Source organism: Ziziphus jujuba, chromosome 2 (assembly GCF_031755915.1).
Source record: "Ziziphus jujuba cultivar Dongzao chromosome 2, ASM3175591v1".
NCBI classification, from domain to species: Eukaryota; Viridiplantae; Streptophyta; class Magnoliopsida; order Rosales; family Rhamnaceae; genus Ziziphus; species Ziziphus jujuba.
Window position 1 is genome coordinate 20,901,879 of NC_083380.1, and position 72,089 is coordinate 20,973,967.

The window sequence follows — 72,089 nt, forward strand, 5'->3', positions numbered from 1 at the left end:
AGAAAGAAAGGCTTCTTGGACTTTCAGCAATGAACAAAGACGCCGAGCTCACCTCCGGACAATCAACGTCTACTAACTTGGACCTAAGGGAACAGATTTAAAAAAAAACACATGAGATGTAATTATCTTAGTGAGCGATCCGGTCTACTAAACAATAATGATAATAATAATAATAATAAATAATTTTAGAAAATAACATTTGCACTCAAAATTCTCACAATTCACTCCATTGGAAAAGTTTCCCCCTTAAAACATTTCACAAAACCCAACATTTGTATACCCCGAAATTTAAGAAAAATATTAAATAATAAAATTCCAAATTTGAAATGAATAATAGAAGCATGATAAATAATAGAATATTAAAATAAATGGATTATTATTTAATATTTTTCTTAAATTTCTGGGTATACAAATGTTGGGTTTTGTGAAATGTTTTAAAAGGGAAATTTTTCCAACTGAGTGAATTGTGAGAATTTTGAGTGCAAATGTTATTTTCTAATATTATTTATTATTATTATTGTTTAGTAGACCGGATCGCTCACTGAGATGATTAGCATTTCCGTTCCCCTAGGCCCAGGTTAGTAGACATTGATCATCCGAAGGCGAGCTCGACATCTTTGTTCGTTGCTGAAAGTCCAAGAAGCCTTTCTTTCTTTTCCTCTCTATCTTGTATTATTCCTTTTATCTTCTTATTGTATTTATTCTTATACTTAAAATTTTGTAAGGGTCTGTATATTTCATTGGATATTTATAATTATGCACTGATTCCCTATTATTTATTGGAGTGTTGGAAACTTATGGTATTAAATTGTAGAAAGATGGGAGGAATAAGGTGATGTATTTAGAAGTGTGTTTTCTATGTAGGAAATTTTGTGGTAAGTCTAACCCTTAGGGGAGATGCTGCCGGATTTTCCTTGGAAGGTTCGGTAGGGTTTCTCTGGGATCAAGACTTATCTAAGATTCCGGTGAAAAATTTTGGACGGGTCCTAACAATGTGAATCACAAAGCATGGCATAAGAGAAGAGTTGGGGATTGAATGAACAAACTAAGAAAAGAAAAAAAAGAATGCATGGACCTAAAGAAGAAAAATCAGAAAAGGCAGAATGAAAATTACAAAGGATGAACAACATAAATTCAAAAAAAACAAAGTAAAAAAAAGCATAAATTAAAGAGCGAGAATAACGGAAATCCTGGGTTTGAGATGACGAACACAAATTCAAAAAACAAAGCAAAAAATTCATATATTTGATTGAAATAGTGAAGAAATGAGAACAAACGCTCTGTGATGATTTAGTCTCGGCATGGCATTCTACCGATAACTTAGTTTTAGCAATAAAAAATTATCAGCAATGGAAATTTCTCACAATGCAAAAGATAGGGCAGAGAGAGAGAGAGAGAGAGAGAGAGAGAGAGAGAGAGAGAGAGAGAGAGAGAGAGAGAGAGAGAGAGAGAGAGAGAGAGAGAGAGAGAGAGAGAGAGAGAGAGAGAGGGAGTTTAAATGTTAAAATATTTATTAAAAGACTTTTTCAATAGAATAGAAATACATTATGAATTTATATAAAAGGAAAATGATTTTAGATTTAGTGATAAACATTTGGTTTAGATTTAGTCATGAGCATTTTATTTTATGACCAAATCAACATATAGGCACAACAAATTTTATGTATTTTAACAAAAAATATAGTTTCTTATTGTGAAAGGAATGATATGGTGCTGCTTCTCAAATTTTTAATTATAATTGTGTAAGGTAGAAAAAGGTTTTGTTTTGAGTACTATATCAAATATGAAACTAAAAAGTTTAAATTAATATCTGTTATCTTTTATAATTCCTTTTTATAAGAATTTTTGAGAAAATGAAAGCACAGATTCCTACAAGCTCTAATGTTTTGTTTTGTTTTATAATTTTAAGGGTTCCAAATATTAAGTTATGTATTTAGGAAAGAAAGTACATTTTGGTATGTACTAGTTTATAGTAATGGGAGTTAAATTGTAGTTTGTGATATCAGTTAACTGCTTATTTGTAGTTAGTGCCAATTGAATGCTGAAGTCTAGTAATATTAACATATTGTTAGTTCATACAAAAAATTGAAATAAAATTTTACAGATAAAATTTGGCACTTTTTATGCAGTTGGTAGATTTAAACAATTTGGTTAATATGTATAATATGCACAATTGTTTCAAACTAGTTAGGTGCCCCAACTAGTCATTAAATTGAGTTCTCTTATGCAATAAATTATCTCAAAATTGTGGTAATATGAATAAAATCATAATATATACAATTACTTCACTTCAAATTTGTAACAGTTATTCATATAAAACATGCAATAGTTCAAATATAAAAATGTATGTATAAATATTTATACTAGATGTGGTCCCATACAATGCATGTGGACTAATATTTAATAAAGTTTGTATACCACTACAGACTATAGTTGTTTTTTTAACGAATAAAATATAATTAGATAAATAATGTATCATATGAAACTATATATGTATTATAAGGTATTATAAGGTTAAAAACAATTTTCATTTCCAAATTATGCAATGATTTCACTTTGTATTCTAACCTTTATAAATTTTCATACTGCAATCTAAATAAATTATTATTTAATATAATTGTTAGCATTTTTCAACATTTGAATGGAAAACTTCACATAGTTTCTTTACAAGGGAAAGAAAAAAAGAAAATGAAAACTTTAAGACAGATGAAGAGAAAAAAAAAAAAGATAACATATTTTTATTAATTCATAATCTTTACAAGTTATCTCAAAGAAGACTTTATAAATTAAGATGGTGAAAGTTAAACTATAAATTTTTAGTAAGCAATGATCTGAAAATAAAAAACAAATAAATAAAGTAATAAAGTAATTTAAAAAGTCTTTCATAGCTTTTTTTTCTTCTTTCACATATATTAAAAAGCACGGATTCACCAAAATATATATATATATATATATATATTTATATACGAGCTATACTACAGGTACCAAATTTTTTACCAAAATTTTGGTAACCAACTATGTGGTAGTTTTTTAATGGTATCAAATTGATATTGTCTTACATACATGGATAGATAAACGGTTTAAAAGTTACCAAATCATGAATACCAAAATTTTGATAAAAAATTTTGGTCACTCTAAATTTATCCTACATATATATATATATATATATATTAAAAATCAAGCGATAATTTTGTGATTTGGTATAAAGCAATTAGACCTACCATTCATTTCTTCAATCACATATTGATTATAAAACAACGGATTATTTTGTAATTTTAGGAGTTTGAAAATTGGACAATTTAATGGATAAAATTTACCTTAATACCCTTGTTGTTAATTGAAAATCAAATAAAGAAAAACTTCAAAAGTATGTTAAATTATTTAAAAGTAAGGGCATTTAAAAAATAAAACTAACACAAAAGGACTATTTTGTAGTTTTTAAGTTAGAAATTGTACAAATTTATGGACCAACTTTACTTTAATACCTTTACTGTTTATTGAAAATTAAATAAATAAAAACTTCAATGGCATGTTAAATTCTTTAAAAATAAGAGCATTTATATAATAAAGCTAAAACTAGTGGTTTGATGAAAAACAGGATAAATGACAGGGTATAACTAGCTTTTGACACATGGAAAAAAAGGCAAAACATATAATGAATTGTTGATTTTGAACCAAAATGAACAATTAAAATTGAACCAAAAACTGCTCATATTCTCATTTATAGTGTAGACAAAGGATATATACTTTTGCTCATGTTCATTTTATAAACTTCATGTTATTTTAAAATATATAAGGATATCAAAATAAAGTTGCAAGACTTTACATTAATCTTGTTTAATTTGTAAAGTTTTATGCTTATGATGTAGAATTTCTCAAAATAATCAACCTAACAAAATATATTAGCGTATTTAACCATTCTTTTTCCATTAATATAATCTTTACTATATCTGCTCACAACACCAACTGAATCCTGCATCCGTTTCAAATTATCTAAACTCACATTTCTACCATTAATCTTTTCATTTTCCATACATAAAACACATCTGATTATTTCTTTTTCTTTTCCAACATTGAAATAAAAACCAATATGTATTTAAACGCCAAAGAACTAACGTAGAGCCAACTAATCCCAAAAATGGAATCAAGTTGTAGCTCTTTCAGAAATTTAAACTTTAAAATCCATTCATTAAACTTCAATGGAATAGGAAAATTAGTCAATGTCAAAATCTCAAGTATGTGAAATGAAGTTACATGCAACTTCAAATCTATAAGGACAAGCCTAATCATATTCAAATTCAATTCTTTTAAAGATCCATAGTTCAAGATAAGAGAAAATTTAGAACATGTAAGCAAGTCAAACTTCAAACTAATTTTTTTCAACATTATACATTGCCGCTTTAATTAACCAAAGTAACAATCCAAACTCTAACAATGTTATTATAATGCTCAAGATTATGACAAGAAATGCTAAGTACAAATTAATGCATGGTAAAGTTATTATCATGTAAAGACATAAACTGTGCCAGGAAATTGTTAAAAAAGTTAAATTCATTGTCATCACCAAATTCTTTTGAATCCAAGATCAAGAACGGACATAACAAAAAAAGCTCCTTATATCTCTTAGACAATATAGCAACAACCTACAAATATCCATGTACGTCTTAAACAATGTAGTAATTCATGCAATGTCTTTAATACTAAAGAGTGTCTCCAATCAAGTGCTATATTTTAGCAAAGAGTAAAATATTAATGAAAATTTGCTCCACCTATGTTCCATTTATTACACCATTTTGGTGGAAGTGAATAGTATTGCACCAAATTTGGTGTACTACTTTTCACGTACCAAATTCTTATTCATATCCCTTTTTTATTTTATTTAAGTTTTTTAAATAAACAACACCTAATATCAGAGAAAAAGGAATATAAAGAGAATATTCTATTTGATGTGAGAGAAATTACTATTTCATGTGACTTTTGCACCATTTTAGTGTCAAATTTTCACCATTTTGGTGCATTGGGTTGGAGATGCTCTAAGTAGATAAAGGATATGATAAAGTATAAAATTTGGAAGCTTGCTTAGATGATCAAAACTTTTTTCCGAATCTTTTAATGATGGTTCCATAATTTTGCATAATTTCAAGTTCTTGTTTCATTGATAGGAGGAACTCATTTATGTGCCCCCTCCTACTCTAAGAACATTTATATTAAAATAATCTTCCTTCTATCAAAATTTCTACTTAATTTACATTATTTTATATGAAACGAAACATCAAAAATAAAACCCAAAGCACAAATTTTTTTAAATGACATTACGAACAAAAAAACAATCACAACATTTAATATAAAGCACACAATAGACAAATAATCAAATAAAAATATAACAATAAAAATTAAAAAAAAAAAACTCATCAACATGAGAAGAAATCAAGAAAGAATAGAAGAATGACTCATTCAACTCTTGCAATCTAATAAATTAATGGGGGTGTATTGAATTTCTACTTTTAATGACTTTTACTGACTTTTTTTAAATGATAGATTTTTATGGATTTGTTGGATTTTAATGGATTTTAAACAGAGTTTATACAAGTATGATAGGCTTTCATAAACTTTTATTTTAATGACTTTTAAAGACTTTTAATGACTTTTAAAAATATTTATAATATAACCATATATTAAAAAGTATAATCTACTTAAAAACGAAAATGAGAAAATTATCAAAAATGAAACGAACAATCCATTACTACTAACATATAATAAAAATATCTAATATTCATTTTTTTTTAAATACCAACAATCTCATTGTTATGTGTAAAAAAAAATCTATTATTCATTATCATTAAAATGTTCAACATCATTCCACATATTAGCAGCTATAGCATCTCTCCATTGATTTGCATGCTCTCTTTGTTCTTCTTGAGTCTCAATAATTGGTTCAGAATCATCCTCCTCATTAGCTAGTATTGCTGAAGATGATAAACCTTCATCATCTTGTTCTTCTGGAAACTCATCAGAACGACGCTCCTTGCGCAAAAAGTTATGTAATCTTGCACAAGCTTAAACTAATTCTGCTTATGTATTAAATGGAAATGGCGGAGCTGTTTTGAAAATTGTAAACCGGGATTTAAATATACCAAATAATCTCTCAATTGTATTTCTCAATGAAGCATGACGATGATTGAATAATTCATTTGGAGTTTCAGGGTCACGACTTTGACCTAAAAAATCTTGAAGATGATAACGAATACCTCGAAAAGGAGCTAAAAATTGACATCGATTTGGAAATCCACAATTCACCAAAAAAAATTTACCTAACCATATAATACTTGTATAATTAGTAAGCAATACATAACATGTATAATTAGAAAAAAAAAAGTAATAATAATAATAAATACATGAATAAATAAATATATAAATACCTTGTCGTACTTTAAGTCCATTCCTCCTTGATAGAGCATCATTTAATACTTTTGAATCATGAGTAGATCCTTCTCGCCCACTAAGCACATACATAAATTCTAAATCAAAGTTGTAAACTGCTAAAACATTTTGTGAAATTATTCCATGACAATTACGGTAACTGCTTACATCACGTCCTCATACCATTGCAGGAATTTAAGTGCCGTTAATAGCTCCTATGCAATCCTATACTTATAAAAATAATATAGAATAGGTTACAAGAATTGTAACAATTTAACAGTTAGAAAAAAAAACAACAGTAACAATAATAATAATTAATACTAAAAAAAATCACTTACTTTAAGGTAAGGGTAAAATCTTGTACTTTCTCTAATTTTTTTTGGCATTGTTACTCCAGGTTTAGCCATCAAATGTACTACGATTGTGTTCAACATCCGCAAAATCTTGTTAAAACTTTGACTAGTGGTAAAATGGGACCGTTCAAATGTTTTACGAATCAAACAATATCGAGAATTTTGACCGACAGTAAGTAAAAATGTTGCAAGCATCTCTTCAACACAAATAAATCTTGTGTCATATAGTAATGTTTTTTCTCTAATGATGTTACATAACTTTAGAAACACATTAGGATACATTCTATAAACTTGCCGAAAGTTTGTTGGTTCCTCATTCAATATTTTGTGTACGTAGTCGTATCCAATTGACGTTTTTGATCTTCTGGATAATGGACATTGAACATGATTACTATACGTGTTAACTATGAGTTCATGTAATACCTGGAGAATTGCTCTAATAGCTATCAAAGAATTTTTAACTTTTTCCTGCAATTCTTCTTCATACTCTTCTTCTTCCATCTCTTCCTCTTCTATTTCTTCTTTGTCTATATTGGAATAAGACATTGTAAATGAAGCCTCCTAATCAAATTATTTTAAAAAAAAGCATAAAAATTATTAAAAAATAAACTCATTATTTTAGTACACATGTTAAGCTTAATAATAACTCAAAAAATAATGAAAAATCATCCAATGATCAAAGATCTAAAAAAGAATTTAAATGCATATTCATAACAATCATATATATATATATATATATATAAAAGTCAAACTCATTCTATTACTATTTTATAATAACCACAAAAAAAAAAAACATAATAATTTAGAGACTCAAAATAAAAATAACATTCTTAAAACAATGCATTTTAAAATCACTCAATTTTGCAATTCAAAGTTAATCTAGTCGAAACGCTCTTGGGGTGTCATTTTGAAGAACTCAATCTTCTTTGCTCTAGTGTTTAACAATTTCAATGCCTTATATTGAGTTTGCTTATCCAAGTTTGGAATCTCCTTGATAATATCCCAACAACTATAATCTCTAGTATCAATTGAATCAATACTTTGATTCAACTTGTTAATACTTTGATTAATCTTCTCTAAGACTGCTGCTTGTGACCTATTAGTTTCAAAAGAACAAGAGTTTCCATCAAAGTTCATTCTATTTCTTTTTCTTGTTATTAGAGGAACCTCTGAACTCATGTTCAGAAAAGGTAATGATAAAGGAAAATTGCCTAAAGTTGGAGACTGCAATGAAGTTTCTTGTATATCACTTGGTATGAATGTCTCAGTCATGAGATCATATGTCAAGTTGTCTAAATCACCATCTCTATTTTCTTCTAAGTCAAATATTCTTGCATCAGTTTCCTCTACTAATCCAATTGAATGTCTCCCAGTTGCTACTCCATTTCCAATTGCAATTCTCAAGTTTTCATAATCAGCAAAAATATCTGTACGATAACTTTTATGGGTAGGATGAGACTGACAAGAAACAAAAGTACAATTAGCATTAGTATGTTATAGAAACAAGCAATAGACAAATGTATAAAAAATTGCTTTTATTAATATCCATTACTTTTTTGTATACATATATTTTAAATAGAAGAAAGCTTACCTTAAAATAGTCCTCCCACACTTCTTCATGAGCAGCAAATTTTTTTGTTATAAGATCCCATCTAAATCTAGAGCTATGCCGCATAAGTTGAGAGTAGTTGGCATACCGTTGTTTAAACCATTTCAATCGATATGTATACTCCTTACAAGTCCACTCACTCCCAAATTTTGCATTAAGAATAGGAATTATTCTTTTTTCTACAGTTTGCTTGCTTAATAAACCACTTTTATCACACCATCCAAGATTGGCAGCATCAACCATGAGTTTTAGTAACTCATTGCTCTCGTCCATTGACCATACTTTATGTTTTTCTACAGTTTTTTCTTTTCCTTTATGATTTTCTTGTTGTGAATCCTCCATTAAAAATTACTATATTTTACATAAAATGCAATACACAATTAAAAAAATAAAAGAATAGTGTGCAGAATGATATTAAATCCGTGAACCTTTAAAAACAATATACAAAAGAACTTGCAAAAAAAAAAAAAAAGCTGAAAATCACATGAATGAAGAATAGTGATCTACCAAATACTAATGCATGCCCGCCTGGATGTGATCAGTTAACCCAGAATTAATAGCCTTCACGTTGAGGTGTCTAATTCATAGCACAAATATACCAATTAAAATTGATACAGAAATTAAAATGGCACAAAAATCAATCCCTTTCCTTTTCATTAACCACCAACAATAATTGTACATAAACTACTACATTGCCCATCAAGCATTAAAAAATAAAAACTACTATATTGCTTTATCTATGTGTTCATGTGTGTATTTGTGTACATGAACAACATGCCTATAATGATTAAAATCAAATTTCTCTGTTTTTCTTCTTTCTCAGAAAATGCATCATCAACAACCTTTTAAAAAACAGGAAAAAGGAGAGAAAGTGCAAACAAAATTATGCCACAAAAAAATGATGCACAGCCACCAATTATGTACCCAGAAAGAAATCAAGGTTTATTCACCAAAAAAAAAAAAAAGAAAAAAAAAGTCAAGATTTGCTTGTTACGTCTCCTATACTAGTACAATCATTACATTCTTCTTCTAATAAGACAAAAATGAACAGAAAAGAAAAAAAAAATAGTTTCTACCTAAAAAAACTCACCATCATCACAAAAGAATCACCTTATATATATATATATATATACTTTCTTTTCTTTTTTTTTATTAGTGAGGGATTTCTATTCATCAAAAAATAATTTCAGTACAATAGTCAAAAGTCATATAAAATAATGATAATAAAGAGTAACCACACTCTTCTCTATCACAAAATCCAAACCACAAATCAAAAAATATACAATGTATGGAAATTTTTTGAGATAATTGAGACAGAAGAATACCGAGCACAAATTAAAGACATCTTTACCGAGCACAAATTAAATTTTTTGGAAATTTATATCTCTCATAAAAAAGTCAAGAAAAATAATCAAAAGTCCAAATCTATAAAAATCAAGTACAAATTGAATACATCTTTACTTTTAAAGATTTAAAAAAGTCATAATTAAATATACTACAACTTTTATAGACTTTATCAAAATCTTTAAAAATCAGGATTAAATACCTTTTTACTTTTAAAAGTATTTAAAAGTCTATATTTAATACACCAATACTTTTAAAATCCACAAAAGTCATTAAAAGTTAAGATTAAATACACCCCTGTAAAATAATTATCAATAAGTAATAACATAAAAAAATTAAAACATTAAACTAACAACCACACAATGCACATCTTCTTTTCAAAATTATCAATCACTTCTCCTATTACCTTTTTGAACAAATTCAAATGCACAATCTCTCCGTTATGATATTAGAACAAAAACCACTCTATTAAAGAATACTCCACAATCCATACAATATTAGAACTCCACACAAAAATAATCCTCAAATCAAGCAAAAACTCTTGAATACATTTCTCCCTTTGATAACCACCATATCTTCCTTAAAACAAAAAATATGGACAACCTACCATCAAATAATTAAATACCCAATTTTAACCCACATGTTCCCTCTATAACCAACAACATAAAATAATAATAAATAATAATAATAATAATAATCAAACAACGGTAATGCAGGAAATAAATTGTTCCACATTCTATAGCAAATATTAAATTCCCTGTTACCACCATACTTTTCAAAAAAGTAAAAACAATAACTAGAACCTTATTGTAAATAAATAAATAAACAAACAAAAAAACCCACCAAAATTCAGAAATCATATTTTCATTCATGATCCATGTACAAAAAATCAAAACCCACCTAAACAAACTTATGAAATGATTGGTGTTAGAATTGCACCAACTCAACCCAAGCTTTTCATAAAAACTACATAATTTTTACCACAATATGTGAAAATAATTTGGGATAAAAATAAACACACAAGATGACAAAATAGTGCGAGACAAAACGAATGGAATTGCGATTCTAATTACAAATCCACAAAGTCAAAAGAGTGTACTTTACAAAAACAAGTGCATTTAATCTTTGTTGTTCTAAACGATTTCTTCTCTTTGAGTGTACCTATTTAAAAAAACAATATTAATATTTAAACTACACCCTAAATAATATTATTAATATTTAACTATTAAAATAAATATTTAAAAAATAAAATGTTGTACCTAATCAAATGTACTCCAATTTCTTTGACATCTAGTAATACTATAAGTCAAACTAAGAATTCGAGTGGCAAGATTTTGAAGCTCTTAACAATTTCAATTGAATGACTCCCATCATAAAGCTATAAAATAAAAAATAAAAAAATTTAATATATAATTTAATTTATGTAATCCAAATGTAACTAAATTTAATATTTTACCTGGTTGCTTTTTATTTTTCATTTGAATAGACATATCCATACCAAACATATTTTCTACATTCCAAAATTGCTCCAACTATCTATAAATGTAATCCTTAACTTCGATCCAGGATACATTCTTGTATTGTCTCATAAAGATCAGCTTTTACTTCATAATCCGCATCAAATTCAAGAGAATATTGAAATATGGACTTCAAAATATGATAATTAATTAAAGTAGAAGAATAACTAAATCTAATCAATTAAGTCAAAAAAATACTATAATTAATAGCTAGACTACTATATAAAAATAAATAAATAAATCACTAAACAATAAAGAAAATAAATTTGTAATGCCCATCTTTCATTAATAATATCCCAAATAGGCTTGTAATGCTTTTGGACTTTGTTGAAATTAGCTTCAATTTTTTCTTTTGCATGGTCCATTGCTTTATAAGTATAACCTATGATAGGTTTCAAGTCTCCATCAATAAGCCTCAATACTTTTACTAATGGAAGTACACATTTTGAACAATAATTAATTGATGTCCAAAATTTTTTATCACCAAGAATAATATTCGTAACCATTGCACCATCTAATTTTTTAGAATAATTGTTTCTATGACATTCTCCAACAATATTATTTTTTATTTGAATTTGTGATCGTTTTGATGCTTTATATTAATGTTCTATATTGAATGTTGTGATGGTTTTTTTTTTTTTTTTCTTATGGTAGTGTCATTTAAAAATTTTGTGCATTGGGTTTAATTTTTGAGTTTTGGTTTTATGTGAAATAATGTAAATGAAGTAGAAATTTTGGTGAAAGAAGGAATTTTTTAAGATAGAAGAGCTCTTGTGGGAGGAGAAGAGAAACAAGTTCTTCCTTCCAATTAGACTGAAACTCAAAATTTTGCATAATTATGGAACCATCATTTAAAGTTTTGGCAAAAGATTTTATTCATTTAAGCAACCTTCCAAGCTCAGTATTTTATCAAGTCATTTATCTACTTAGTATTAAGGATATTATTATTAATTACTACATTGTCTCAGAGATATAGAGAGATTAGTTTGTTGTCTTTGTTTTTTTGATCTTGGAATCAAAAAAAATTCTATAATGATGATGAATTTGACATTTTTAGCAATTTCCTAGTATGGTTTATGTTGTACGAACCTAGGTCGACTTGCTCCTAAACCTGTATTAAATTAGCCTGAATCATAATTAAGTTCAGGTTCTAATGGTCACCTTAACCCCTAATCAACTTGTGATTAGAAACTTTGGTATATGATGAAGACACCACAATAGATGTTGGAAGTCCTATTGATAAGTCAAACTAAAACACTTTATTTCTATTAAGTGTTTTAGGTGTTCAAAAAGAAACAAAGAGAATTCTTCTCACAAATAAATTTTGAATAATAATCTAAGCTGCTGTTCCTTTGAAAATTAAGCCCTTAAATAGGCTAAAATTACAAAACAAAAATCCTAAATCAACTTTGGTAATTTCAGCCAACATGAAAAAGGAAAAAAGGTGTGGCCGAAATTCCCTTTCTTTCCTAATCTAAATTGGATTAATTAATTCTTTAATTTTGAAATAAGAATTAATTAATTTATAGACAAAATAATAAAATATTAACCTTCCTAAACTAACTTTTTCAGAAAAAAAAATCAAAATCAAAATAAAAAACTAATTTTCAAAAGCAAAAGTTAAATTTCAGATTAGGAACTAGTTGACTAGTTTTACAACTAAGCTATTTTTATCCAATCACTAGCTAGTTTGGGCCACAAATCAGCTCCAATATGCCATATAGGATGCCAAATAGGATTAATATTGATTGGAATAAAAAAAACTTGCTTGAACAACAAGAAACATCAATCCCAACGCCAAAATGGTGCATTTTCGGCCAAAGTGAAGGCTTATGCGCAAATGTGCTATTTGGCCACTCTTGCTTCTATCTTGACATGATTCCATGGCTTCTTGGTGATCCCAATCTCATTCATAAGCTAACAAACTCAACTTTTGCTATCCAAAACCCATAGATGCACCAAAACAACTTGTCAGGTCTGTTTCCGCCTTCATAACTTGGATGCATAATACAGGCTTTAGATCTTCGAGTATTGTCATGCTCTTTTGGGTTTGAATCACACCTTGAATAAGCTAACCAGTTTGTTCTTGAATCTCTTAGCTTGCACCCTTGTGATTGGCCCCGTCTTCATTTGTATAGAATCAGCACCTCGTAGTCTATTATACGGGTACGGGACGGATTCTCATCATTATGTGGTTGTATGATAATGTGGTTGCTATACACTAAATTTGTACTTAGTATTTTTTTGTGCTAATCTTGAACATTATGATAATATTGTTGGAATTTATATTAGTACTTAGTTAATTCAAGCAGTATGGTATAATGTTGAAAAAATTAGTTTGAAGTTTGACTCACTTACATGCTTTAAATTTCCTTTTATCTTGACCTATGGGTATTTAAGAGAATTGGATTTGGATATTGTTAGACTTGTCTTTACAAATCTAAAGTTTCATGTAACTTCATTATATAGATTTGAGATTTTAATATTGACTAATATTCTTCTTTTATCAGAATTTGATCAGCTTATAAAAATATTACAAATTGATTTCATTTTTGGAGGCTTTACATTAGTCCTTTGATGCTTGATTACTTAAGAATTTATTGGTTTTTATTGGAACATTTTTGTGGTTCGGTGAATTTTTGTCTCCCTCTATTTTATCATTTTATGGGTTTCTAGCTTATATGAGTGGCACGTGGAGTGTCAAAACGACATTGATTTAATTGTTTTCTTCTTCTTTTTTTTAACGTTTTGGTTTGCAACTGGGATCCCAAATCCAAACTATTTCATCTCCAATAAATTTTTTTTTTATCTTGTGTATTCCTTTCGATCTTTATTTATTTTAACTTTTGTTTCTCCACTATTTGGTCTTTTTATGGGTTGGTAATGTCGTCATTTTAATTCAAGTCTAAATAAAGTCAAGTTTTAGTTGGGATGATGGTTCATATAATCAATTAGTAAATAGCTAAAATGCTTGTTTTTCTTTTGACTTTGTTGATTTGCAGTTGGAATCCAATTTCATTTGTTTTCTTCTCTCATTGATTTTGTTGTCTTGTATATTTAATTTAATCCCAAATTATTTTCTCATATAATGATAAAAAGGATGTAGTTTCTATTAAAGTCTTGGTTTGATCTGCTTAAATTCAAATTTCCAATCAATTTTGTTTCCCATTATTTTATCATGTTATAGGTTTGTTTGGGTTGGTTTTGGCATTGTGCACATGGATATGGAAGGAAAATGTGATGTGTGGATTGTGATTGGTTTTTATTTGTTTATCTCTTATTTATTATTATCTTTGATCCTAGTTTTGAGATGATTGATGGTAGACTTTGGGTAAGTAAAAATGTTATCGTGGTTATCGTATATTTAGCTATATACTAGTAGATTTTCTATTAATAATGGAGGGGAATGACATAGTGCATTATGATTATTTATAATGAATAACTAATCATTTATTTTATTGTAAGTATACATTGAGATGTCTTACAAAAAGTTCAATGCTAGTTCATTTAATTATATGTACCCAAATGAAATGCAATCGTATGTTCTGGGAATTTGAATGAAGGAGTCCAAGCCATGGAAAAGCGTAAATCATGGACAAATAAAATGTCCAAATTATTTAATATTAAATGTTTGTTTATTTATTTTTCTAACTGTTTCATGTATTTTATTGATAGTTATTAATACCATTGAATAAATGAAACACGCATTGGCTTTTAAGGCATGTGGATTTGAAGGAGCGTCATACGACCATATGTGACTTGGATAAAGTTGGCAATCAGAACAAGGGAATGGTGTATTTTAAGAAATTATGCTGCATGTTACCTTATTTATTGCAGTCTGCTTGCTTCTATGAGAAACGGTCGGATCTTATGGATTCTGTTTGTGAGTTCACCTATGCATTGTTAGAAAATTGCCCCTAGCAAACTAATGGTAAAACCCAAAACATACATGTTTGTTAAATAAATTTTAACTATTGAATATGGTTGTAATTATGTTTTTGTTTTGCTGTAATAATAAATATTTTCAATGGTGACTGTGGCATTTTTGTGCTCAAATGCATGAAATTTTTATATGTCAGACTACCTTTGAATTTCACTCAAGATGACATGGTGTTTTTAAGAAAGAAGTATACTCGGGAGGCTACTAACAAAGAATTAACTATATGAGTTAAGTGGTGGATTCTTGAACAATATAACATCATTTTTACCACTCTATTTTTGTTCATTTGCTCTCTTACTTTATCATTTTCATAGATGCATCTTTTTTCTTCTATTAGCCTTTTGAATGTAAAGATAATAATGGATTTTGATGTTCATTTAACAGACAAATTTTGTATAATCAATTATGGATATTTCAATTTTTCCTTATGATTGTGATATTGTTTTATAATTTCTATTAACTTAAGTTTATTTTATGCTTTCCTAAATGTCTATGTTCTTAACCTTGTGAATCAAATGAATTATCATGTCTTTCTTTGGGATTCATTCTTACTTGCAAAGCATTTGTTTAAGATGGAAAATCTTATTGCTAACATGATTTACTGCTTAAATTTCCTCGAATCAAAAAAAAAGTTTCCTCCTATTGGAAATCAATTTTCTTCAATTGAAAAATCATTTCCAATAGATGAATAAATTAATTGGAGTAAAAAAAAAAAATGTAAGTGAGAGTGGAAACAAAATATGTCATGAACTCAATGAATGAAAGTCCAATGGATTTATTAGGCTATAAAATCTTTCAATCTCATGCATTGATACCAGTATTACTAAGTTCCATTTCTTTAAAATAGGGTATCTCTAAAATTCTAAACACATAATTTAGATATATATTAAATTCAATTATTATTATTATTATTATTATTATTATATATATATATATATAATGAAAATTAACCATTAAATGAAGATGGATTTAACAAATAATGTCTTGTCTTTTAAAATCACTAACTAATTAAAAGTTAATCCAAATGGATAAGTAAATAAATATTAAAAAAATAAAGAAAGACGTTTAACATCTACTAATATTATATAATAATATAAACTTTTAACATTTAACATCTACTGTTATAGTTTGTTCAATGTGTTATCAATCAAATTATATATTTATGACGTTTGATAAATTCTTCTTCAAAAAAAAAAAAAAGGAAAATTGATACATTTTATTTCTCTTTTCAAAATCATTTGGACATTCCAAAAAATCTATTGTAATCAGTTTCCTTTATGACCAGAATTACTCATTTTTGTAGTTTTTCCACAATGCCTCTTTTAATTAAGGAATAAATTATTAAACTTAAACTTCTAAATACGTACTACTCTATTATCACAACAAAAAAAAGCATTATCATCAAGTAGAATATATATTCATGATACAAAATAATTGTCAAAAGACATAAATTTAAAATGCATAACAATAATACACTAAATTAAAAATCCCTAATTCGAAGCATAAGATAATGGATTCGTACATCTCTACCTATAATGTCCAACACCATCGCATCATCTACATCTACGTCTAATAACATCTTCACCATGAAATGGTATGCATTGCATCCTTGGCCTACCGGCTCGCCTACATGTCTATCTCTGTGGAAGAACAATATGACTTGACACATCATCTAGAGCATGCTACTGTTTTTCATCTAAAACTAGGTAAATAGACTCAGCATAAGTTGCACGATATGCGTCCACAGTATAGTAACGAAAACGCATGTCATAAGCAGTAATTTTGCATTCTATGCAGGTAGCAATATAATGTTCACAAGGATATTGATCAAGATTAAAGACTTTACATGAGCATGTTTTTTTATTGGAGGTTAACTGTACCCTTCCAACTCCCACATTCCACAAGAAACTCATACATATTAATGGCTTTCACATGCAGCCTGATAGACTCGAAATTGTGAAGTTTGAGTTGCTCTTCCATATGGTTGGTCACAGGCTTTGTCAATTTCGCACCCGCAGTTCGTTGTTCATAAAATCACATTTGCAGTATATCCCATATGTTCTCAATCAATGTTATTATTGACATCTCTCTAGAATATAGCAAAATACCATTCAAGCCTTCTACAATATTGGTGGACATAATAATGTACCTTTTACATGGAGAAAGAGAACATGCCCACCTTGTAGGGTCATATGCTCATATGTACTGTGTAGCCCTACTATCTTTTGCCTCAATTTATCCTATATAAAACTCAAAATCTTCATCCAAGTATGCCTTAGCTACGAACATGAAACATTGTATTATTATATCATCATCTTTTGCATGTCCATTAGCCTTAATATTTCTACTTATGTGGTACGTGCACGGGCTATGGTATGCATTAGGAAAGACTTTGCTTATTGGCTTTTCAATAGCTGGGTGTCTATCACTCAAAAACATCAAATCCCAAAAACTCTAACAGCATCCTTAAGGTTTTGGAAAAACCATGTATATACTTACTTGTTCTCTTCATCTTCAATGCCGAAAGTCAAAGGATATATTTGCTTATTATCATCCATGTCCATTGCAATATACATGTATCCTTTATATTTCCCTTTCAAAGTAGTCGCATCAACAGGCAACACAGGTCTTATATGGGATATAAATCCCCGAATGCATACTCCAATCTCCATAACATTAGGCATGCAACTTAGCAAAATTCTCCTATGGATATCCCCTAACACTATTAAGTGCATATTCTCTACCTCTACATGCTTTATTATAACTTATATTCACCCCATATTGTTGCAAAAAGTCATGTTGAATTTATTTGGATTTGTAAATACGTGCAATCCCTTCATATTTAGATTTGATACATTGCCAGATAACCCGGTTACTCGCCTACTTATGTTCCTAATGCACGATATCTAAGGAGCAACTATGTACATTAACAAAAATTTTCATAACAAATATTTTCCTATTTTTTAATTTGATCGCACGCAGTCACCATTTACAAGTATTTTTCAAACACATAACCTCATATCATGGTGTAGTTGACTGTGTCATTTTAAATTTTTTGCTTTCATGCATGCAATAAATACTCAATTTATTCTGTAACTCATGTTTATTGCGAAATATCTATCCAACTACAATGCTCTCACAACCTATGAATAGGAATGTCAATGAGACAATGTGGGGTCGGTTTTTAAAATCCCGTCCCCATCTCCGTGGAGAATTTTTCATCCCATCCCCGTGGTTTTCTCCGTTTTTTTAGATGTAGGACGGGGATGGGGATTCCCCAATCGGGGATAGGATGGGGCTGTTTTTTTTCCTTTTTTTTATAATTGATATTTAGATGCTTGATCCTTATCATGTGGATCGCTTCCAATCAAAGATGGATTAACATTTGCTATTGAACCAATAACTTCGGCCATAATTTGCCTTTTAAAAATAGCATAATGAATAAATACAGCAGTATATCTTTTTATCTAATTAATTATTATTACTTTTTATTATGAAAAAAAATGTAGTGATTTTATAGATACCACATATGGATGACTAAATACAACTTTAGTTATACACTGATTCTTGAAAAAGTAAACTTCAATAGGAAAAAAGTACAGAACGTCCAAAAAAAAAGGGTAAAAGCATGTCTTTAAGAACTAAATATCTTTACTTGTCATGATTTTGAGGCATTTCTCATAGTTTTTCCATGTAACATTTTGTCAAATAATTTTCATAACTATAATAGATTCCATGAAATATCCATGGCACCAATGGTACTTAAATTTTAAAGATTCAAGCATTGTTCACTAAGCAGTATTTACTCAAAAATTTTAAAGATTCATATATTGCTAACTGAGCAGTATTTACTCATAAAACTAAAAGCATCAATAGGCTAGTTAAGGAGATTAAACCAAACTTATTATTTGAGAATCTAGTGACAGTGTCTTAAAAAACTAAAACTTCACAATAGTTAATGAATAACACCTTGGTATGCAAATCTTAAAAGCGCATTATAAATCTACAAAATAAATTTTTTTTGTGATAATGACAACATTCTAAAGCAAATTCGCAAAATGCTGATTGACCAATTTGTTCTTACAAACTAAATGATCATAAAAGAACCATACACTTCATGCAATGAAAAAGGAAATGAAGGACTGACCTTTTGAAGATATGAAGGTGCGGCAGCTCTTAAAAACCTGCTAAATGATCAGACAATGAAGGTGCAGCAGCAGCCGTGAAGTGTGGCAGCAGCTCAACTGTGAGGTGAGGTGAAGGTGAAGGTGCAGCAGCAGTCTTGAAGTGGGGCAGCAGCTCAACTGTGAGGTGAGGTGAAGGTGAAGGTGCGGCAACAGCTGTGAGGTGATGGTGAAGGTGCAGCAGCAGCTCAGCTATGAGGTGAGGTGAAGGTGAAGGTGTGGTAGCAACTCAGCTATGAGGTGAAGGTGAAGGAGAAGGTGATGACGGCTCACGCACGCAAGAAGAAAATGAAAGGAAAGGAGTTGTTTTTCTTAGGGTTACATCATTTTTAACATAAAATAAATCATATAAAAATTTATATACATACATATATATACCGGCTGGATTCGAGCTAGGGTTTTCATTTCCCAGACTTGGCCCAGCCCCGATCCGGGTTTTGATATATTGCCCCGCCCTCGCCCTGTCCCCGCCCTGCAACCCCAATTTTTCAGGGAAAAAATACCCTGTTAGGGGCGATGCACCGTGGGTTTTCGGGCATGCAGGTCAAATTGCCATTCCTACCTATGAACTTTGATGAAACTATGGCTATAGAACCACTTCTGTTGCGCGATGAAAAATGATCACTTATAGCACAATGAACCCAAACATCATCAACTCCTTCATTGTTCATTTTAGGATGCATATTATTGTCGTATAATTCATGTTCAAAATCTACATCATTATGATCAACATCACCTGACTAAATACTAACATCATCCCCGTTTGCATTGCAATTCTCATAATTATTAATTTTATGCAATTGCTCATACTTCTCTTGGTTAAGAAACGGTTCAACAGAGTCACCTCCAACACTAACTCCTTCATAGATGTTAATGATGTCCAAAACCCACGGACATCAACTTGATCTCTAAATTTAGTTTCATGAACTACAATGTCATGAAATATAGCCTCAATAGGTTCAGATTCAAGAACTTGTGGTAGACAAACACCAATTGGAGAATGAGCAAAAGATAGATGATTACTCCCACTATCTGGAGGAAAAAAAAAAAAAAAAAAAAGCTATTTCATAAACTTTTCTAAATACATGTTCAACTTTGGAAATTACCTCAACATACAATAGAGGTCGCATTATTGCCATCCCTACATTCCTCACTTCTTGAAGAAAGCATTTCATATCCCTATCATTGTATATTTCTGTAAGATCCAACTATTCTACATATCGTCCATATATCCATTTTAGTTGTAGAAAATAATCATTTTGGTCTATCTCAATAGAATTGAAAATCTCATCCTTTAACTTCGATTTTGTGCATCTTTTTCCAACAGAAACTATTATGTTTTTACCATTTTGATACTCCCAATGACCACCATCATTTCGCACCAATGTTCCATCTTATAAAACCATAATTATAATATCATCATCTTCTTTTTCTCTACAAAATTAACTAAATAACGTTAAACTAAATTACTAAATTTATCAAAATATGAATAATACTAAGCAAACATATTAACTATCTCAAAAAAATCAATTCTTTATTTTTTATTTTACTTTTTTGGCCAAATCTAACATTTTCCTATAGTTAGAGCGGAAAACTAACGAAAACTGACAACGAGTAGAAAATGGTGGAAGTTCATCTTTTGTGCCAATTTTCCTACGGTTTACTCATTTTCACAAATTTGCAATTCTACAAAAATTTTCCCTACTTTTCATGCCATATGAAACCTAAATACCTTTAAATTCAAATATAACAGCTCATAAATTAATTATTACATATCTATATTTAAAAATCCTTAAAAAATACCAATACATTTAACATAATAATGTAGAATTTTAAAGAAAGAAAAAAAAATATTTTACCTGAGTTTAGCTTCAAAAGTGAGAAAATACGAAAAAAAAAAAAAAAAAAAGAAAGAAAGAAAGTAAAAGAGCAGATGCGAAGGAGAACAAGCTCAGTGAGAATATTTTTTTAGGTGAAACCCATTTATTTGAGAAAGGAGGAAAAAGGAAAAGGGAAAAACATTTGGTAACTTTCAACTTTAGCCAAGGGCATTTCCATCCATAGTTGGCTAATTTTTTTTTTTTAAATTACTATTTTTCAATTTTTTGTCCAGGTAGTGGCTATTTTTCAAAAAAAAACCCAACAAAATATTCTCAGGCTTTTAAGGTCTTGGTGAATCATAACAACATGATGACAATGCGATATGATGTTATGAAACTATTTTACAAGAGAAGGCTATAGGTTCCAACACCATACGGTTAATGACTTGGTCATAGAAGGTAAATAGTTTGACAAAGCTTGGCAACAACGGTGAGAGACCTTCGTTTTCAAAGACATTGAAGATTCTAAGGATGTTTGGATGAGACGCTAAAAATCTTTGGTTCTTTTTGAGAAGGGCTTATCAATTATCTTGCAAGTGACAAATTCATCGGAGTCAAAACAAAGAGCTCGAAAAATGGTGTCGAAGCAACCTCGGCCTATTTCTTAGAACAATTTTTTTTTTTTGGGAAAACTATTTCTTCAAATATTTTTTTTTAAGAATTTTTTTTTTAATAGTTGTAGGCATTTTTGAGAGATTCACACATTAGAAATTTTTTTTTTTTTGGGTGGGGGGGCGGGTTGATTTGGTGAGTCTGTGCTTTGGGTTTTCATAGGTTTTTGTCTTTTGCTTTTTTCTTTTTTTTTTTTTTTAAAGGTATGGGTTTTGATAAGTTATTATATATATATATATATATATATATATATATATGTATATATATATATATATATATATATGAGATTTACTGCAGAGTGAGAAACTTTGCACGTTATGGAGTAAAAATCGTGAGAAGGAGACGTTTGACATTAACTTTACCTGAAGTACCTACAAAGACTTTTTTTGTGAGATTAATGAAACAGTGCGCACCATTTACACAAGAACAAAAAAAAAAAAAAAACTGCAGAGACTTCTTTTCTTGGTTTAATGAAACGGTGTGTGGCACCCATTTTCAACCAAAAACCAAAAAAAAAAAAAAAAAAAAACGCAGCTCCAGCTCCAGAAAAGATACCCAAAAATAATAATAATAATTTGAAAAATAAAAGGATGGAAATTCAACATCAAAGTAGAAAAAAACACAAGAAATTAATCACACCAGTCACATCCTATGAAATTAATCATTTCTGCGTTCATATCTAAGCATTATTTTCCTTTCTGCGTCCATCTCTAAGCATTCAGCATGAAAAAAAAAATGAAAAAAAAGTCTAAGCATTTAGATCGAAAAATGCAGAGTGAGAGAGGAAGAGAAGGAACCTAAAAGTGGCTATGTTGCTGGAGGTGCTGGGCGGCATAGAGGAACACATTGGCGGCAGAGAAGAACGAGGTTGAGCTTAAGCTGCTCGAGCTGGAGCTGATTTAAGGATTCTGAAGCTGGAGCTGCGGGTTCTTCTCTACTGTTTTTTCATTTTTCTTTTTTTCTTTTTTTTTTTTTGGTTGAAAACCGATGCCACACACCATTTAAATAAACCAAGAAAAGAAGTCTCTACATTTTTGTGTTGAAAAGAAGTCTTTGCAATTTTGTGTTTTTTTTTTTTTTTTTTTTGGTTGAAAATGGGTGCCATGCACCGTTTCATTAAACCAAAAAAAGAAGTCTTTGCAGTTTAGTTTTTTTTTTTTTTTTTTGGTAAATGGGTGCGCACCATTTCATTAATCTCATAAAAGAAGTCTCTGCAGGTACTTCAGGTAAAGTTAACGGCAAACATCACCTTCTCATGATTTTCACTCCATAATGTGTGGACTTTCTTACTCTACAGAAAATCTCATATATATATATATATATATATATATTATGTTTTAAGAGTTATCATATAAATATAAAAATATTTTTTTTAAAGTAATGGTCATTATATCATTGGCTAAGATGTGTACATATATATATATATATATATATGTTTGAGAAAAAGATATATAAAGAGACACCAAAATATTTATAAAATTTATTCATCGAGTGACACATGTTAAAATAATATTTTTGTCATATTTATATTAGAAAAAAAATGAATCCTTTAATAGATAAATAAATTTTAAAAAAATAAACTACTTAAATATTATTATATCATCTACCACATCATTGGATAAATAAATATAGTAAATATTTTAATAATTTTAGTATTATTGTTATTATATATATATAAGTTTTATGTTATTTACCAAAAAAAAAAGTGTTTTCAGTTTACATTTTAATTTTTTTAAAAGAAAGAAAAAGTAATTTTTTTATAATTATTATTAGATCTTATCTTTTCCTTGTAGAAAAATATTTTTTTAATTAAAGTTTTGTTTATTAACAACTAAAAAAGCCATAGTTATCACATAGCTCTCTTATGAAATAAAGAATTTGTTTATTTTTTTGGCTTATCTAATTAAAATTAACATTTGGCCAAAAAAATTAAAACTAGCATATGGTTTAAGTAACATTAACTAAAGAGAAGCTCCAATTACATCACCAAATGAACTTTATATAGTTCCATTATAAATTTATATTTTTATCGCATTTAAAATTATTATTAAGGATATTTATTAATTAAATATATATGTGTTAAAAAATATAGGATTGAAAATTTGAAATAAATATATTTAGAAGTATGCGATTGAACGTTTTTAGATATAAATATTTCAAATGTGTCTAGAAGTATACGACTGAACATTTTAAATACAATCAGATGTATGGAAATAAACATTTTCATAGACGAATATCTCAAATATGTTTAAACGTATACGATTGAACATTTCAAATATATTCAGAAGTAGATGACTAAATGTTTTTAGAGATATTTATGATTTTGAAATCAAATACTCCAACGAATATATTTTTCCATCGTCCAAAAATGTTTTAACCGAAAAAAAAAAAATTTGTGGACTTTTCATACTGATCAATTTCATCCAAAAATATTGTAAAGAGTTTTCATAGAATGATGTTTAATTTGTAAATGATTTGTGGATAAAAAAATTATTTTTTGGCTTAGTTAAAATTGTATGAACTGTCACTATTTTAGGTATTAAAAATATTATATAAATTTTTTTTATATTTTTTATGTATGTAAATAATAATATATATAAAAAAAGGTATAGAGTTTTTTCTTTTTTTTTAATTATGAATAGAATTTCTTTTAACTAAAATTTTGCAAATTAATCATATTTTTATATTAAAAAAATTGAAAAAAAAGAATAATAATTTAATTTGTTAAAGGTGGAAATGTAATTTATGCAACCATTTCGAAGGTATAAAAGTAATTTTAGCTAGTAAAAAGGAGAAAGTAATAGTTTCGAAACAACATGGACTCCAGTTAAATTGTCCAAAAATAAAATAAAAAATAAAATAAAATAAATCAAGGGTTAAATCAGATATGAAAGATTGCAATTGAAATTAATCTTTAAAATAAAGAAGATAACCAGGAATTTTTGTAGCTAGGAGTGAACAGTACAGTGTGTTGAGGAAAGTGGGGGAAGTGAATTGAGAGATGATACGCTGAAGCAAATTCATTCGTTTCATCTCCTTGGCCTGGAATTTGTCATTCTCTTGCAATTTCAAACAACCAAGATGGACGGTTGAGAAAACTCTTCCCTATCACAATTTAGGTTGACCAAGAACCAGAGCTCCAAAATTTTCTAAGAAAAAACCTAACAAAATCCACCAAGATCCATCAATCAAAACTCCTCCAAGTTTCAAAATTGATCCATTTTTTGAATACCCAATGGCCCAAAACCCAAGAAGCACAAGCATTCTTGAATCTCTGGGCGAAGAGATTGTCAGAATCGTGGCACCGGTCTCAATCTGCATGTTCATGGTGGTAATCTTGGTTACTGTTCTGAGCTCTGATTCTTCGCCTTCATCTACAGTGATGACAATTGCCGACATAGCTTTCAGCGAGACCGACTCAGACTCCTCATGGGACAAATTTGTAGGTGCCCTTTTGTACTCCCTTTTGTTTGTGGCTGTTACCACTATTATCACATTCATTTTGGTCCTCCTTTTCTATTTTAGATACACCAAGTTCTTAAAAATTTACATGGGTTTCTCTGCTTTTCTAGTTCTGGGCTTTATGGGTGGTGAAATTGCCTTGTTTCTGATTGATGACTTTTACATCCCTGTTGATTCCATAACATTTCTGCTACTTTTGTTTAACTTTGCTGTTGTGGGTGTTTTAGCTGTCTTCATGTCAAAAATGCCAATTTTAGTAACACAAGGATATTTAGTTATTATTGGAATGTTGGCTGCTTATTGGTTTACTCTTTTGCCTGAGTGGACTACTTGGGTGCTACTGGTTGCAATGTCATTATATGATCTTGCTGCGGTTTTATTGCCTGTTGGGCCTTTGAGACTCTTGGTGGAGCTTGCAATGTCTAGGGATGAAGATATTCCTGCTTTGGTTTATGAAGCTAGGCCAGTGAATCATCATGATTCAACTGCAAGGAGTGGTGTAGTCCAGAGGAGGCTATGGAGAGATAGAAGAAATGAGAATTCAAATGTTGGTACTGATTCCAATTTGAATCCTAACTTGGTTTGTGGTGAAAGTGGGAATTCTGGATCAAACACAAACTTGAATGTCAATGAGACTGCACATTCAAATCCAAACCTTGGTACCAATGATAGCGACCACAGTGATACAAGAGTCGTAAGAGTTGAAGAGCGGCAGATTTCAGATACGAATGCAGAGCTTTCTGCTCCTTTACTTGATCATAGAACAAATGTACGGCAGCTGGGACAGGAAGCTGCTGCATCAAGTGAACATTTGATACTGGAGGGAATTGGGTTGGGGTCATCTGGTGCAATTAAGCTGGGGCTTGGTGACTTTATCTTCTATAGTGTATTGGTTGGGAGGGCGGCAATGTATGATTATATGACAGTGTATGCTTGTTATCTTGCAATTATAGCCGGTCTTGGTATCACTTTGATGCTATTGTCTTTATATCAGAAAGCACTGCCGGCTCTTCCAGTGTCTGTACTCCTAGGTGTATTTTTCTATTTCTTGACCCGATTTTTACTTGAAGTTTTTGTTGTACAATGTTCTTTGAACCTTGTGATGTTCTAGCAATATTTATTTGTTGTTACTGATTAATGCTCAAAAACAAAATCATAGAGCGTCAGAATATCAATGAAATGCACGACATAATCGTAACTTAGAGTCTTTGTACCAGTGATTGCATATTGGAATGCTATTTCATTTAGCATACTTGGTATGGAAATTTTATTAAAATTGCAAAGTTAAGGCTGCACGTTTATGGTTTGTGACTCTCTATTTCAACTTTCAAATATTGAGTTCTTCAAATTAGCAAGAAATTCAAAGACGGCAAAGGCTGGGAAAATAGAGCATATGAAGAGGATTTTTGTGAATTCTCACATGAAAATGAAGTGGGATTGTCTTTGTGGAAGAAAGTTTTCTTAAGGAAAAATAAATTTGAGGAATACAGAGCTTAAGCTTTCAAGTGTAGTTGCTAATTTGGTTCAGTTTCACACTCTGGAGAAGTAAAACTAGATTGTATTAATTGCTAACTTAATAGTGATGTGGCTGTACCCCTGGATATGTGACTGAATGTTGGTTCTTTTGGCTGGCCTTTGTATTTAAAAGGTATCATCTCTTGTTCTTTACTATATTTTAGCATAATCAGCAACCAGTACTGTATTTGATTCTGAAATGTATGCTACGTAATTCGTATGACAGATATTAAATATATTCTTAATTGCCATTTTACTCAATTTTTGCTTTTTATAATCCACTGCTGTACACTACAGACTAACAGAAGGAAGCTTTTCTTCTGGAAAACTTCTGGTTCTGTCAACCTGTCCCTTAAATTTTGTTAGCTAATATATTTAAGAGATATTTTATATAATATGGCTACTATATACTATCGAGAAGAAGCTTTCATCCTCTTTATATTACCTTTTAAGCAATTTACCTAAGTATCTTATAGCTAGAAATGCAACAGGTTTTAGAAAGAATGATGGTTTTGTTTCTATTTAAACAAAGACGTATTTAAAGATGAGGTCAAAGAAAAAAACTGACCTTGTAATCCTGTTCTTGGAGAAGCAGTTTGAGCTTTTGTTACATTTAGACTAAAGAGTAGTTTGTATTGTGAATTTTACATTCATAAAGGAAATAGTGGGGAATGAAACTTTAATCTGTCAGTACTTTGACGTGCATGATGAAATCACCCTTTAGCTTCCAGTACCTCAAAGCTGTGAAAGGCTGTGGGTATAGATTTTTCTCAAAACCATCCAATATAAAGGCATTTTCAGGATCATTCCTCAATAGCCATTTCAGTGCTAGCACATAGAGAGTGAAAAATGCATTTATGGTAATTAATTTTAAACAACTTCCTTTCTTTTTTTTTTCCCTGTGTGTTAAAGGTTGGAAGATGGGTTGGGTATAGAATTTGAAAGATACTAAATCTAAAAGGTATGGTAAAATGTATCATGTATTTCAAGAAGAGAAATTTTTTTTAGAGAAATGATGGGTCCCAAATTCAGTTTTCCAATACAAAACAGTACAAGGGCTAAAACAATTTTGTCTGTAAGAATAGCTGGATTCACCATTAGTAGACAATGCCAAATTCATGAGAAGAACTAGTCTTGGTCTTCCTGGCGAAACTAGGGACCAGCGCTTTAAATAATATAATTTTTAAAAATTCAGTGTAACATTTTAACAAAAATAGACAGAGAGATCTTTTTTCTTTTTTTTTGGGGGTAATAAAAAGGGGGGTTATATTAACCAAAACGGAAGCAAAATACATAGAACCGACCAAGAACAGATGGAGGGAATTAACCACTCTCCTTGTTAATCTCCTCAACAAAAGTTCTAGGAAATAAATAGTGGGGCACAACGCCTGACCAACCATTAGACAGACCCCAACAAGCGATACAGTAAGCTAGTTTATTATTGTTTCTTAGGATCCAAGCAAAACAGACAGAGGTCAAATTTGAACATAAAGCTAGACTTTCCTTAATAAAACCTAATGCTGACCAGTGTAAATAGACAGAGAGGTCTTGAACTACGTTATAGAAACTCCTATACTATACAGAACCAATTCCATCAGTAGTACTGTAGCTGGAGTACAGTTTAGTTTGCAAGTCAATCTCTAAGTTCTAAACAGCTCATAGAGATTTTGTCAATTATTTTATCTGATATTCTAACTGCAGGTATGGAAAAAACGATGACACAGGTAATGGCTTTGAATTTTGAAATTAATCTTTAAGATATTTTCAAATTAATTGATTGTTGTTACTCTATAACCATGGATTCCAAAGCTATTGAATTTTACAAAAACCTTAATTAAGGTACAAATGAGGAAAAATTAATCCCATCAGCTGATCCATCTCAGCTATTCTTTTTCAAATCCCTTTCAAAAAGCATGTTTATGCATGATACGCATGTAGCTTGGTTTTCATATAGACTTGGAACGGCCTTTGTATATTTTTGTATTCTTATTATTATTGGTTGTGGAAGTTGAATGCTTTTGATTATTCAAACCTGGCTGCTCTATTAAATTGACAGTTTGTAGCTAATATGAAAGCGAAAATGCCAAGTCTAATCGCCATCTGATTGTCATTTGGGCCTCAATTTGTACATGTCAACAAAAACGAGTATAAATTCATGAATCAGTTAAGGCTTCCAGCTTGTTCAAGAATTTTCTATCTTATTTCTCTCTTTTGCTTTTTGCTAATGTTAAACAAAATGTTTTCCAACACTGTTGCTCTTACAAGAAGAAGAAACAAGATAAGTATGAAAACTACTTTTCCTTGCAGGTAGAATAGTCATTGTTGTTATAATTTAGGAAATAGAAAAATCCGCAAAAAAGTATAAATTTTATATACTTTTGTGAAATCCATCTTGAAATCCACGTAAAGGAAACTTTTTATATACCATGTGAAATCCATCATGACCCAATAGCCCAAACTTTTTTTTTTTTCAATTCAACTATATTTCTTTTAACTAAATAACAATTCAGAAAACATTCATGTAAATGAACTTGTGGTGCTGGTAGAGAATGTGAAACAATAATGATCTTCTTAATGGCAGAATTAGTCCAGAATTTAATTTATTTGAGCCTTAGAAAATGCAGTTAGACACACCCTATTCATAGAAGTTTGATCTGTTCCCACTCGCTGAGAGGCTGCTTTCAACAAAGGGAATTTGTATTGCTCTTCTATAATGGGAAAACTACAAAATACCCTCTTAATCTTCATTCATGATTCGATTTGTCCTCTATTTTTTACTTTTTTTAATTAAATCCCACCTGAAATATTGCGTGTCATTCTTCGAAAAATAAAATAAAAACTATTGCATGTTGCCAAATTGCCAAATCTTTAATTTTTTTTTTTCTTCTAACTTATAATTTTTGATGAAATTAACGCACTAGTATTTAAATTGGTTACTCGAATAACCAATATATGTATTCAGTTTCAAGACTTTTTTTTTTTTTTTGGGGGGGGGGTAAATCCTGTTTCAAGACTTATTTCATCAATAAAGTTCTCTTTTGATGATTTCTAGAAAAAATAAATAAATTAAAGTTCTCTATTGGGTCACCAAAAAAAAAAAAAAAATCAGCACCGTTGCACTTTACATCTTGAAATTTTTTTTTCTGTTTTTTGCAATTTGCACCCTGAACTCATAAAACTTACAAAAATTTTCAAATATAAAGTAATAAAAACATTAAAAATATAATTAAAGAGGATTATTTTTAATTAATAAGTTAGTAAAAAATTTAAAATTGCAAATGGAATTTTTCAAACATAAAAATAAAAATATTTACGTATAATAAATATTCTAAAAAATAAATAGATAAAAACCAAAAAAATTCAATATGCAGAAAAAAAAATAAAAAAAATATTCAAAACATAAAAAAATAATAATTTGAGCATATTTAAAGATTAGAAAAAGAAACATAAAGACCTACAGAAAAAAAATTTGATCAAGTATGTTTAAAATATAATTCCCAAAAACAACTATTTCTAAAATATAAAAGAAAACTTTGAAAAATTATTTTTATATAATACGTTCTTTAATTTGTTATATATATTTTTCATATTTTGAAGTAAAATTTATCATAAAATTTTGTTATTTATAATATTTTATAAAAAATATTTTATTGGTATTATAAAATTTAATAATAATATATTACTTATAAAATATTATTGCTAATTTTTTAAATTTTTTTAATATTTATCATAAATATTAATTCATAATTTATATTTAAATTATTATAAAAATGTAATAACATATTATTATAAAATATGATATAAAAAATTTTTATTATATTTTATAAAATATTTTGTAATATTATAATAAAATTTAACAACAATATTGATGCGAATCCGCTTATGCCTGCACAACCGATGACCCGCTGAGGTGCGGACCAGGTACAAATGAAGATCGGACCAGTCATTACGACTCAAGCTAAGAGGTTTAGGGACAACCTTACTGCCTTTATCCAGGGAGTAATTCATACTCAAGATAGCTTGTCTATACCCGAAGATCCAAGACCTGTTTTGACCATACAAATGGTGGGAGCCGATACGATCCCGAATAACTGTTTTGGTGCATTTATGGATTTCGGACGGCGGAAAATGGGGTCAAATCTTCTTGAATTCACTTGATATCACTAAGAAGTCATGGGAACTGGTCAAGGCTAAAGCTAAGCTAGTCATTTAAGTGGTGTGCGCATGAGAGAGAAATTGGTTGGGTTTTGTTGTATTTTCTGCGGACTTTACTGTATTTTGTTGAGTTGTCTTTTTCTCTTTCCTCCAAGCAAGGGCAACGTGTAGGCTTCATAATTAGCCTATTTGGCATCCTACAAAGCATATGGAAGCTAATTTGGAGTTTAAATTGGTCAAAGATTGGTCAAAATCAACTTAGTCAAAAAGATAATATTTTAGTTTCCTAATTTGGTTACTACTTTTTGTTTTAAGAAACTACCTTTACTTTCTGGTTTTTATTTATTTATTTGGTAGACAAATAAGTTTAGGAAAGTTATTATTTTATTATTTTCATTATAAATTAATTAATTCCTAATTCAAAATAAAGAAATTAATTAATCAAAATTAGATTAGGACAGGAGGAGACTGTCGGCCATATTAGAAATCTTCATTGCATGGCCGGTTTTACCTATTCTTTTGTTTTCTCTTAGCCTATAAAAGGGCTTATTTTTATTTTTGTGGAAGAACACACCATTAATAATATTCAGAATTTATTTTGTGAGATTGAATTTCTTTTTATTCTTTTGAACACCTAAAACACCATTAGTGAATGAGTGTTGTAGTTTCACTTATTAATAGGAAATCCATCATCTATTGTGGCATTTTTATTGTACCAAGGGTTCTAATCCCAGGTTGGTTAGTGGTCAAGATAACCATTAGAACTTGAACATAATTGATCCAGGCTAATATAATACGAGTTTAGGCGTAGGTCGTCCTAGGTTCGTATCATTTGGTATTAGAGCCGAATTTTGTTTAGGTTTGATCTATCTTTATTTGCTTTATTTGTTTTTGTGTTATTCTGCAATTTTAGCATTAGGTTAAGGTTTCTTCTATCATCATACACGTTTTGCATATTTAAAAGAAAAAAATGCATTCCTAGTCAAATTAGGTTTTCCTTGTTTTACTGTATTTTTGTTTCCTAATTTGTTGGTTGTCTTTCATTATTGTTCTTGTTAATTTCGGTTTTTGTTGATTTTTCTTTGCTGTTTTAGTCTTAAATATTTGCATTCATATATTTAACAAAAAAAAAAAAAGGCCGAACAGATATAAAAAATAAAATAAAAAACTACACTTTTGTATTTTGTTGGAGGTCACGAGCTTGGTGATTATTTGGTGTTGGAATTGCAATTTGGGTGTTGATTTTTACTACTGCAGGTGTTTTATGTTCTGTGAGTAAAAAAGAAAAAAAATAAGAAAAGCTGAATTAAAAAAAAAAATTCAGTCTGTTGAATTTGGTGTTGAAATTTGTTGCTGGAAATTTCTTGTAGCTATTGTTTTGTTGATTATTTATTCAATATTTGGAGTTGCTGGATATTTGAATTTTGGGTGCTTAAATTATTGGATTAAAATTAGTTAAAGGAATTGATACAAAACTAGAATTACAAGAACAACAACCAACACTACTCTTTAATTTTGTTCAAATTGATTCTTGTTTGAGTTTGAATTTTTTTCTCTAAAATTTCATTCTTGGATTATTAATTTCTTACCATCTAGTTCAGTTCTTATTAATTCCAAAAGTTTCTTGTTGATTTGCCTTATTTTGCCTAGAAAAGCCGAAAACTAGATTTCGCCAATTCATTCGGTATTGCTTGCTCTTGCTACTGTTTTTTTGATAAGTTAAATTAAAATATATTTGTGATCAAATTGCTGTTTTATGGGTGTTTTAATTAGAACTTTGAGATAATTCATTGAGTGGAAAAATGCAAGAGTGCGTGAGCTTAAAAAAGGGTAAAAGTCGAAACTAGTGTAAAAACACGAATGTCGAGATCTTGATTGAGTGAAACATGTGAGGGAGTGATTTTTGGTGAGAATATGTTTTATTTTACATTATTTATACTAACATGGCAGATTCAAGGTTGAGGAGAGGAGATCCACCACTAAGAATTAATGAAAAAGAATCCATAAGATTCCATGGTGATTCCCGAGCTACAGGGAGTGGTGAGCAAACGGACATGAAGACTGTCTTGGAACAATTGCAGCAGATAAATGCTCAATTTGACCACATAAATCAAAGGATGGACATAATAGAAACATCTTATGGTGGTCCAAATTTGAGGCAAGAGTGCCATGGAGGTCGAGGTCGAGATCGAGGAGGCCGTGGACGACCTAGAGAGGAGTTTAAAGAGAAAAATTTTGGAGATGATTTCGAGGAAGGAATGGATGAAACACTCGCTGTCCAAGAGAGGCTAGGCTGTGGGAGGCATAGGAGAGACGAGGTAGATGATGATCTTAGCAACATCAAGTTAACCATACCACCTTTCATGGGGGAAAGTGACTTCGATTTCCATAACTATTCGGAGGCTAAGAAGGTGAAATTGGCAGCAATGGAATTTGGCCATTATGCACTCAAATGGTGGACCAATGAGCAAAATGCTCGAAGAAGGGTAGGTGATGAATTAATCACTACATGGCGACAAATGAAAGGAGCCATGAGGAAACGGTTCGTACCATCACACTATCATAGGTTGCTACATCAAATACTTCAATCTTTATCTTAAGGAACTAGGTCCATGGAGGATTATTACAAGGAGATGTAGATGCATATGATGAGATTAAGTATGAATGAAGATAGAGAAGCAACCATAGCAAGGTTTCTTGGTGGTTTGAATCGTGAAATAGCCAATCAAGTAGAATTGCAACAATATATGGAATTGAAGGAGATGTTGCATGTGGCTATTAAATTAGACCATTAATTCAAGAGGAGGGGTACAAGCTCATGGTTTGGAGGTGTTTCAAGCAGCAGATGGACAAAATCAACTAGTTGGAGAAGCAACCCCACGTTCAAACCAAGGCTAAAACCGAATCAAGGTGAAGGAAGTGCCATTTGGCCAAGGAAAGATAACCAAGCCGACCTTGTTCAAGCACACAAATCTGAAGATAAATCTGATCCTAAACCTTCAAGGACTAGAGATATTGTTTGCTTTAAGTGCCAAGGATGAGGACACATCGCTAGCCAATGCCCGAATAGAAAAATCATGGTGTTAAAGGACAATGGTGAGTTGAAGTCCTATAGTGATGAAGCTAAAATTGAGATCGAGCATGAAGAGAAAGAAATTGAAGATGAAGCCAAAACCCTAAAGGCTTCAAATGTCGAATTAAGCTTAGTTGCAAGGAGGGTCCTTACTGTATACAAATATGAGGATCAAATTCAAAAAGAAAGCATCTTCCACACCCGATGCGAAATTCAAGGTAACATATGTAGTATGATTATAGATAGTGGAAGTTGTGCAAATATAATTAGTAGCATGGTAGTTGATAAATTAGACTTAACAACAATTAAACATCCAAAACCATATAGATTACAATGGCTTAATGATAATGGTGAGATGAAAGTGAATAAACAAGTCAAAGTAAAATTTAGCATAGATAAATATGTGGATGTTGTGTTGTGTGATGTTGTGCCTATGCATGCTGGTCATATATTGTTGGGGAGGCCATGGCAATTTGATAAAGATGCCATACATTATTGGAGAGAGAACTCTATTATTTTTAATCTTAAAGGCAAGAAGGTTAAGCTGGAGCCATTGAACCCGAAGGAGATTTCTAGAAACCAATTACAAATGCAACAAAGGAAGGAAGCTGAGAAGCTCAAAGAAAAGGCTAGTATGTCACCAACGGTTTCACCATCCATTCAAGAGGGAAAAGGTGAGCTTGCTATCCAAGGTAAGTCCTCTAAAACTCAGGTTGAGTGGAAAAATTTCAACAAACCTGAGAGTGAGAATGTAACACCCCGTCCCAAAGTACAACGGAAATTTTCCAACTTTGACCGTTGACTTTGATTTTGACCGTTGACCCAAAGGGTCAAAAGTTAACTTTTTGTTCCGGTTGGAATTCTAGGTTGACTGAGGTACCGTTACGAAGTACACGTTGGCACGAGTTCATAAACTAGTAGCACGTCGAAAACGGAGCTACGGTTTGAAAGTTATGAGCAAAACAAGTTGAGGTCCAAACTGTCCAATGGTGCCCGAGTTGACTTTTTATTCATGCAAGGTAGAGCTTTGACTCATGCATGGTTGTGAAGTACTAGTCGATACGAGTCCGTAGACTAGCGGCACGTCCGATTTGGACATGTGGTTTGAAAGTTATGGACCTGTAGAGTTTTTTAAATATTATATTATTTTAATATTATTTTTAAACGTATAACGATGTGCCATGTGTGACTTAATAAATGTGATCATGTGTCACCATGGTAAGGTACCACATGTCAACCGTGTTTAATATCAAATTATTTTATTATTGTTGTTTTATGTAATAATATTATTTTTAATATTATTTAATTAATTTTAAATTATTTCTTTTTATTTCTTTTTTCTTTTTCTTTTTCTTTTTCTTTTCTTCTCCCCACGTGGGAAAAAAAGGCCACGGGGGCCTGTTCTTCTTCCTCCTTTTCTTCTTCTTCTTTTCTTCTTCCTTTCCTTTTCTTTCTCCCTCTCGGCCTCACCGTATTTTCAAATTCCGGCCACCCATAAGCTACACGCGTCGGCCATAGACGTAGACCACACGCCGGCGAGCTGACCAGCCAAATTTGGAGACCGGCCGGCCGGCGACGCGCCCAGATCGGGCCGGTGAAGTCGCGGCGGCGAGTTGAAATTTTTCTGGCGATTCTCGCCGTTTCCGGCCAGCCCAGTCCAAATTGCCACCCCTCTCTCCCTATTTTAGGTCCTCTAAGTCTAAATATGGCCTCCAATTTCCAAAATTCGAAGCGGTTTGCGAGATACGAGGAATTGAATCGCGACCGAAACTTTCCGGCCAAATTCTAGCCACCACAGGTAGAATTGGGGTCGATGGAGACCGGTAATGCGATCCTCGTTCCACGAGCTTCGATTCGGAGCACGGGTGAGTCGTGGAATTGATCCCATAGTGGATCATGGTTTAATTGCGTGCTCCAAGTACCAGGTTGTCGGTATTCATCCGGAGCGGACTTGATCTTCATCGCTGTCTTAGTTCGTGAAGTATCATGTTCTTCCTTTATTGCAGTTGTGATATTTCTTTCATCCACATTATATTCTATACTTAGTAGTACTTCATGAAGCTCTTTATACTGTATGGGACACTTATGTATTTATTATGCACTGGATTATTGTTATTTATTTTGAAGTGCTGAAATTTGTGGAATCAACTTGTAGTATCGTGGGAGGATAAGGGGATGTTTATAGAAGTGTGTTTTCAGTGCAGGAATTTGTGGTAAGTCCATCCCTTAGGGGAGGTTCTGCCGGATTTTCCATAGGAGGGTCCGGTAGGGTTTCCCTGGGATCAGGGTTTGTCTAGGGTTCCGGTGAGAAATTTTGGACGGGTCCTGACAGAGAAACTTGGAGAAAAATCCAAGTGTGATGCAAAATTCAATGAAACCATGAGTGAGAAAGGAAAAGGAAGAAAATAAAGGAAAAATAAAAATTTTTATTTGAGTTTTGGGATGTTAATAAAGCTATTTTGAATGAGAAATCATTGCTGGTCATGAATTATAAAGATGCTTATTTAAAAATGCTTTTGTTGTATAGAACTTTATCTGCCTTGTTGAGAGTTTTATTTTGTGGAAATTTAAAATTTAGGAACAGATTATTTGCTAACTTTAAAAAGTGTAATTTTTGCCATAATGAGCATGTATTTTTAGATTTTTTTATGATAGTGTTTGATCCAAGAGACTTGAATTGGTTGCACTTATGAAATGAGAAGTTTCCAAAACATAGAAAGTTAAAGCTTATGCCTTGTGTGGATGGACATTTTCAAGTGTTGGAGCGGATTAACGAGAATACCTCAAAACTTGATTTAATAGTTGAGTATGATATTAGTGCCACATTTAATGTTGCTGATTTATCTCCTTTTGCTACGAATGAAGATCTTGATATAAGAACAAATCCTTTTCAAGAGGAGGGGAATGCTGCGAATCACCTGTGCCCGCACAACCGATAACCCGTTGAGGTGCGAACCCGATACGAATGAAGACTGGGCCGATCGCTACAGCTCAAGCTAAGAGGTTTAGGGAAAACTTTGCTGCCTTTATCTAGGGAGTAATTCATACTCAAGAGGGTTTGTCCATACCTGAAGATCCAAGACCTGTTCTGAGCATATAAGTGGTGGGAGCCAATACGAACCCGGATAACGGTTTTGGTGCATTTATGGATTCCGGGCAGTAGAAAATGGGGTCAAATCTTCTTGAATTCACTTGACATCACTAAAAAGTCATGGGAACTGGTCAAGGCCAAAGCTAAGCTGGTCATTTAAGTGGTGTGCGCATGACAGAGAAATTGGCCAGATTTTTGTTGTATTTTCATCTGGCTTTACTGTATTTTGCTGAATTGGCTTTTTCTCTTTCCTCCAAGCAAGGGCAATGTGTGGGCTTCATAATAAACCTATTTGGCATCCTACAAAGCATATGGAAGCTGATTTGGAGCCTAAATTGGTCAAAGTCAACTTAGTAATAAAGATAGTATTTTAGTTTCCTAATTTGGTTTCTACTTTTTTTTTTTAGGAGATTACCTTTATTTTTTGGTTTTTATTTATTTATTTGCTGGACAAATAAGTTTAGGAAAGTTATTATTTTATTATTTTCATTGTAAATTAATTAATTCCTAATTCAAAATAAAGGAATTAATTAATCAAAATTAGATTAGGAAAGGAGGAGACTTTCGGCCATATTAGGAATCTTCATTGCATGGCTAGTTTTACCTATTATTTTGTTTTCTCTTAGCCTACAAAAGGGCTTATTTTTATTTTTGTGGAAGAACACATCATTAACAATATTCAAAATTTATTTTGTGCGATTGAATTTCTCTTTGTTCTTTTGAACACCTAAAACACCATTAGTGAATTAGTTTTTTAGCTTGCCTTATTAATAGGAAATCCATCACCTATTGTGGCATCTTCATTATAACAAAGTTTCTAATCGCATATTGGTGAAGGGTTAAGGTGACCATTAAAACTTGAATATAATTAGATCCGGGCTAATATAATACGGGTTTAGGCACAGGTCGTCCGAGATTCGCATCAAATATTATTTATAAAATATTAATTTTAATTTTTAAAATTTTTTAAGTATTTTTTATAAATATTAATTTATAATTTATAAAATTTATTTTATAAAAATAAATTAAATTTTATAAATATTTATGAATAATAAAAATTAATTTGTTTTATAAAAATATTCATTTATAAAATTTATTTGTTATTTATAATATTTTATTTTATATAAAAATATTGTTAAATTATTTTATAAAAAATTATAAAATAAAAATGATATTTTACAAAATTTGGTTATATTGTTAACAAATATAAATATAAATATTTATATACAATAAATAAAAGAATATGCTTTATAAAAATAAATTTTCAAAATTTTCTTTTATAATTTGGAAATACTTGATCACTTTTTTTTATAGGTCTTTATGTTTTTCTAATCTCTAAATTTTTCACAAATTATTATCTCTATTTTTTAAAAAAATTGCATTTTCATTTTTATAATAAACTATGTAATTTTTTTACATATTCAAAATTTTTATTTCATATTTATTTATTTATTTTTAAGAATATTTATTTTATTAAAAAAATTTTGAGAATTATATATGCAATTTTTTAAAATTTTTTTACTAACTTATCAGAAAAATAATAATCCTCTTCAATAATTTTTTTTTATTTTTCATTACTTTTTTCTTGAAATTTTTACAATCTGCATCTTAAATTATATAAAATTATACTTTTATACACTCGTTTCCATTTAATATTTAACAGGATTTAATATTTAACAGAATGACCGATAATGCAAAAAAATTTGTAAGTTTGGATGCAAATTGTCAAAAATAAAAATAAAAATCTTTAGAATATAAAATGCCGCAATTCAAAAAAATTTAAAGTACGATGATGACAATTTTCCAAAAAATAAATATAATATAAATCATAACTTTCCTTTTTTGAAAATCATGTCATAGTAAACTGGAAAATTGTTTTAAAAAAAAAAATTATCGGGAAAATTGAAACATAGAAGAAAGTAGAGAATCACCCAACTATTAGATAAATTAGTGAAATTATTATTATTTTTATTTTTATTAAGGATATGGGATTGCAAGTCAAATAATTATTTGAAAATATGATAGTTCTGTAATTAAATTGTGCCTAAAAAGACAATCTAGCTAGGATTTTCCATGTTCTCCTCTCTCTAATCTTTCTCTAATTCTGCCCTTATCCATCTCTTTCTAATCCCTTCATCTATTTTTCTCCCCTCTTTCTTCACATTATTCCACAATTTCATCAAATTCTATCCATTTATTTTCTCTCTCTTTCTCTTTATGTTGTTGTCATTCGACAGCTAGTATTATGAGGGATTTTGTCATTACAGCTCACCTTTGAAAAATCCAAAATCGACTCATAAAATTATATCACAGCTCACCTTTTCAAAATCCGAAAACGACTCATAAAATTATATTTTATCTTCTCGAAAGCAATTGCTTGATACCGAGGGATCAAATGTCAACCACAAAAATTTGTATACATACTTTTAGAAAATTGTTATATAAAAGTATAAAGGGACAATTTTAGTTTTATTCACGTGTTTTGATTTTTTATTTTTTTTCATATATTTCCCTCTTATTTTCTTTTTTCGTTTCAAATAATTGATTTAAATTAACAAAGTAAAAGACAAGATATCCATTTAATTAAAATACATTGATTGTGATAAGGAATTTTGACTTTTTTATCCTAGTAATTAGTTAGGTAGTATTTGTAATTATTATAGCCAGTTAATTTGCAGCTTTAATTTTAACACCTTAAAAAGAATTACTATCAAGAACACATAGGTCTTTTGATCTGCCTTAAATTGCCTTATTGGAATCACCCTCTAAGACATAGGGGTCCGTCAAAGATTTTAGGATCCATCCAAAAGAAAATCCAAGCAAAAAGATCCTATCCACATCCACATCATATGTTAAATTCTTCTTTTAAAATATAAACAAGAAAGAAAATGTTTTAATAAAATAAAATAATATAATAAAAACCTTGATAGGAAGATTACATGATTACAAACTTAAAAGTTTCAAAAACAAAAGTAATTGTTGGGTTTCTAAATAGGTACTATATTAGAACATATAATTGAGAGGAAGAAAGGGGAACAGAGGGATTTGGAATTGAATTATGTATTGCAGCAGATTTTAATGAAAGATAGAAAAATCTAAAGCAGTAACCAGTGTTTGGTAAGTAGCTTTATGAATTCAATAACAAGATGAATATTATTGTCTTTTCATTTTTAAAATTTTATATACAATAATCTCTTATATATTGAAAAGGAATAATTTATAAAGAATAGGAAACTAAAAAGGAAGTTTTTGAAAAAAAATCAAAATATAAAAACAAATATGAAAAATATTCAAACTACAAGATAAATTTGTATAATTATCCCATAAATAAAAGACCTTTGCCTCTACATTGTACTGGGAGACGAGAGACCCAAAACTGCAACCCCAAAATAAATTAATTGACAATACAGTTTCCCAAGTCAACTGCATTTGTTTTCTAGCCCTAAAATGCTCATCAAGTAAAAAAAGAAAAAATTACAAAATTTTCTTTCAATTTTTAACCCATGTTTCAATTTGCCATGTAAAAGTTTTCTGAAGTGATGAAACTAACCCACAATTTCCAAGCAAATTGCTTAAGTTTTGCATCCCCCATCCCAATGCAAAACATAAAAATAGAGTCATGGCATTGGCATAGTATCAAGTTGCCCTTTTTAAAAAAGAATTTGTTAGAATGTGATAAAATTAACCATCTAGTTTCAAATATATTGTTTATATATATACATCATAACTTGTTATGTGCTGCAAATAAGATGCAACTAAAAGAAGTTAAAAACATTAAGTAAAAGACGTTACGACTAAATAAAGTGCAACTAATGTAACGTTATAAATAAACAATAAAATAGATTTTGACTGGGAAACTACTTCTCAACAGGAAGCTAATTTTGACCAGCTAATCTCAACATTAAAAAATAAATAAATAAAAGAAAAATTTAATATCAAATTATAATTTTAAATAAATTCCAACATAGCCACTCTGGTTAAGAATGAATAAGGTAAAAAATGTGACACCCGATATGAGAAAATGCTTCACGTTTGAACTTTTGATCAAGTGGATTCCGTAGTTGACTTTTTTCTACGAGAAAAATTTTGCTTTGACCGAGGCACCATGATGAAGTACGCATCCACCTGAGTTCATAAATGAGTAATAATTCTATAAAAAAAAATGACCAAAATAATTCATTTTTGGGTGCTATCTTTTAATTTTTATTGATATTGATTTAAAAAAGTGATACTTTAGACATACATTTTCTACATAAACAATTAATTTAAATATTAGATATTTAAAATTTCATCATACTACCAAAAGAAAATAGAAAAAGAACAATTAGACATTAATGCAAGATAATTTGAAGGGGAAATTTCTTTTTTTCTTTTTTCTTTTTTAAATGTGATATTGAACAATAGAAACTACCAGTTTTCCCATTTTGCAAATAAATAGAAAGCGTGATTATTTTAATTCTCATATTTGCCCTTTTCATTTTGCCTTTCGAGCTTCTTGCTCCCACCCAGCTTCCAAATTATCCTTTTTGCAATATTCTATTGCCTCACTGTTTATGATGCAGCAACTTTTTCCTTTCCACTCAACTTTTCTCCTTTCTCTAACAATTTTGTATCGATCATTGCTATTTATTACTGTTAATAATATCACCAAATCTTTACTGATGTATAAAATTGTAATTAATTATATTTAAATTAATTTTAACTTTTAAAAAATTAAATTTTCACGTAGAAAAGTAAAATATTAATTAATCACTAACGCATATGCATGGATCCATTTATGATATTCATGGTAATGATAAATATCATTGTTTTTAATTTGTTAAGATTTATTTATTTTTTTATTTGAATAAATTATCTAATTTATAAATTATTCAAAAATTTTCATCATTCCGTGTGATTCAGAACATATCATGTGTAACTCGAATCCATATTTTTATGGACATAGATAAGAATGTTCAATTACTTTAGAATTTTGGAGATAAGTTGGATTTTAAAAGTTTTTGCTTAAGTTAATATGAAAGTATAAGTGATAACATAAATTGACTTTATAATATTGCTTAAATGGTTAAAATATTTTCTATAATATTTTTACTCACATTATTTTTCAAGTGATGAAGAAAAATAGTTCTCTTAGGTTTATTTTTGTTTCTTTAGAATTTTTTTTTTTTTATGTTGGAAATACTCTTTATTTTTTAATTTTGATATTTCCATATGTTGTTGATTTTTCTCTTCCTTATATGCGATGCTGCCTCTTTCAAATGTTGGAATGAAAAATAGTACAAAAACCATAATCTTGAGTTAGCATTTTTGAATGAATTGAAGATTTTTTTTTTCTATATTATCCATTAATATTTGTAATTAAATTGTGTGGAATTAATTTTTATCATTTATAGTATTATCCATTAATATTGCTTTTTTTTCCTCTTTATCCAAGAGTACTTATTAAATGATGTATTTTTTTTTTTAAATAAAATGATTTTCATGGCAAAAACAGAAGGTAAACCGTAACTGAGCAATGAAATAAAACAATTTATTCTATTTTTAATAAAAAAAGGTGTGCCGGAAAATGATTGGAGTCAAGTAAAAGGGCAATATGGGATATCAAAAAAATAATGTTTTTTAATTATTTAGAGTATTCCCAAGGAACTATTTAAGGTAAAAAAATATATTTTTTATAATAAAGAATATTTTTTAAAATAACTAGTAAAATTTGAAAATGTTCTTCAATAAATTTTCTATTTAAATTTTTTATTTTTATTTTTTTATAAACATTTATTGTTTTACTTGTAGCATCTCCTTTTTATATGAGTTATCTATTTTTTTAAATATTATAATAGTTACATAGAAAAATATGTTACATTCAATTAAATAAATATAATATTGAAATAAAGAATAGTTTTGACTCTCTACATTTTGAAAAACCAAACCAACTCTTTATATTAAAAAATCAAAATAAAAAATTTATTAAAAATCTTTTTTTAAATATTATTTTTTTAAAATAAAAAAAAAATACTACATTTAAAGATTCCTTTAAATGCCCTTAAAAAAGAATAATATTGATAGTTTGTAAAATTAAGCATTTAAGGCCCGTGGAAAGAGTGTTTCTTCCGTGACAATAACGCTAGCCTTGAAATCGGAGCAAAGTTGAAAGAGAGTGTTTTATAATTTTCCCAAAAAAAAATAAAATAAAATAATACCACGCGCCTTATCCATAGGCACTACTTTTCTGACTCTAATTGCTTGGATTAATCTTGCGGTGCATTGAGATAAAATGAGATAGATCCCAAATTATTTATTTTTATATGGTTCTTTTTTTTTATATAAATTTTTTAATATGTAACAGAAATAATAATAATAAAATTAAAATATTAAATTATATTAATTATATTATTAATTTTTATTACATATAAAAAGTTATTAAAAAACCATATGAAAATAAATAATCCATGCACCACATCATTTTTTTATTATTATTTTTTTTATCCTGATGCATGCATAGCGCTTCTTTTTTCCTGATTGCATTTTGGTCAATCATGGCTTCTGACTTCTTTTGGACATGTACTGAAAAAAAAAAAATTTTCCCCCAAAATTTAAAGAATGTATAAAGTATTCTTAAAAAAACAAATTTTTTTAAGTCTGCCACCAAATGCTCAGTACCTAACTTAATTTTAATCTATAAAAATGAAATAAATGCGTGTTAAATGTTAATTTGTTTTTCTTGTAGTTTGATATGAAACAAAGACGTATTCAATGTTGGCAGATTGGAAACCTGTCAAAACTTTATTTCAGGCAATTGATAATTATTCATGAGATGAATGCATTATGAATAGAGATTTCTTCAAAGTTGAAACTGGTTATTTATTTATTATTTTAATATTCACTAGGTAAGCAGCATTTTCCAATATTATAGATGTCCAATAAACAAAAAAAAGAAAAAAAGAAAAATGTAGTTCATTGCAATTTATTTTATCATTACGTTTTAATCTAAAAAATGATAAAAATGGTTTGAATTTACAACCTGATATTATAAATATGATGTAAAAGACTTGATAATAATTCTATGCAATTTGTTTGATAAACATGATTCAATAAAATCTGATCTTATATTACTTATTGCAGCTTAATTTTGCTTCACTTCAATATCTATGAGAATGATAAATACATTCACATTTAAATCTATTACAATCATGACAAAACCATAAGGAAAAATATTTATTTTAGAATTAAAAAAAAAAGAAGAAGAAAATAGTGACTTTAAACCATCATTACTTGATCATTTTCTATAGGCATTATCGAACAGGGAAGTATTTCATGTATCAATATATTTGATAAAGAAATTTTAAAAAATAATTTCAGCTATTGAATGAGTAAATCCAATGTGAGCAATGGAAAAGTCACACACAGCTAAACTCTATGTAGACGTTTGGCTAATACGTGTAAAATATGGAAGTGACGCTTATCTTCTGGAAGGCAATGTTCATCTTACCGATCATATAATGTGAACCGCCGAAATTTTACAATTTTAGAAACATTTACAAAGACTTTGCGTGCGCGTTGCTTTTACATGTGCATTGTACTAATAATACACCGGAGACCCAAGTCACACACCATTTACATCCACAAAATTAATTGACAAAAGGCTTCCAAGACAGCTGCTTTCATCAACTAGATTTGAAATAAATTATTTAATAACAAGACATTACTATATATGTCTTTAATGCTTGATATCAATCGGCCTTTGTTTTGTCTGAATAATCAACCAATTAGCTGGTGCATGCACAAAAACCCAAAAAAAAAAAAAAAGGAAAGAAATATAATAAATACTGGATCTTTAAGAAGACGGATTTTATGTGGACCCATTATGTGGTTGGAAATTGGGACACCAAAATTGGCTCATTTTAAAAGATTTTGTAGGTTGTGGCTCATTTTCAAAGATTTTGTGGATTCTGATTTTGGAAACCTTATTCATGAAGAAATCATTAGTTTTAGGACCAAGCTTGCCGTGAATTGGAAAACTATTTTCTGATGTTTTTTTAAAACACTAATTTTTTTGGTCATGTTTTAAGAAATAGAAAATCGAGAAGTCAACTCAACAGTCAAAAACTCCTTTGTTTCTATAAATTAAAAAAAAAATTAAAAAAAAAAAAACCGATGTCATGCAAGGCCTAAACAACTTATAGGCGTTACCGCTTACAGTATTTTAGGCAATGGAGCACGGGAGAATAAAACTTTAATTTGAGTAGGTACTGTTTATTGGAACTGTAATTTATTACAATGTTTAAAGACTAAAAAAGTACTATTATTAAAAATAGCTATGTACACACATAAGCAAGCAACATGACAGAAGCAGAAAGAAGCACTTGTTTTCAGCTCAATCGAACAGAAAGCAAAGCATGTAAATGCAACGCATAACAAACAGTTATTTTTGCAAAAGGAGAAGCACTTTGCGGAGAAACTTCAATACATTACAGCCCAATTTTTCTTCAAAAATCTATGAAAGTGAGCATTTGCTAAATACATTGAAATGTACATCTATCACAATTATGAAAAACTAAGCTCCAACAATGTTACAGAAAAAAAAAAAAAGAAACTAACTTTGCAACTCATCAAAGGTTTGATCACTTTCTGCGTGTATTATGCAATGATCTCGGCGACCCTCCGAAGAGATCCAGGAGATAATTCTCCAAATCTTCAACAGGGTACTTGACAATCTTCTCGCTGTCAATGGCAGAGTTTCTGCCAATGAAATTTCGATATGCAAGGACCACTTTCTGCGAAGTTGAAATTTGTAGGTCTTCCCGGAGTTGTTGATCTCGGATACACCAGCCTGTCTGGTTCTTATACACATCCTCAAAGGCAACATTAAAACACCTACACCTTTCTTTAAAAGCCGACTTTGAGAGACTACCATCAACTTTGAGCAACAAGAGCACAGAACTCCAAGAGGCTCTCACATAACTCGTCGCATGCTGCTGCACTTTTGCAATATGCTGCCGAATCCATGCATCTCCAAAGAAATACCTGAGTTTGGAATCCTTCACTTTCCCAACAATGTAATGGAAGTTGTTCATTAAGAATACATGTTGTAAAGCAGCATCTTTGTACAGTTTAGACCGGTTTTCAAGGTTGGCCTCTAGAGTAGATGTGATTGACAGAAGATGGAGAGCCATCGGACAAGAAGTGGAAGAGGAAATCCCCTGCTCATTCTCATGTTCCAAAACTGGATTTGAATATTCTGCATCTTGATACTTGAGAAGCAAGTTGAGGGTGACAACATATTCCATAAGGGTCTTGATATAATTCATGACATACTTAGTCAGAGGATGAATACCACCTCCAAGGAAAGGACTTGTAGCTGTGTTAGATGCAATGGCGTTCCCAAATTCTGCTAATGTTGCCCTTGCAAAATCACCGAGTTGGATAAAAAGCTTGTGGAACTCAATCCTAATATCTGATCCAGAGTCTTCCGAGTACAAAGAATCAATATCCATGAGAAGATCACCCAGAACTTCATACATGTCCAGCAAGCGAAAAAGCTTTTCTGGCTGATGAGTTCCCATAACTACAGCTTCACCAAAATTCAAGAGGTATGCAATTGAAGCCTTCGATGTTTCAATAAAGCAACATGTATTAACAGCTCCCATATCTCCAAATATCTGGTCACATAGCTTTTTCTCACTAGCAAGATACACCCGTATAATAATCTTCATACTGCAGCACCATTTCCTAATCTCGTGATTCAAGCTTTTCCACTCCATTTTTAGGATGTCCTCAATGCTGAAATTCTCCATTCTTAAAATGACCAAGTACTCGTCCAAGGCATCTTTCCGCATGTTGATAAAAGCCTGGCAAAATTCCTGACCATAATTCGAAGCGAACATAACATTCGCAATGGATTTGAGGCGAGGAATGGCATGTGGATGGACTAAATCAACAGTACATCTCTCAGATTCATTGCCATTACTGCTTCTATTTCTTTGGGATGCTTCCTCTGGTTCTTCTTCCACCGAAACAAAGGACTCATCATATACCACATCTGCTACACAACAACGAAAAGACATGTATTTAGGCTCAAAAAATTGCTTGTGCTGAATAAGAAGGTGGATTAGTTCTCCCTCCATCCATGACATTGCCAGCTGCAGAACTCTGTCGGCTCGATGAAGAAGTTCCTTTGCTTTCCTATATTCATTCAACAAGCTTCTTAAACTTTCAATCAACACAAGGATTTCATCAATGAATTTTACAAACTTGGGAGCTTCCATAGGGTCTGAATCCCATATCATTGCTTGATTTGTCTCCCAAGTCATGATATCTTCCTCAGCCTGCTTGAGCTGTCTCTCAAACTCGGACAATTCCAACCCCTCACTTTCTATGATTACTGGCATGGCAGACAAGTGGGAATCAAGATCGGTAAGAATTTTTCTCAGATCATCCGTCACGTAATCGCTTGCTACTAATGCCTTTGTTATGTGCCAAGCAGCAGCAATCACATGTCGTTTTCCTTCCTCGGTTGGGATAACAGATCTATAATCCTCCATACCCAAAACGAGGTTAAAAAGAGAAAAGAACCAGAATAACTAAAGGAAAATCCCAAAAATGAAACCACTTGGATTGCTTCTTTGCCAAATTTTCTACTCAAGAAGTAGACCTAAGTGCTATTGGTTAAAATGACCCTCCAAATGAAACTTATTTACTAGGAAAGAACAATCAAACTTCAGAGGGGAACAAATACACAGGCCCTGTTAAAAATTCTCTTCAAATCTCAAATCCTTGTTTAGATTCTATGTGAAAATGACAAAAAAGATCAAGAAGCTAGAGTTGAAGCCCAAAATATAAAAAAAACAAAGGAATTGATTACTAAAGAGAGGTGATTCAAACAGATCCATTTTAAAAGGCTGTCTTGAACAAAACTGACGAATTAAGATTGGGAGGCAGAAAAACGTCAAAACAAACAGATAAAACAAGAAGAAGCTAGAAATGAAACTTTCCCAAGAAAAAACAGTTCAACAACGGCTGTTAAGAAATTTGAAGTGAACATATGACAAAGGGATATGAAATCTACCAAAAACAAAGGTACAAACTTTACCAAAACTTCAAATTTTTTTTTTTCCCTCTCTCTCCTTGGAATCTCTTTATGCCCTTTCTTTTGGCTTTAGCCTCTTCTATAGTCTAAAATTACAGCATGGAGATGGATAACAATACCCAAAACTCAAAATTAACAATCAAAACAATCTCAAAACTCAACAACCCAGATGAACAATTTGCCAAGAAAACAATGCTACGAAATTTGCAACATCATTCGATTAATGAAAAATACCCAATTGTACTTTCAGCTTCTAAGAACAAAACCTAAGAATCCCACAAAATAATCAACCATTAATTATCTGATACCCAACTAAAATATGCAAGCTTTTTGCTGTGATAAAGGAGAGAGATTGTTTATGAAAGTGAAAGAGAAAATGGGAAAAGAAAAAGGATATTGTGTTTTAAAAGCAAGAAAGTATTGGAAAAAAAAATAATAATAATAGTTATACTAATAATAATGAAACTAGAAAAATTAAATAAGTTGAAGAAAGAAATGGGAAATTAACCTGAAATTTCCAAGAGTTGGAAAGTCTTTGTTTGAGCAAGCTCTTTTTCTAGCAAGGGCCAGTCTCTGGAGGCAGCAGTTGCTTTCTCCGTGACCTTTGACTGTAAGGACAAATACGACCCCTGCTTAAACTACGAGGAAGTGATCCTACTTAGTGCTACTTTGACCAAATTAATACCACAAAATAAAATAAAAAATGAAAAAGATAAATAAATTACATAAAATTTCCTCCATTTTCTTACGAAACTGCTTACATAAGCAAAGCATAATTCCATTCTTTATGAAATGCTTCACAGTAATGGACCACCAATTTTCATTAGGTTCATGGAATTACGTATGCATTTGCAATTACTTGGTGTTAAAGTAACAAACATGAAAAATTATATCCGGACCTTCTTTCTTTTACCAGTTTTACATTAAATAAATAAATAATACTCTATATTTAGTAAACTATGCCTTCAAATTTATCCACTAAATTTTATGTACCAAATGATATGATTTCATTTTCTATAGATATTAAATATAGTTTTAGCGCACAAATTTGATTTTACTTTCTATGTAATTAGCATATAGTTTTTGTATATAAATTTGATGGCGCCAATAGTATTTATTATTATTATTATTCTTATTGGATGATTCTATTATAATATGAAAAATTGCAAAAATAGATTAAACTCAGCTTAGAATGTTACATATGAATCACCCACTAAATATATACTTTTGGGTTTATGGAAACAATTTATCAAAATTTTGCAAAAGAGACACTCCTATCTTAGACTAGCTAGCTGCCATATATGGAAAAAGCCGTAAGTCAATGAAAAATAAATAAATAAAGTATAATAATTATTATTACATATGCAATTAGTGCAATTAATTTACACTATTTATAAGAAAAACAAAATTACCATATTGATACTTGGCCTCATTCTTGAAAAAAAAAAATATATATATATATACAAAAAAGTTTTCGTATAAATTATTTTTCGATTTATTCTGACACATTGATATGAATGTTTATTTTAAAAATTTATTTTTTCATGTTAAATTTTTAATATCGAAAAATAAATAAATATTTTTAAATTATTAACCTCTAAAACCAAATGGAGGATTAATCAATAGAGGATTTATTTTTATTGTCTAATTATCATATCTTTTATAATTAATTGGAAGATAGTTTTTAAGAGACTAATTATATATATATATAATTGAATTATTATAGTGAGCGATAAACTTGAATTTCAATAATTTGTATATAAACTTTATTAAAGAAACATAATGATTTAGCTTTTTTTTTTCCTCTTTTTTTTTTTTTGGATAAATATCCTCTCTCATTTTTTTTTTTCGATATTTGTGCATATGTTTGGTTTTTTACATTTATCGGTTTTTTACTTTAATTTTTTTTATTCGTAGAATAATTTGATAACAACCATTGACTTAACAACGGGATTGAAAAAAAAAAAAAAAAAAAAAAAAAAAAAAAAAACAAACAAACAAACAAACAAACAAAATCGTAATCATAACATAATGGTTTGGGCAGATAATTGTTTTTACGTTCAAGTCTCCCTTGTTAGGGAGGGCCCACGGTAGCGGTTTTCCCTTTCTCCATTCAGATATTTCTTCTTCCAATAATGAAATCCTCATTTTATTTTTAGTTTTTTTTTTTTTTTGAATAATTTGATCTTATTTTCCAAACTTTTTATTTTTATTAGTGAAAATAAAGGAATTTGAGTTCATGAATATTAGGATAATGGTTGTGTCCTTGAAAATAAAGAATTGAGAATATGTTGTTTCTCCTTGAAAAGTCAAACCTTCTACCATGTTGATGAAGTTTCTTAAAATTTCCCAAATACTTTTACTCGAATAATAAAATGGTTGAACCAAAAAGGATTCAAAATATTTTATCCCAATATGTTTGAACCAATTTTTTTCCACATTATATTAGTAATTAATAACACAATATCTGAATCAATTCTTTATATGATTTACCAAATTCACCCCTCTAGTCTTCAAAGCATAAGTATCACTTTGATATTATGATTGGTAAAAAAAAAATTGAGATTATGATCTTATTATAAAAAAATAAATTACGCTAGTATTTAACATACTTTGTAAATTTCAATATATTTACATAGTATTTTGTTGTAGTGAGTTATATTGCTCACCTTATTACCCCAAAAAAAATAAAAAAAGTGGTTTATATTGCTATTTGCTCACCTTTCAAAGCAACAATGAACAAAATAAAATATTCAAAAAATTTAAAGCTATTTTATTCTATTTTTACATTGGACCCATCCATAATTTGTTGACTTTACTTATACCTCAGTCCAATACAAAGTGAGCAAACCACCAGATCATAAATGTAATTACATAATCCAAAACTATATTTTATAGGGCACTATGAAAAAAATGAAAAATTCAACATAAACTCTCAAAAAAATTGCAAAAAAAAAAAAAAAAGTAATTTTTGTAATTAAGATAAAAAAAAAAAATATTTATTCCAATTCAAGAAATTTAATTTTAACCCCTACATTTTCCTCCATATACAATATCATCCGAAACCGCTCTTCTTACGCCAAAACCGGTCACGAGTTCGTACGTGCAAATGTAATTCAGATCCGATAACCCATGACCCGAACCATATAACAATGTCTATTTAAAGCGCTGATCCTTCGAACCTAACCCGATTTATGTCCTTCCCCTCATGTCGAATGTCAAGGCCAAGCTCCTCTGTAACTACGGGGGCGAGTTCACTCGCCAACTCGGGAAACCCAGCTACGTCGGCTGCAAAACTCGACTCATCCTCATCGACAAGTCGGTTAACTTCGACGGACTCCGATTCAAGATGAGTCAACTCAGTTCCGCTTCACCGAGTGGCATTGAGATCAAGTTCCAACTCCCCAACGAGACACTTGACTCTCGGCTCGTCTCCGTCGAGTGCGACGATGACGTAGCTGCGATGCTCAGCGAGTTCCAGGTTTCACAAAGGATTCTGGTTTACGTATTTGATGCCGACGGTTCCGCTTCGTTTCTCAGGTTGGGAATTTTATTGGTTGATAAGAAATTTTTTTTTTTCTTCTTTGAAATGGAAGGGAAAGTTTAGAGTATTTTATATGGAGTAGCGAAATTATTCAATTGAAATAATCTTAGGCGAAATAGTTGAATTAGGTTTTTTTTTTTACTGAGTTGAATTTGATGAAATTCAATTGTTTTTATGGCTTTTGTTTACTGAGAAAATGTGGAAAGACAGAGAAACAATAGAAAAAAAATGTGAGGGAAAAAAAGTAACTTTTTTTTATTTTTATTTTTTGGTTGAGATTCTCTTAAATGTTAAAAATATGTAAGAAACTAAACGAACTAGTATAGGCGTGAGAAAACCTTAGCATAGTTTCGAGTATTAGGAGACCAGAGAATTGAAGATTGTACTACATATGGGTTTTCAATTCTCTTTTGTGCAGCCAAATTGTGACAATGGCTATTGATTTGCTCTTGAATAAATGATGGGAAGAATACGATTTTTACACTATATGTTCATATGTTTTAAATAAGCTTAATTTGGGAAAAAAGTGTTGGAGATTATTAATCAACTCGGTTATGTTTCATAAAATCATTTTGTTTCAGGTTGATATGAATGCAAGCAATATAGAATCTGGTCCTGCAGTTTTCTCATTGACCATACCTTTCCTTGCTCAGTTGTATTACTATTACATCCGTTTGTGACATGATTTTTTTTTTTTTTTTTTTTTTGGGGGGGGGGGGGGGGGTTTAAAATGTGATTTTATAAATGTGACCCATATTGCATACGTTAGATCTTAATTTACATTTTTGGTTAGCTAACCTTGTGAATCTTGTATACTTTTACATTGCATTAATCAAGAAGAAGAAAAACTAAGAATCGAAAAATGCATTTTGCAAGATTCCATAGTTCCATGTTTTTACTTTTTTATTTTACATTAAGTCTATTATGTTGCTGCAGTAAAAAAAGTAATTAAGTAAATGAATATGATACATAAAAATTAAATTAAGAAATGACAACTGCCATGAAAATGAAGACTTTCATGGTATGTTTGGCTTAGATTGTAACTTTTTTATTTTTGGGGATCCCATTGATTGTTTGAGTTTGGGTATTATTTGCTACTCTTTTCTAATTGGTTTGCTATCTTGTTTGTAAATTAGACAATGATTAATTGACACAAAATGCTAGTCTAGCTGTGATCCAAGCTAAATATGATACATAAAATTGAATTAAGATATGACAACTGTAATGAACATGAAAACTTGCATAGTATATTTGGCTTAGATATAATTTTTTTACTTTTGGGGATCCCATTGGTTGTTTGAGTTTGGGTATCATTTGCTACTCCTTTTTAATTGGTTTGCTAACCTGTTTATAAATTGGACAATGAATAATTGTAGAGAGAATTCTAGTTCAGCTGTAGCCCAAGCTGAATATAATACATAAAATTGAATTAAGGAATGACAACTGCAATGAGAATGAAGACTTTCATGGTATATTTGGCATAGATGCAACTTTTTTCATTTTTGGGATCCCAGTGATTGTTTGAGTTGGGGTATTATTGGCTTCTCTTTTTTAATTAATTGGACAATGATTAGTTGTAAGAGAATGCTAGTTCAGTAGTGACCCAAGCTGAAATTGACTGTCCAACTTCAACCCACAGGTATGGAATATGTGATCCCTTCAGTCTGTTATTTATAAACTTGGTGATGTTCCAATACTTGTTCTGCCTTGTAGGGAGAATACAATTCCAAGTGATGCACAAGAATTTGCTGATGCTGAAGATGATCTCATATCACTTCCTAGGTACATGGATTTAGTTTGTGTAACTTGTGGACATCTAAATCTGTCATGCTATTAGAGCTATTCGTGTTTTAAGTTCATTATTGCAATTGCTAATTTCCAAATATGATCAGCACTCCTTATTGAAAACCTCAGGCTTGTGACTGTAAATCACTTACACCTGGTAAACATTTGCAATTTACTCTTGCTATCTGTGTTATGCTAAGTGAAATAATATTCAGTCATACAGAGTTGGTGATGATTATCCTCAGGCTTCAGTGAATAGGCAGACCACTCCATCAACATCAGAATTGGTTGATGGAAGAGAGTCAAAATCTGGTTGTTGGACAGGAATTCCTAGATGTAGAAACATTTTGGAATGCATTGGTAAGCACAGCCATTTCCATGAAGTTTGAGTTAACATTTATCAAGTCAGATCGATCTCGAGTGACTGCTAAATGTGCTCAAGATGGTTGCCCATGGAGAATCCATGCATTTAAGCTCCCTGATGTTGAAACTTTCCAAGTAAAGACATTGAAGGGAAAAGACTCTTGTGTACGACCAGATTGATCTTGCCATCGACAAGGAAGAATGAAATGGATATTAAACTGCATTGTGGATCACATCTGGGAGATTATTACTTACAAACCGAAGGAAATCATGAGGGATTTGGAGCAGGAATATGGAGTCATTATACCTTATTTAAAGGCCCATCAAGCTAAGGAACGAGCCTTGGAATTGATATTTTGGATGCCAATATAGGATATAGTTCTTAATCAAGGTGAAGTTCAGGGTGTAGAGAATCCCATGAATGACGTGCTTGATCAACAGAGAAAGAAACCTTTGAAAGGGAGTCCGGGTCATTGCAACTTCTGCAAAAAGACAGGACATAATAAGAGGAGTTGCATGAAGTTACGGATTGGACATAACAGGAGGACGTTCCAAAACAAGGTTAATTTTCTAACTCTCTATTTTCTGTAAGCCACTGTAAATTTTTCTCCCTTCCTAAAGGAGCTTCATATTTTGCAGCACATATAACAACTTTGGATGAGCTAGTTGTACTAAAGCTGTTGTGCTTCTATGCATCTGCTTTGTTGAGGGCATGTTTTTCTCCATACTCAAGAGTCGACTAGTTGAGTACTGTATCTGTGCGGGAGGACAAATCCTTATCGTGCGTATAATATAGCAAATATAAAATAGTAGGGGCTTTTAGACGCCAAATTAGATGATTTTGTGTTTCATGTAATATTTAAACGAGTTGATTTTGAATTTTGTACAACTCGAAAAGTATGTTATATATTTGTATGCCAACATAATGAGCAAAACTGTCTTTCATGTACTGAACCAAGCAGTTAATGCATTTATGATTTTGTTTATTTTTGGTTTTTTTTTTTTTTAAGCTAAAACGAGTTTTTACTGCTCAGTAAGTTGGAGGAATAGATGGTGTAAAGCCTGTTTGCTGAAAGTTGATTACGAAAAGTTTAATGTTGATAAATTTATGTTTCACCTATATCCTGCTTGGGATATAAGAGTTTATTAAAATTATGGTTCGACCCATTCAAGGCTGTATAATATTTAATTTCAATTCTTTAATACAAGGAAATATAATTTGATTCCAATTATATGTTGAGAAAATGGTTTTGAAAATAATTTTACAATTACACTCAATTGGAATTACTAGTAGGTTGCCTATGTACTCTTTCTACAGGGATCAAGTCACTTGTAGTTTAAAAATGATTTTGTTGTTTGTTTGGAAAATTTGTAATTTAATTTTGACAACTTAGAAATAATCTGGATGATTTATTTGAAAATTTGAACTGCTCTTAGCGTTGGACTAGGCTATCTACATATTCTTTGCTAGATCAAATCAACTGTAGTTCATTGAAATTTTTTTTAGAAACTTTGGAAGTTTGGAATTTGATTGATATTGTAAACCAAAAAAATATTTGTTTAGGTTATTTGATTTGGAAAATTTTAAAGAAATAATTTTATTAAATTTTAGGTTAAAAGACTTATGTATTACAAGAACAAAGAGACATCCTAATTAGGTTGGTATTCTTTAAAATCTCAATCATATTTAAATATTTTTTAGCATTTATTTGATCACTTTTAATTTGATAAAGATAATCAAATAATTTTTATTTTACTGAATTTAGGTTGAATTACATGCCAAATAATAAATTCATTAGTTTATAGTTCGAAAACAATTTTACTTTTATTGATTGAATTTTAATAATCATTCATTTGATATAATTATTAATTTTTAAAGTACTTTTTGAATTATTATTTAATAATCTTTTTAAGTTTATTGGACTATTAAAATCCTTGGGGATTAATAGTCCTCTAAAATTTATTAGATATTTGCGATCTAATGTAATTGTATGTCAAAATTAATTTAACTGGCAACATATTTCTCAGAATTTTAGTGTATTTTTATATAAAAGTATTTTCTTTATTTTTTCATAATTATAAATTAATAAATATTTTTTCTAAGGAAATATAGTAAATCAAATTTAAAATTTCTAAATATGTAGATATATAATAAATGAAAAATATATAGGTGAAATATGTGATAAAATATTTTAATGATAAAGTAATAAAATTATTATTTTTATATATAAAATGAAAAAATTTAAATTGGTATATATTAATAATTATGAAACAAAATTATAAAAAAAAAAAAAATGAATGCAAGGTAATCAAGTAATTTTAACTTGCCACGTAAGAGAGAAAAAAGAATTTGTAGAGAAGTTAACTTTTAAAAAGTATTTTTAAATTATTTCAAACCACATGATATTTTTGAAATAGAGGTAAAATAAAAAGATTGTTTTGATATTAACTTCTTTTTTTAATAAAAATAACTTTATATATAAAAACAATTAAAAAAAAATAAATCAATATATATATATATATATAAAGCAATTTAATATTCATACATACATATGTATACATTTATATATTTATATAAATAAAATATACACATATAAATATGTGATTAAACTTAGGTCGACTCAGTTCTCAATCAGTAATAAATAAAGTATGGATCGTTCTAAGATAGGTTGTAATGAAAATCTCAATCCTTAATCAACCTGTAATTAAGAACTTTAGTATTTGATGATGCCATAATGGGAGATGGAAAACATATTGATAAGTTTAGGGTTTAAATGCAACAAGCAAAGCTTGATAAGTTCAAAAGTTCTTACAGAATCAAGAAAATCACTCTCACAATTATACTGAAAATTTTTAAATTGTTTTTATTCAACTTAAAAGGGTGCCTATTTATAGGCAAAGTACAAATAAAATTAAGGAAAAATAAAGCCTAAATTTCGGCCATTAAGCATAAACTATGGCTGACAATATTTTTTAGATAAAAATTGACATTAAATCTAGTTTTCTAATCTTCATTTGACTAATCATCCTTTCTTTGATTGAAATTAAGAAAGATGGTTTAATTACATAATTAAGGTAAATTAGAAAACTAGCTTGGCACTTGTCCTAATATAAAATAAACACAAAAATAATTAAAATCTCTAATTACAATTTAGAAACTAATTAATAACTTGGACACAAAAAAAAAGTCAATTCAGCCTTAAAGCTTATCAAATCCGCACAAATGCAAGATAGGACATCATATAACACTACCACATCACTATGTCACTTGAGCAAGATGCCACATCATTGTGCCAAGTCAACAAAGGCTTTTCTTCATGGATTTGGCCATATAATTCTATACATTAAATCATCCTTGATTCATCTTCAATAGTGAATTTTCTTTGAGAGCTAGCAGTGAATTTTCTTTGAAAACTAAACACCTTATGGATTAAACCATTTAGTGATTCTTTAAATCTTTTAACTTGACCTCATGTTATTGGTCTTGTTTTCAACTGTATAGGATCTTAGCTCTAGCTTGTTATGCTCCGAGGCATGCCCTCATCATTCTCCTCCTCTTGCAAGGGAGTTGTCCTCAAATCAAAGTCACCACCTGCGTAGAAAAGAGATAAGTCAAAAACATTAAAAGTATCACTAATGTTATATCCACTGACAAATCTAAAGGATATGCATTGTCATTTAGTCTCCAACACTTGGAAATGTCTATCTCCTCTTGGCATGAGCTTAGACTTGCATGGGGCTGGAAATCTTTCTTTCCTCAAATGCAGCTAAACCTAATCTCCAAGTTCAAACACCATAGGTGTTCGGCCTTTATTAGCTACACGTACAAATTATTTCATTCTTCTTTCAATGTTTGCAAACGCCTTCTCATGTATCTATTTCACAAATTTTGTCTTTTTCTTTCTATTATGATTAGGATGTTCACTCATAGACAAAAATATTAAATCTTATAGAGTTAATGGATTCATATCATATACAATTTCAATAGGAGAATATTTTGTAGTAGAATGCACAATCCTATTAAATGCAAATTCCACACGAGGCAAATAATCTTCTTCTGTTTTAATATTTCTACCAACTAAAGCATGTAACAATGTAAACAAAGTCTTATTCACTATTTCAGTTTGAGCATTTGTTTTTGTAGATGACAAGTAGTAGAGAATAATAATTTAGTACCTAACTTGACCCACAATGTTTTCAGAAATAACTTAGGAACATAGCATCTCTGTCGGATACAATTGCTCTATGCATGCCATGTAATGTAACAACTTCTTTAAAGAACAAATCAGCAATATGAGATGCATCATCAGTTTGTTACATCCAATGAAGTGTGTCATTTTAGAAAATCTATCCACGATAACAAAAATAAAATCTTTTCCACACTTTGTTATAGGCAAATCTAATATTAAGTCCATAGAAATATCTGTCAATGGATAAGATGGAATAAGCAAAAGCATATACAACCCGTGGGGTTGTAAACATGATTTTGACTTCTTACACTTAATGCATCCCTCACAAATCCTCTCAACATCTCTTTTTGTGTGCGGTCAATAAAAGTATTCTTGTAGAATATCCAAAGTTTTAGCTACTCTAAAGTGTCCCATATGACCACCCCCATGTGATTCCTTCACTAATAGCTTATGTGTACTACATAATGGAATTCTCCCTAAATAAGTATCCCTCAAATCTATAAAATTTTCCATTACCATGCTTTTCACAAAGTTTATAAATCTCACCAAAATCATTATCACATACATACCAACTTTTAATTTATTCAAACTCAAGCAATCTAGCATTTAAAGTGGAAAGTAAAACATAGTTGCGGGATAATGCATCAGCCACAATACTTTCCTTATCTTGCTTGTAACAAATGACATAGTTTCAATGAAATCCATCAATTTACCACACCGCCTATTAAGCTTACCTTGTCTTTTTATGTGCTTAAAAGATTCATGATCGGTATGGATCATAAATTCTTTTGGCCATAAATAATACTGCCACATTTCTAAAACTCTAACCAATGCATATAACCTTTTATTATAAGTAGGATAATTTAAGGCTACCCCACTTAGCTTCTTACTAAAATATATGATGGATTTTCCTTCTTGCATCAAAACAACACTTATACCTATTCTTGAGGCATCAGATTCAATCTCCAAAGTTTTTGAAAAGTTAAGCAAAACCAATAAAGGAGCATCAGTAAGTTTTTTCTTCAATAAATTAAAGGACTTTTCTTGTTCTTCTCTTCAATGGAAACCTATACTCTTCTTGATAACCTCTATCCAAGTTGCAACAATGGTACTAAAATGTTTGACAAACCTTCTATAGAAGCAAGCCAACCCCGTGAAAGCTCCTAACATTTGTGGTTGAAGTTGGTGTGGAGCACTCTTGAATGGCCTTAACCCTCTTTTGATCAACTTTAATACCTGCAGCATTTATTACAAAGCCTAAAAGGACAAGCTCAGATTAACAAAAATTATACTTTTTAAGATTAGCAAACAACCTCACTTTCCTAAGAACTTTCAAAACTAGCCTAAAATGTTCTACATGTTCTTCTAAACTCCTGCTATATACAAGAATATCATCAAAATACACAACTACAAACCTACTAATAAAAGCATGCAAAATATAGTTCATTAATCTCATACAATTGCTGGGAGCGTTAGTTAATCCGAATGGCATAACTAACCAATCATATAATCCATCTTTTGATTTAAAGGCAAAATTTCACTCATCACCTTCTTTCATGCATATTTGATGATAACCACTCCTAAGATTAATATTAAAAAACATGCATGCACCATATAACTCATCTAACCTAGGGATAGGATGCCTATTGTTAATAGCCTTATAATTAACATACATTCTCCATATTCCACCTTTTTGAGGAACTAGTAACACTGGAACAGCACACGAACTCATGTTTTCTTTAATATAATATTTTTCTGACAATTCACTTATCTAATGTTGAAGCTCTTTCGTTTCCTCAGGATTACTTCTATATATTGGTCAGTTAGAAATTATTGCAACTAGAACAAAGTTAATTTGATGCTCGATAACTCTAATTGGTTGAAGTCCATTTGGCATCTCTTCTAAAAAGATATCATCAAATTCCTACAAAAGAAAAGCTATAAAATTAAAAAGTATAGGATCATTAGGGTTAACTAATTGATTCAAATATGCTTCCTTAAATATCATTACAACTATATGCTTTTACATAAGAAAGCTTTCTTGATCTCACTTGTTTTTGCATAGAACCACTCTTTTCTTTTCTCTTTCTTTTTCTTTTCTTTTTCTACCTTACTCATGGACTTACCTGAATTACCCTTGGAATGTGGTTTGGCCGCATGGTAAAAATTACTTATAGGGGCCTTATGATCTCTCTTGGCTATGGAATGGCAGATTTGACATTTTGTTGTTGCTCAGCCGCTCTCCTCTATTGCATCTTCAGCTGGTTTTCAAAAACCTCTTTAGAAGTTAATGGTGTCGGCACAACCTTACAACCTTTATAAGAAAACATAATTTTGTTTACCCAATCATGGTGTTTAGTATCCCTATCAAATTGCTAAGATCTACCCAACAATATGTGTCCTGTATGCATAGGTATAACATCACAAATCACGTCATCATCTTAATTATCAATGCCAAATTTTACCTTTACTTATTTATTAACTCTAACTCCCCCTCTATCATTTCACCATTGTAATCTATAAGAATTAGGATGCTTCATAATTGTTAAACCTAATTATTCAAATATAACAGTACTAGCTACATTAGTACAACTTCTTCCATCAGTTATTATGCTACATTCCTTATCTTTGATTAGGCATCTAGTATGGAAGATGTTGTCTCGATGTACTTGATCTTCATCTTTATAAACTGTTAAGGCTTTTCTCGCAGCTAAACCCAAATATGTCTTCATGGGTACTTGCTTTGAGATTCCTCTTCATTTTCATTAATGTTGTCCTCAAATGCTGGCATTGACTCATCATCTAATTCATCTTCTTCATCCTTAGACTCAATATCCTCATTATTCTTAAATACCATGATTCTTGTATTCGGATATTCACTTGCAATATGCCCTTTATCCTGACATTTAAAATATAAAATATCTTGATTTTTAGATGGGATAGGGTCATTTTTACCAACATATTTGGCTGAAGTAAGGGTTTCAGCCTTAACACCAAAATTTGGCCTATTTGCTTCTTTTTCCTCTTGTTTCGGCTTTGGTGCTTTCTCATAAGTGGGATTCGATCTCCAACTTACTGAACTTGACCTCCATTGATTGATTGAACCCCCTGGCCGTGTAGTGGTAGTAGCTCTCCTCTTTAATTGTTGTTCAATTTTGACCGCAATATGCAACATATCATCCATCTTTATATAATATTGCAATTCAACTTGGTTGACGTACTTCTTATTCAAGCCCGCCAAAATCTTGTTGTGATGACATCAGGATCCTCCACAATATTAACCCTTATCATGAGAACCTCCATCTCTTTATAATAATCTTCCACACTCTTACTACCTTGTGACAAAAATTGAAGCTTTTGATAAAACATTCTATAGTAGTGACTAGGGACAAACTTTTTCTCATGGTTTCTTACATCTCCTCCCAAGTCTCCACTGGATGTTGACCTACTTTTCTTCAGGCAATGTAATCTTTGTCCCACCATATAATGGCATAATCTCTAAGTTATAGGGTAGCAAGGTTAAGTTTCTTAGCTTTTGGAAAGTGTTGACACTTATGTCAGGACCCGTCCAAGACCCCTCACCGGAACCCTAGACAAGCCCTGATCCCAGGGAAACACCACTGAACCTTCCAATGGAAAATCCGACAGTATTTCCCCTAAGGGAAGGGCTTACCACAAAATTTACCTGTACAAAGTTATACTCCAATTTGGTACCACCTTATTCCTCCCACCTTACTACAATAATTTCCACAGTGGCAGCACTTCGATAACAATTTATATAAAACACATACATATATATATGCAATAGGAATAATCAACTAAATAAACAACCAATTATACTTGTAATCATTCACGTTCACCTACACCACCCACTGATTGCCGCACATTTCAAATAATGTGTTACAAAATATATCGATGCGTAATATAAGAAGAAAAATAAAAAAATCATCACATCAACAACAACAATAATAATAGCAATTGTTTTCATGATAAAAATAGTAGTAATATCATCTGTCATATTTACTCGAAGGTAATCACTTGTCCAAGAACTATCACATAATCATAGTTGTCCCAAGGACTATCTCACTTGCCTAAAGGCTACCACTTGTCCAAAGACTATTTTACTTGTCCAATGGCTATCTTTCTTGCCCGTAGACTGTGATACTTGTCTGAATATATCATATGCTAATAATAATAATAGAAATAATAAAAATAAAAATAAATAATGGCAATAATAATAAAAATAATAATAATGATCATAATGATGATGATAATATTAATAATAATGAAAATAATTGTAAACATAATTTTGATAAATAATAATTGTAATATTAATAACGAGAATGATATTAATAATAGTAATGACAATAAAAGCAATTAAGTATAATGCTAAAAAATCAGGTTATGAGTAGATAGAATAATACGAGATTAAATAATAATTTAAAATTCAAAAAAAATTATCAAATATACCCTCGTATCAGGGGTACAAATGATACCTTCCAACATGTTGTGCAATCTATGATTCTAGCTGTCGCCAGCACCCTGCTACCAACACAGTTTGGGGTGATTGCCTAGATTGGCCGTTCAATCCCCTGACTTGTAGACAACATAGTGACAAGGCTAGCTCTTCATGGACCACATCGGATTGCTGTCCCCGTACGGTGTGATACATACAAATATAACATATATATATATATATATACAAAAGATACTTGATGCACATACTATATACCAGTGGTGTCCTACGGTGCCTAGCGTCCCAAAGCACCATCTGACGGAGAGGTTAAAGAGAGAAACCGGCATACGGTGCGTGGCGTCCCACCGCGCCACTGCTTAAATTGTCATCCCGGCCATGGAGGGGGGCGGCTATGGCCAATATCAAACTTGCCTACCCTCGGTCCGATGGCAACTCACGGGAGACATTACAACATGTGCACTAATCACATCCACATCCACCTGCGCGCTAATTACATCCACAACTACAGAACACCGGTATGTGTATGGTGCATCTAAAAACTATAATTTTTTTTATAGTATTATTAAAATAATAAGTTTCAATAAAATAAGATAAAATCAAATTTATGAATAATAATTTAATTAATTAATTAATTAATGCATAAATATATTTTTTGGAAATACTAAATTTTAAATAAATATATTTCTTCAAATCCATGAAAATCAATTTTCACCAAAACAATATAAAAATTCTTACATAATTTAAATCACATAATATATTTTTGTTATCAGGATAATTTAACACAATTAATTCCTCAACTTTCAGATCAATTCACAACAAATATCATTTAATCCACATATAATTTCACAACTTCACATATAAATAAGTATACAAAAATATATTCTAACAGATACATTAATCTCACAATAAAATTAACAATAATTTAATAATAATTTAATAGAGGCTTAAAACTACAACTTCCTAAACTTTCAAAAATATTATTTCAAAGCTATACTTATTCAATTCAACATGCATCTGGCATCTCCAATATAAATCATTATTTAAATACTACACATATACATTTTTCAGACAACCACATTAAATAATAATAATTGATGCAAAAATGGCATCTTTCAAAATACTCCATTATAATTCACAAACGAGGTATCTATAAGAAGCTAAAGAGACGAGAAATACGTTACCGACTTCTGTTGGGCTCAAATCGACTGACGGTTACCGAAAAATGGACGGAAAGATTCGGTCAAAGTTCAACTTCTCATATCTCTCAAACAACAAGGAATTGAGCTGAATGGATCTCAAACTTGTGCTCAGAGGGTCCGAAAATAGTAGAAAGGAGTATTAATTTGGCCGAGTGATGGCCGAATTGCCGGAAAACCAACTTGCCATCGTTGACGATGGAGGCCCGATCCCAGTGCGTCCGGCGACATTCGGCCTTGTCCTTTCGGTTACTGGCCGGGTTCTCCACTGGCTTTCTACCTGTCCGGCACGTGTGGCCATCCAACAGCCGGAAAAGATGCAGCAAGGAGAGATCGACGGGAGGAAGAAGAAAGAAGAAGAAGAAGAAGAAGAGGGGGCCCCGTGGGGGGGGTATTTTTCCCACGTGAGAAAAGAAAGAAAATATAGAAAAAGAAAAAGAAAATTAAAAAATATAAATAAATAAACAAATAATATTAAAATAATAGTATAATAGTATAATATATAAAATAATTACAAAAATAATATAATATATCATTTACTTGTGTCTGACATGTGGCATATTCTCATCGTGACACACGGCACCATTAATAAGTTACACGTGGTATATACTGTTCACAAAAATATTATTAAAATAATACGATATTTAAAAAAACTTTGTAGGTCCATAACTTTAAAACCACATGTCCAAATCGAGCGTGCCGCTAGTCTACAAACTCGTATCGATAAGTACTTCACAACCATGTATGAGTAAAAACTCAATTTCACAAAAATAAAAAGTCAACTTCGACACCCTCGGATAGTTCAGACATCAACTTGTTTTACTCATAACTTTCAAACTGTAGCTCCATTTTTGACATGCTACTAGTCTACGAACTCGAAATCGATGCGTACTTCGAAATGGTACCTTGATCAATCTAGAATTCTTACAGAGTCAACAAGTCATAATTTGACCCTTCTCGGTTAATGACGGCCAACTTGAGAAAATTTTGATGTACTTCAGGACGGGTTGTTACACTTAAATACCATCTCCATGTGTTGCTCCCATTCTAAGTATGCTTCTGGATCACTATTGCCTTGAAAATGTGGAATTTTGAGCTTAATATCACCTAAATCATCCTTTTGGCCTTTTCCTGTCTTCCGGGGACAACCAGGTTTGTCTATGTGTTCCTTACCACATCCTCCTTGTGATATATTCTAAATAGGTTGTCGAAATGTGTATGCTCTACAATTCATAGCTACTTGCAGCTACTTACAATTCAAGTTACTCCATCTCCTTAACCATTTGCTGCATATCTCCTATCAAGGTGATGTATACGTTGGCATCAATCTCTATCTTAGAGCTCGATGAATCCTTCTTGTCTTTGGATATGTTTACTTGTTGATTGTTAGTGATAAAAATTAAGAGATCCTCATTAATTCACTCCTTCACATGTATTAGTCGATCAAGGTGTCAATCTCTCATGTTTCATGCAATTAATTAGCTTTTAACATTAATAAGTTAACACTCTGGCCTTTTCTACTTGATTCTTTGCAAACTAACTTAAACTAATTCAAGTTCTACAAATAGGTCCAAACTGAACTTAACAATAAGTTCAAACAATGTAAAAGAAAGGAAGAACCGAACAAGATTCAATAATACCTAGAATTCAACCAACTAAGAATGAAATAAAACAAATTTAAGTTCTGAATGAGAATCTTTTTGAATTGGCCATGTAGTTTTCCTTAAACCTTAGGTTTTAACTGCTTCCTTTCAAAACTGAACTTTTAACCTTTTAAATTAACAAACTTAACCACAATATCATGCAAATCAAAGAACTTGAATTTCAATAATTTTTTTATTTCTTCCCCCTTTTTTTTGGATTTTTTTTTTTTTTATTATGGATGGCAAGGATGATAAGAAGAAAAATAAGAAACAATTCTTACCTAATGCAAAAATTACAGAACTAAAAGATCAAACAAAATAAACAAAAACAATAAACGTAAGATAAATCAAACCTGTACTTAGAAAACTTGGCTCTGATACCAAATTGATATGAATTTAGGTCGACTCGCTCATAAACCATAATAAATAAAGTATGGATCGTTTTAAGATAGATTTTAATGGAAACAACCCTTAACCAACCTGTGATTGAGAGCTTTGGTATATAATGATGCCACAATAGGGGATGGAAAACTTGTAACATCTTGTCCCAAAAAATGCTCGAAATTTTGAAACTTTGACTAAGTTTGACCAATTGGACAGTTTGTAGACCCCAGGTCTAACTTTTCATATGGTCAATACTTTTACTTGAGAAATATTTCATTGCATGTAGCACATCGATACGAGTTCATAAACTGGCGGTACGTCAAATTTTGAGTTACAAATAAAAAGTTAAGGTTATAAGAAATTTCAAACACCAATTTTATATTAATGACCAAACCAATCCCAGAGTTTTATTTATTAGTGACCTAAGGCTCTATATAAATATTGGGAAGCAAGCTCAATAATGAACAAATCTTAAATATCCATTTTATCCCCCAAATCCAAGAAACCTCTCCGCAGATCCATGTGTCCGAACTAGGTCGATTGTAACCCATTTAAAGCTCAACCTGGTCACTACTATTTTGTCCAAATCTAGCCACCATCCTTATAGACGTGCCACACAGGAGGAAAAGCATTCAACGGTGACCTCAACCATGAAATTTCACAGTGAATTGCTAGCCAACGTGCCCAGATTCGGCCGATGAAGCCGGTAGCAGCTAACAGAGTGGATCACCAGAGTTTTTGGGTTTTCTGGCCGTTTCAGGCCAATCCACACACCCCTCCCCTCGTTTTTAGATCCTTTGAATCCATTCTCATACTCTGTTTTGCAAGATTCCTCACTGTTTGAGAGATACATCAACAGGGAGTTTGCCAAGTTTTCCAATGAGTTTGCTGGCCACCAGAGATACTTTTGGATTGAGGTGAATAGACCATTGTATTCCTTATCTCTTGGATTTCCATTAATATACAGTTTGTAAATTTTGGACATTGTTTGATAATTTTTTTCATTTTTTTATTAGTTAGTTAAATATTTAGATAAATTTAGACTGTGTTTAGATAAAAATTAGTCAAATTAGTCAAAATTGAAGTTGGATTAGTGTATCTAGATATTAATAGGATCTCTTGAAAGGTTCAATTTTATTAAATTGGCCTTTGGGTGGATTTTGGGTACTGGATCATAAGGATTTGCAGTATAATTGGACTGATCGGTATTCAATTTATGTAACTTTATAGTCGTGAAAATTATTTTAAGATATTTGGTGCAAACCATTATCTTTGGTTTAGTTGTTGGAGTCTGAAAAATATTTTATTATATTGCAAGCACCCATATTGAGCATTGAGGCAACCCTACAAAAGAGCAGGAGTGAGCATCATCAGTATCAGTGAGTGGTTATATCTTTTTTTTAAAAATGTTTTGGGCATACTAGTATAATATATATGTGGTTTAAATATTTTACGTATATATCATTTGATTTAAATGTTTATTTTTATGGATATATGAATATCTACTTTTATGTATATTTGTTATCATTTTATGTTACTTTTGACTAGATTTTAAATGGTTTCTAACTTTATTGGATTCATAATGGACTTATGGATTATGGTATTTAAATATCTTGATATTTGAATTGATTTTTTAATTATTTTGGAAAATAATTGATTTTAAGAAAGCAATTTAAAAATTATATGTTTTTAAGCATGTTTAAGCATTTTATAATTTTATGTGCTTAAAATTGGTTTATGGTGATATATATTTTACTGTGGTATCTCTACTTTTGGCATGAAATGATGATTTAAAATTTTTAGAATATTTAAGCAAATGATTGTATTTGAATATTAAAGTATGTTTTATGATACAGTATTGGAAACATATGATTTTACAAAAATTATTTTATAGATATTGTATTGTTTATTTTTAATTGGTGTATCATATAGTATCAGTATTTTATCAATATTATATTATAGCTTGCAGATTTGCCATGATGCCTGTAGTACACTAAGAGTCATGAGATTGAGTTCATTCTACAAGCTCATTATTGCCACGATACCTTTCGTACATTAAGATTCGTGAGGTTAGGTTCATCCATAGGTTTATATTACCATGACGTCTTTAAGATGCTAAAGGTCATCAGGTGAGTTTATGCTATAGGTTTCATTTCTTTTATTGTCTGCTGGTGCTCCGGGACACTATGTCACTCACTGAAATATCTTTATCTCATGTTTTATTTGTTTTTTATTCGTTCCTCTGGGTCCAGGCAGTTAGCTGACAATCTACCTCGTGCATGGCATATTGTTTCGTGCTTACCCACACCATTAGCAGTATTTATCTATATCTATTTATCTTTATCTTTCTAGACGTATTTGTATCAGTTGTATTTCTAAGTTTTATAAACACTCTTAGAATGATCTAGTCTAAATATTAGACATACTATTGACCATATTATGTATGTGTAGTTATGGCCTGTGGTATGACAGGCTGTAGTTATGGATCATAATTGTGGGTTTGTATGTTGTTGTGGTTCTATCTTTATATTGAGGTATTATATATTATGGCATGTTTTATTTGTCCACGGTTTAATTGAGGTTCCATTGGGTGTACCTTAGAAATTTCTCAGTGGGACTTCACTAAGTGGGACTTTTCGAAAGACCTCGTAAAGGTTTGAATGCCACAAGCAAAGCTTGATAAGTTCAATAATTTTTAGAGAACCAAGAGAATGTGTAACACCCCGTCCCGATATACCCCGGAAATTTCTCAAATTTGACCAAGGTTGACCGGGTTTGACCGTCGTTGACCGAGAAGGGATCAAATGTTGGAATTTCTTATTGACCAAGTTACCATTACGAAGTACACATTGTCACGAGTTCATAGACTAGTAGCACGTCAAAAACGAAGCTACGGCTTGAAAGTTATGAGCAAAACAAGTTGAAGTCTAAACTATCCAAGAGGTGCCGAAGTTGACTTTTTGTTCATGTAAAGTTGAGCTTTGACTCATGCATAGTTGTGAAGTACTTGTTGATACGAGTTTATAGATTAGCGGCACGTCCGATTTGGACATGTGGTTTGAAAGTTATGAATCTGTAGAGTTTTTAAAATACAGTATTATTTTAATATTATTTTTAAATATGTGAACAGTATGCCATGTGTGACTTAATAAAGGGTGCCATGTGTCACAATGAGAAGATGCCACATGTCAACCATGATTAAATACCATATTATTTTATTATTATTTTATACAATAATATTATTTAATTATTTTCTTTTCTTTTTTTTTCTTTTTTTTCCCTTCCCCCACGTGGGAAAAAAGACCCCAGCCCCCCGAATTCTTTCTTCTTCCTCCTTCTTCTTCCTTTCCTTTCCTTTTCTTCCTCTCAGGTCCTTGTTGTTTCTTAAATTCCGGCCATCGGACGGCCACACGCACCGGCCAAGGAGGGAGCCCATTCCTTGGCGACACCACCCTCCAAATTTCCCGGCTAGACGCCGCTGGACCGGCCCAGATCGGGCCGGTGAAATCGACGGCGACGGGTTGAGTTTTCCAGCGATTCTCGCCATTTCCAGCCAACCCAGTCTGGTCTTCCACCCCTTTCCCTTATTTTGGGTTCTCTGAGTTCAAATATGGTCTCCAATTGTTTAAATTCGAAGTAGTTCATGAGTTATGAGGAGGTAAAGTTCGGCCAGTACTTCCCGGGCAAATTCTGACCACCACCAGTGAAATTGGGGTCAATGGAGTCCGATAATACGATCCTCATTCCACAAGTTTCGATTCGGTACATTACTCGTCAATTTTGGTTAACGTTTGTGTTAGTCCCCTCGGATACCGGGTATTATTTATCCGAATAAAATATTAATTTATTTGAGATGTGTAATATTGTTGTCCTAGGAGCATGTGTGCGTCGTGGAATTGATCCCATGGAGGAGCTTGGATTAATTACGTGCTCGATGTGAATGACCCACTTTCAAACTTAATTTCAGATGTTAAATTATATTTATTTTGTGATAATTAAATGCTTGGATTTAATAGTTATGTGTTAAATATTTAGCAAAATTATATTTGAAATTTTGATGGCACAATTTGAATAAATTGAAATATATGATTTTTGATAAATTATGAAAATCTAGATCTTATGACAATTTGATATTTAAAGGAATTATAAAAGTAATATTATTTGATTTATTACGGAATTTATTTGTGAATTTATTTTGATTAATAAAAAATGCATTTATATAAATTTATGCATTGTGGAAATTATTTTATGGTATTGAGGATTTATGGAATTAAATTATATATGAAATTCATGTGGTTTTAATATTGTTCTTGGTATGATTTGATTTTAAATATTTCAAGGAAATATTGGTTTGAGTTTGGTGGTTTCAAATTATACAATTATGTCCTTGGAATATTATTTGATTGATTTTATGATTTGGGAAAATATTATTTGATTGATTTTATGATTTGGGAAAAAATTATTTGTATATTATTATCTATGGATTTATGATGAGGATTAAAGAAAAATGTGGGATGGTGAATTTGAAAAATGGTATAATTCCCACGGTGAATTTTGGAAAAAAATTGTGTATTTTAATAATAAATTTGGTTATTTGTTTTAAACGCACTCATACAGTACTGGTGTTCTGTACTGTATATGTGGATGAGCGCGCAAGTTATAATGTCTCCCGTGAGTTGCCATTAAACCGAGGGCAGGCAAGTTCTATATGGTGCACATAAGCCGCCCCCCTCCATGGCCGGGTTGATGGTTTAAGCAACGGCGCTGTCGGGACGCCGAAGCGACCGTATGCAAGTTTTTCTCTTTAACCTCCCGTTACACGGTGCTCAGGATGCTGGGTATCGTGGGACATTACTAGTATATAGTGTGGTGCGCCAAGTAGCTTTTGATATTATTTCCAAATAATAATGTTTTTAAAGAGTATCTAAAATAAAAATGTATCTAATGGAATTTTTTATAATCTATTTAGTCAATGTTTCTAAAATGCATTTTACCTTGATTATTTTACTATTTAAATGGATTGGTGTTCTCAAATAAATTCTTTTATAGTTTTATCATTTACTTCAAATAGATGATTAAATTGATTTAAGTATTTCTTTTATTAATTAAATGATTTATTTTACTATTTATATTGATTTGCTAATTTTAAAGCGATTTTACTATATTCTTACCATTCATTTTAAATGGAGGTTTTAATTTGATTTAATTATTCATTTATTTAATTGTTCAATTAATTGATTCATTCTAATTATTTTATTATTTCTTGAATTGCCTTAATGTAAGTTTCATTAATATTTTTGTATTATTTGCTTATGACATTTATTAATCATTTTGTAATTGTTACGAAATTATTTTTATTTCTATTCCTATTTTATTTTCATTATAAATTTTGGATGCTTGATTTATTATATTTTATTTGATATTTAGTTGACTAATTTATTTCTTGATTTTTGGGGCATAAAAGATTGGGTTTTACGAAAATGTTTTAAAAGGGGAACCTTTCCAACGAAGTGAATGGTGAGGGTTTTGAGAGAAAATATTATTTTCAATTAATTAATATTTACTTACTTATTTATTCTTAATTAACCAAATGTATTATAATTATCGTTACTATTATAATTGTACAGTAGATAGGGTCACTCACTGAAATGATTAGCATCTCATATTTCTAAATTCCGTTCCCCTAGGTACAAGGATTCGGAGACGTTGATCGTCCGGGGCGAGTCCGAGATCTCGGTTCATTGTCGAAAGTCCAAGAAGCATTTATTCCATTTTTCCTCTCCATCTTGTATTGATTCCTTATCTGATATTGAATAAATTTCATATTTACTTGCATAATGCTCTGTATACTGTATTGGACACATTTTATTAAATACTGCATTAATTCCTTATTATTATTTTGGAGTGCTGCAAATTGTGGAATTAAATTGTAGTAATGTGGGAGGAATAAGATGGTGTATATAGAAGTGTGTTTTCAGTGCAGGAAATTTATGGTAAGTCCAACCCTTAGGGGAGGTTCTGCCGAATTTTCCATTGGAAGGTCCGGTAGGGTTTCCCTGGGATCAGGGCTTGTCTAGGCTTCCGGTGAGAAATTTTGGACGGATCCTGACAGAATGACTCTCACAATTATACTAAAAATTCTTGAACTATTTTTGTTCGACTAAAAGAGGTGTCTATTTATAGGCAAAGTACAAGTAAAATTAACGAAAAATAAAGTCTAAGTTTTGGCCATTAAACACAAACTATGGCTGGATGTATTTTCTAGTTTC

At 30.5% G+C, this 72,089-nt stretch overlaps 5 protein-coding genes across 12 annotated transcripts; 2 read left to right on the forward strand and 3 right to left on the reverse strand.

The window, feature by feature from the left end:
• Nucleotides 1-5,826: 5,826 nt before the first annotated feature.
• LOC132800749 (uncharacterized) lies at nucleotides 5,827-7,319 on the reverse strand. Its single transcript, XM_060815009.1, is given in 3 exon segments — nucleotides 5,827-6,310; nucleotides 6,449-6,580; nucleotides 7,171-7,319. Coding segments are annotated over 3 exon segments (765 nt in total).
• A 333-nt stretch (nucleotides 7,320-7,652) lies between these two features.
• On the reverse strand, nucleotides 7,653-8,655 carry LOC132800750 (uncharacterized protein At2g29880-like). Its single transcript, XM_060815010.1, has 2 exons — nucleotides 8,365-8,655; nucleotides 7,653-8,231 (listed from the first exon to the last, which is right to left on the reverse strand). The coding sequence occupies exons 1-2, from the start codon at nucleotides 8,653-8,655 to the stop codon at nucleotides 7,653-7,655; spliced, it is 870 nt and encodes a 289-aa protein (XP_060670993.1).
• A 16,105-nt stretch (nucleotides 8,656-24,760) lies between these two features.
• LOC107418931 (presenilin-like protein At2g29900) lies at nucleotides 24,761-26,523 on the forward strand. The gene has a single exon (XM_016027632.4). The coding sequence runs from the start codon at nucleotides 25,095-25,097 to the stop codon at nucleotides 26,430-26,432; it is 1,338 nt and encodes a 445-aa protein (XP_015883118.3). The 5' UTR covers nucleotides 24,761-25,094; the 3' UTR covers nucleotides 26,433-26,523.
• A 19,051-nt stretch (nucleotides 26,524-45,574) lies between these two features.
• Nucleotides 45,575-48,899, reverse strand: LOC107418940 (exocyst complex component EXO70E2). Of its 2 annotated transcripts, XM_048474390.2 has the most exons (2): nucleotides 48,747-48,899; nucleotides 45,575-47,679 (listed from the first exon to the last, which is right to left on the reverse strand). In XM_048474390.2, the coding sequence occupies exon 2, from the start codon at nucleotides 47,538-47,540 to the stop codon at nucleotides 45,774-45,776; it is 1,767 nt and encodes a 588-aa protein (XP_048330347.2). In that variant the 5' UTR covers nucleotides 47,541-47,679; nucleotides 48,747-48,899; the 3' UTR covers nucleotides 45,575-45,773. The 2 variants fall into 2 exon arrangements, with proteins under 2 accessions (XP_048330347.2, XP_015883131.3); XM_016027645.4 differs by lacking the exon at nucleotides 48,747-48,899 and having other exon boundaries at nucleotides 45,575-48,740.
• A 2,513-nt stretch (nucleotides 48,900-51,412) lies between these two features.
• On the forward strand, nucleotides 51,413-54,916 carry LOC107418928 (uncharacterized). 7 transcript variants are annotated; one of them, XM_025073845.3, is made up of 5 exons: nucleotides 51,413-51,778; nucleotides 53,496-53,564; nucleotides 53,675-53,724; nucleotides 53,813-54,491; nucleotides 54,570-54,916. In XM_025073845.3, the coding sequence occupies exons 1-3, from the start codon at nucleotides 51,447-51,449 to the stop codon at nucleotides 53,685-53,687; spliced, it is 414 nt and encodes a 137-aa protein (XP_024929613.3). In that variant the 5' UTR covers nucleotides 51,413-51,446; the 3' UTR covers nucleotides 53,688-53,724; nucleotides 53,813-54,491; nucleotides 54,570-54,916. The 7 variants fall into 7 exon arrangements, 6 of the variants coding, with proteins under 6 accessions (XP_024929613.3, XP_015883115.3, XP_060670409.1 ...); XM_016027629.4 differs by having other exon boundaries at nucleotides 53,675-54,491; XM_060814426.1 differs by having other exon boundaries at nucleotides 51,414-51,778; nucleotides 53,496-53,724.
• Nucleotides 54,917-72,089: the final 17,173 nt, after the last annotated feature.

Coding starts and splice junctions, on each gene's coding strand:
- LOC132800750 (XM_060815010.1), bottom strand. CDS start 8,655: ATGGACGAGAGCAATGAGTTACTAAAACTCATGGTTGATGCTGCCAAT. Junction 8,232..8,364: donor TGTGGGAGGACTATTTTAAG/GTAAGCTTTCTT, acceptor GTTTCTTGTCAG/TCTCATCCTACCCATAAAAG.
- LOC107418931 (XM_016027632.4), top strand. CDS start 25,095: ATGGCCCAAAACCCAAGAAGCACAAGCATTCTTGAATCTCTGGGCGAA.
- LOC107418940 (XM_016027645.4), bottom strand. CDS start 47,693: ATGGAGGATTATAGATCTGTTATCCCAACCGAGGAAGGAAAACGACAT.
- LOC107418928 (XM_016027625.4), top strand. CDS start 51,447: ATGTCGAATGTCAAGGCCAAGCTCCTCTGTAACTACGGGGGCGAGTTC. Junction 51,779..53,495: donor GGTTCCGCTTCGTTTCTCAG/GTTGGGAATTTT, acceptor TCTGCCTTGTAG/GGAGAATACAATTCCAAGTG. Junction 53,565..53,790: donor GATCTCATATCACTTCCTAG/GTACATGGATTT, acceptor TCAGTCATACAG/AGTTGGTGATGATTATCCTC.